Source organism: Lytechinus variegatus, chromosome 2 (genome assembly GCF_018143015.1).
Source record: "Lytechinus variegatus isolate NC3 chromosome 2, Lvar_3.0, whole genome shotgun sequence".
Lineage (NCBI taxonomy): Eukaryota > Metazoa > Echinodermata > Echinoidea > Temnopleuroida > Toxopneustidae > Lytechinus > Lytechinus variegatus.
The window spans coordinates 52,721,155-52,779,283 of NC_054741.1; the positions used below are offsets into that span (position 1 = coordinate 52,721,155).

At 36.1% G+C, this 58,129-nt stretch overlaps 1 protein-coding gene and 1 long non-coding RNA gene across 3 annotated transcripts; both read right to left on the reverse strand.

Annotated features, from left to right (window-relative positions):
• Positions 1-6,236: 6,236 nt before the first annotated feature.
• Positions 6,237-44,227, reverse strand: LOC121408348 (cytosolic arginine sensor for mTORC1 subunit 2-like). 2 transcript variants are annotated; one of them, XM_041599786.1, is made up of 10 exons: positions 44,123-44,227; positions 28,528-28,738; positions 25,171-25,244; positions 24,417-24,601; positions 23,884-24,010; positions 16,614-16,743; positions 15,462-15,569; positions 13,888-13,970; positions 12,915-13,009; positions 6,237-11,581 (listed from the first exon to the last, which is right to left on the reverse strand). In XM_041599786.1, the coding sequence occupies exons 2-10, from the start codon at positions 28,635-28,637 to the stop codon at positions 11,465-11,467; spliced, it is 1,029 nt and encodes a 342-aa protein (XP_041455720.1). In that variant the 5' UTR covers positions 28,638-28,738; positions 44,123-44,227; the 3' UTR covers positions 6,237-11,464. The 2 variants fall into 2 exon arrangements, with proteins under 2 accessions (XP_041455720.1, XP_041455722.1); XM_041599788.1 differs by lacking the exon at positions 44,123-44,227 and adding an exon at positions 32,021-32,525.
• Positions 18,836-23,460, reverse strand: LOC121408349. Its single transcript, XR_005969029.1, has 4 exons — positions 23,114-23,460; positions 21,359-21,500; positions 20,628-20,775; positions 18,836-20,009 (listed from the first exon to the last, which is right to left on the reverse strand). It is a non-coding gene; the product is annotated as an uncharacterized LOC121408349 (long non-coding RNA).
• Positions 44,228-58,129: the final 13,902 nt, after the last annotated feature.

Consider the following 58,129-nt stretch of genomic DNA (forward strand, 5'->3'; position numbering starts at 1 on the left):
CCTATCGTGAAAAAGATATCCTTTTTACGTGTTTTTTTGGTCGCGCATGGTATCCACTCGTCAATGTAAGTGGCCCCCGGGGGGGATGATGATAAACAGTCAATTTCAGCTATGGGTTGAAGAATAGTCTCTTAAATAGGTTAATGATCTTAATGAGAACTGAGAATTCCTTTCTCAAAACTGAGATTTGAGAATTCCTTTCTCAAAATAATTGCAGTTAATTGATGGTGTGCAAATAATTCCACTGAAGTTTTATTCCAGGTGGAGATAAACTATGCTGTTATATGAAGGCTGCCTTGAAACTCTGATCTCCATCATCATCATCACCATCATCCTCATCAGTATTACCCCATACACTCATGGTCATCATTAGCATCATTTCACTATCCCTATTATCAGCACGTGAACCACTTCCATCTTCTAACTTCATAACAATATTTTCATATAATTTTTTTATCAATAATTGAAAGTCATAGAAACTTTAACAACTCTGTGTAAATGACTTGAAATACAATATTCTCACAAAGGGTGCTGTATAATTTAAATTTTATAGAAATCTTCATGAAAAATATTTAAAATTTAATTGTAAGCAAGTCTTATGATATTGTGTATTATCATAGCTTATAATTATACAGGTTTATAGCATATTTCAGAATTATCATGTAATTTTTGTTCATGCACTGATCAATACTAATGATTTTCATTGTTAATTTATCACCACTGCCACCATTTTATCATCATTTTCATAACTGCCTTTTTTGTACATCATCACCATTGAAATTGTTTTATTATAAAAAAATCAATTCAGAAAGAAAAATTGTATAATAATTAAAGAACTTCCCAGTTCCAGATGTGTGCAATGATAAATCCATCTGTGAATGAAATATATTTCATACCAACTCCTTGTACTTTTATAATATAATAATAATAATATGCAATTTTTTATATAGTGCTTAATACAAATGTTTCTAAGCGCTGCATACTATTACCCCGGCTTTGGCACGGCTACCCTGATCGGGCGCATCAAGCATTCAAGGAATTCCTACCGGGTACCCTTTTACTACACCTGGGTCGAGAGTGGCAAATGTAGATAAATGCCTTGCCAAAGTGCGCTTTTGTCTTCTGAAGGGTAGAGATGTTATCTGTTTGTTCTGTAGATTTGAGTATACTTTATGAAGGTGTAAAGTATGTGTGTGAAGCGGTGTTCTTTTGGAATACAGAAGTGATTAGACCTCACTCTAAACAAATATCCTGAATGGTTTCTCAATTACCAAAGAGATTCAGTTAGTGTAATATATATCTTTGTGAGTTGTAATGCATGATACAATCCGGGGGCAATGCAAAAGGGACAGGTGATACTGCCCCCCCCCTGAAAATTCAGGGGGGGGGGGCAGTATCACCTGTCCCTGAAAATTCAGGGGGAGTATATTAAAAAATGAGAGGAAGAACAAAAAGTATAAAAAATAGGGGGAAAATCCTGTGCATATATATATTTCTCTACATCTGTGTTTAAGGCGAATTTTTGGTCTTCTTTCAATGTTCGTAATGCGCCTTAACGCCCTCTGTTATTGTCTTTACGTCTATATGTGTATTAAAACTGAATAAACCCATTCATAGAGTTCGCACTTACGTAGGATGTATGCATACATGTATATATATATATATATATATATGTATATATAAATATATATATATTTATATATGTATTTCATGATCAGAATGTTTAAATGTAATAAGAGAATCTTTCTTTATGATTAAATGTTTGTATTTATAAAACGGGTGAATAGACATTAAGTTGATTAATTTGATTTAGAAGGTTAAAGTTGACGGGATCTACCTCATGATGATAATCATCAAAATATGATTTTGTATATAGCACCATTTCCTGACTTGATTGTAGATTGATTGATTAAGATGTGAGAAACTACAAAGAAAGCTAGGCGACTTGCTTTATTGCAGATTTAATGTTTGAAGAAAGAATGTTTTCATAACCTTGCCACTGATTATAATCAGTATGTGTTCTATTGGGGATATAGTCCATGTTTGTAGCTAATCATTTACCCATACGTCTGGTAGATATATAAAACAACGGACAAGCCCTTGGCCTGTCGTAATGCATAAGGTTGTCTGAGTTTTGTAACCATGGTAATTACCATCGGATGGCAAATTATTCAAACAGGGCCTTGGAGTAGAATTTGAACCCCCTTCCCTCTGATAAAGATACAGGAGTTTCAACCACTACACCATGATAAGGATGTGATGATTTCGACCAAAAGCAAAATTTTTGATCTCGAAGCATTTGCCTCTAAAAGCAGCAAGCAACTGCTTTTGCTAGAAAGAGCTTTTACTTTTTACAAGCCCTTGCTACTGTTTATATGCATATAGATTTAAAGCTAAAAAGACTAACAAAAGTAATTGATGTGATGATAATACATTTTGCCTATCGGTTAAAGCATCAATTAGGGTCTGCCCTTCAATACAATGTAGTAATTGCTTTTATATGTGTACTCAGTACTTCACTGTAAGCCTGGTTATGGCAGTGCAAAAGTAAAACTTGTTTGATTTCAGTCAATGGTGTCAAACCGAATAAAGTTCTTTAACGGTGGGGGGGGGGTGGTGCTTTTATGTAATAATACAAAGTGCCACCCCCCTAATGAATAGAAATCACGAGTGGATCGACACCCATGATTTCATTGCTCCATGTATTTTTGTATTATTGAACATTATATTTGCCATTTTGCTATTAACCATCTATGTTCTATTTTTCTATTACCATATGCTTATACATGTATGTTGCTTTATATTTGTAATCATGTTATGTTGCTATGTACTTACCCTTTTTCTTTTATGAAATTTTTCATATTTCTATTATTAGTATTTTTTTTAAATTATAAAATGGATATGTGGATCATCATGAAATGATTGGCTGTGAGCCGGTCATGTGGCTGCCTTTTTTTTAAAAAGTAAACGAGCATGTAGAAAAACGGTCAATTTGTAAGTGTACATTTGTTTCAATGTGATCAGTAGTATTAACATGTACATGTACCTATGAAGCAGTGCACATGTACATGTATTTCTTGATTGTCTATTTGAAGGACATGATCAGCTGTGCTGTTGGATAGTAAACCTATAGACTTAACCCGACATTTTGATTTCGTTTGATTTATCAAATATCCAGGGGTGGTATTCTGTATCTCTGTCATAACTTTTGTCATAAATTTTGTCACTTCTCTCCGAGATATGACACCGCTATGATTGTCACAAATCGGTATTCTGAACATTGTCTTTTCCCTGTCATATCTCTCAAAGTTCCCACCCATCTTTTCGGAAGCGAGCCAATCAAAATCATCGTTAGTTCCCAGTTGGAGCCCTTCTAGCCAATAGGAAAGCCCCGTGGCAGGTAGGGCGTATCCCCCAAACAGTTACTGGCATCGCGCAACTACGCGTATATTGATGCGCTTAATTAAAAAGAGAGACAGGGAGCTGTGAAAAATTTTAGAGGAGAAGTATAAAAGTAAGGAAAACAGAGAAAAAAAGGAGGAATAAAAATGTAGGGCCTAACTAATTGTAGCATGAAAAAATAATTTTGAAAATTGTCATGGAAGATGAGTGAAACTAATACCACAATCTAATCTAAATAATATAATTGTTTGCTTGACATTCAGTCGGCAGGGTATCGGGATATTTGGTACTAAAAGATATGACAAAATTTATGACTGCTACCCCCCTGTCATAACTTTTGTCATATCTTTTGCTTGTATAAAAGGATTACGCGCATTTAAAGCTGCGTATTTTTACTGCGCGCTAAAGAGAAGAGACAAAATTTATGACCATTTTTGTGACAAAAGTTATGACATCCACAAGAATACCGATTTTGTCATATCTCTGAGATAAGATAAAATATGGAGAAAAGGCAATGTTCAGAATACCGCCCCAGGATCCTCAACAAATAACACCTCGCTCTAGTTGTTTGTTCTCCCTTCGTTGTTTTCATTCTCCTTTCCTCGTTCCTTAATTTCTTCTTTTTTTCTCTTTCCTTTCCTATTGTCTCCCACCTTTCCTTTGTCTTTTTCTCCCTTTCATTTTCCATCCCCTTTCTTTCATCTCTTTTTCTTTTTTTGCTCTCTTCTCCCTATATCTGTCAGACTCTTATCTTTTTTAGGGGGTGGGGAGGGCATCTATACCATGGAAAACTTACCAGGGTAGGATTTCAGTGAGTGTCTGTTAAGACGGAGGCTTCCGCCTGTGATTTGATTGCCTCATTGAGGAATTCCACCCCACCCCTGCATTTTCTACTTGCCCTCTGTCAGCCAGGGAACTGTCTATTAAAACAGGGTTTTACTCTTTCTTTCATGTAATGTTGGAAATAAATCAGATATAACATATTGGGTTTGCTCAATTGCTCTTCATATTCCAATTGCTAGTGTTTTTTTCCTTTTAGAATGAAATTTTAAACGGGGCCACTTCATGAAAATACCAGGATATCTGACAGATCCAAACACCTGTCAGACATCAATTGAAATGCCCTTCATCAATGAAAGGCACTCGGTTTATCTGTTTTTTTGCCTGTCGATGGGTGATAGATGAATAGCAATATCAAAAATCCATCACAATTCTGACGATATTTTACAAACATTCTGTAAATAACAGAAACAAAAATTCAGATAAAGAATACTTGATATAAAGGTGTACATGTAGTTTTTAATTCATCAATTCATCCATAAATGTACAAGTATATAAACTATATTCATTATTTCACTTCAATGTAACATTACATACATCAGGCGCATGTGAACATAATTAATAGAGGAGAGAAGGGAATATATAAAGCACAATTTATTCATGAAAATTGTCAGTTGGAAGATTTTTGGTAATAAGTTTGTCAAAGGTACAATATCCATTCCCTCATTACCTTTTAATATAAATGTGATTTCAGTTTATTCATAGCAAATTCATTTAAATTGTACAAAAAATAAATTTATCATGTCATATGTTTCCTTGAATTTTTGATAACTGAACATTGCAATTTATTTTATCCTGGAAACTGAATGTTTTCAAGGTCAAGTAATTTTTAATTCTTATAAATGACAGGAATGAATTGTTTTGGGCAAGGAAACAAGTTTGCATGATAACAGTCTCCGGTCATGTAGAATAAATTGCCAATGAACAGAGCATTAAAGGAATAAGATGTAACATGCATTATGGGAATGACATGCAAGTTGTCCAAAAGGATAAGTATGCGTAAACTTAAATGTTGGCAATAACTAAACGCATTTGGCAGATTTCACCTTCTTATTACACATTTTTATTAAATTATTATTATTATGGTCGTGCCCAGATTGCAAACTGCTTCTCAATGCCATACTGCATAGGGTCTCCCTGATGCAGCTGTCCAGTTGCAGAATGATATCCTAATCCTAGAATGGTTCCCAAATAGGACCGAAGGAGGCTTGAAATACAATATCAGGATCTGTTGCATGTAATCTTCTTCAATTTACCATCCAATGGCAAATACCATGGCAATATCAAGGATTCCATCGGAGTTAAATCCACCATTGGTTGGCAGAGTTATAGCTTTTCTATTCAACGGGCCCAGGTTCTGCATTCAAGCTTTTATCAACAGACTAGCACCCTATTACACCAAATTAATGCACTGTAATGAAAAGCCACGGGACAAGATTACGTGTTTATGGCTTGGTGCCAACACACCAGCTCTTATACATGTATGTTTACCATGATTTGTTACACTTCCCTGTCAGAACATTGGTGTGATTAGTTAATGTGTTTGGAACTTCAGCCCTCTTAGACTTTGATCTTGTCTGCAGGTTTTTAACACACTTTCCAGTGTGACAATCAAATGATATACCACTTATAACAGAAGAGATGGACATTCACAAAAAAATTACAAAAAATAACAAACCAAAACAAAGGAGTACGTGACGTTGTGGCTCAGTGGATTATTCTTCGGACTTTGAAACAGAGGGTCGTGGGTTCGAATCCCAGCCATGGCGTAATTTCCTTCAGCAAGAAACTGATCCACAATGTGCTGCACTCAACCCAGGTGAGGTAAATGGGTACCGGTAGGAAGTAATTCCTTAAAAAGCTGTGTGCGCTATGAACACCTAGCTTAGCCGGGTAATATAGGAGCGCCTTAAGCACCTAATAAGGTGGATATGTGCGCAATATAATTATTAATACCCTATATTATTATTCATAACTTCATCAGGGGCCTGTTGCAGAAAGAGTTGGAATCAAACACAACTTGATGTGCAACCAATCAGAAGCAAGTATTTGGGAATTGTGTTTGATTTCTTGAATTGTATTCATTCTCAACTCTTTCTGCAAGGGCCCCTTGAAAAATACATATGTATGGGTAGGCCTATTGGCCTATACAGTTTGTGCTCAAAAGTCAGTGAACCCCACAACGCAATGCACTCTTTCATGCTAACTGTCGAAAGTATACATCAACACTACAATGATCGGCGAGCCCCAAGAAACAAACTTTAATGAATGCATGTTTTATCACCTGACTTGGCAATTAAATCTCAAACATGGCAGAACCTGAACACTCTATAATGAGGTTTACTTACATTTGGGCAACACTGTCACTATATGGTAATCAGACTGAGAGTTGTACACTGTGGCAGCATGAAGATAATGTAATACAATATCAATAAAAATCATATGACAGCACTGTCTTTCAAGCTCAAATACAAAATAAATAAAAATGCCCAACTCCCATGCCAAGCCATTATTATAGAGCAGCATAATATAATCTACTGACCTTTCTGTAATACTATGTTCAATAATAATTTAGAGATAGGGGAGAGAGAGAGAGGGAGTTTGGGAAAACAGAGGAAGGAAGTGCCAAGGACAAAGGAAGATGGAAGTGATATGAGGAGAGGCAGTTTAAACAATGTTAGGAGAAAGTTTGGGGGATGAGAAAGAGAGCCAGAGAAAACAAGAAAAAGATAGGGATAGAGAAGAGATGAGAGGGATCTACTGACCTTCTTACATATCTTCAATATGAATTCAGAGATAGGGGAGAGAGAGAAAGAGTTTGGGAAAATGGAGGAAGGAAGTGCCAAGGACAAAGGAAGATGGAAGTGATATGAGAGGCAGTTTAAACAATGTTAGGAGAAAGTTTGGGGGATGAGAAAGAGAGCCAGAGAAAACAAGAAAAAGATAGGGATAGAGAAGAGATGAGAGGGATCTACTGACCTTCTTACACATCTTCAATATGAATTCAGAGATAGGGGAGAGAGAGAAAGAGTTTGGGAAAATGGAGGAAGGAAGTACCAAGGACAAAGGAAGATGGAAGCGATAGGAGAGGCAGTTTAGGCAATGTTAGGAGCAAATTTGGGGGGTGGAGAGAGAGCAAGGAAAAAAAGAAGAGAGGGAGAGAGATACTGACTGAATGTGCTCAGCTATTCACACTGATGATTTGATTTCAGTCAAATACATTTTTCCGACCCTCAACAAAATAACCTTGTGCATAGGGCTTGAGCATTTTAAAGTACAGAGAACAAAAAGTAAACAAAAATGTTACACAATCAACAAATGTCTAGAATTAAATTTGGCCGGCATGATCTACAACAAAATAAATAGCACATCTACTGTACCTCATTAAAAATATACTTATTAATAATATGCATGCAAATGTGTACAAACACAAAGTTGACTTGTGAAGAAAAAAAATAGCACCATTAGTACACATGGTAATACAGGCACTGCAAACAAATCATATTCAGGCTACAACAATCACAATATCAAAAGACACCTTACCCAAAGTCAAAGCTGCGTCTTTCTTGCGGTAATCCCACAAAAATCTGTTTGTCTCTAATCCTCACATTTCATCATATATGATGGGGATCGTGGGATACCTCAGTGAAAGACACTTAGCATCTTTCAAGCAGGAACAGGCTTATATGCCATTACCAAAAGTATCTATTACGGTAAAGTGGGAAAACATTTGGCAATATATAAGTATATATTACTAGATCCAGTAACACTTGCTCTACAATATTCAAATATAGTTTATAATCTGTTCAACATCAGAACAGCCACAGTATAATATTGCCCAAGTATGAGATTATCAGAGATTTACGCAACATAGCACCATTATAAACAGTCCCTTTAAGCCAGCCGCACACTGCTATCAATTTCATGTACAACCTCATTTTTCAAGGAATCGCATCATGAATCAAATATGAATGTTACAAAAAAAAATCAAATTATCATATTTGAAGTTCAGAATAATGCTAGGAATACTAGAATCGAATTCTGCAAGCCTTGGAGTTGGACTAAAGTCCCAGTTGTCTTCAAATCGCACCCAATGGCAAGATTTTTATGACATCAGTATACTTTGGAACTGACTTTGGTTTATTTGTACAGGGAGGTTTGCGATAACCTGCAGAGCATTTCATCAACAGTTGTCATCCATAAACAAGTTGTCTGACATGACAAATTTCCTTGGTATGGACTGGCTGAGAAGCACTCTTACTCTGATAACATAAACCTGAACCGGGGATAAATCATTCAACAATTCCTTTCATGAAACGCTCCAAAAGGGTCTGATTTTAATATTCTTGCAACTTTTCAGAACTTTAATGAATTTGACAGGTTGGAATGTTCATATCAAATGCTATTACGTTCTTCTTTTTTCTTTAAAAAAAAATCGAGCTACAAGCAGAACATGTCGCGTGACACACTGTAATATAGAAAGCACAGATAACCGAGCCACAATATAGGTATCAGTTGTGCAATGCAACACAGAACATGACTGCACACTTTACAACATAAACTGTTGACATGCTACTGCATACTTGTAGCATGGCACACGCAAAGGTGGAACTCAAGCATAATGGATGGTAGCTATGCCCCTGAAAAAGAAGTATAGAGGGCGCACTACATGTTCATGTTGGTATGTGGCACACATACATGTATATATATGTATTGATTTTGACGTGATAAGCAGGGGCACAATTCACAGAGTTTAAAAGTTTACAAACCCAACTTTATACAAAAATAAATGCACTTTAAAATATACATTATACATGGTACATGTATCTACGAGTTGGGTTGATCAATCTACAGTACAAAAGAGGTATTACAATTGATATTTTGTACTGTGCAATCTGATCTATGAATACTAACAATCATCATTTTGAGAAAGCTTTAGTATCGCACAGAAATATAAAAATGTATTCACCCCACAAAAGGCTAATATCGATCTCTGAGTATAAAATATACCTTCAAAATGCCCTTATTTTCAAAATATATTATTTTCAAAATATGAGAAGAAACAATGTTACACATGTAGAGAGATTATTTGTAAGCTTGCAATATTTTGACTGAAATGAAAGAATATTTGTAAACAATATCACATGAAAAGTGATACTGAAATGCCCTTCTATGTTTTCATATGTCAAGAGTTTGCGTTGAAAAGTTGAACTTCACTTGGAGGTCTCCTGTCTCTTATTTATCACTCACAGTCTTGATCTGACACTAAATAAGCATTTATGAGGTATTTTTTTACAAGGTTAGTCAGGGGGTGTAGAAATCCTTCTGCCAGATAGTTTTTTTGCTAAAAAGAATTTCATTAAAAGGTTCTGTTATTTCTGAAGAAAAATGATTTCAAAATCTATAAAATTATGCAGAAGAAAAAAAAATTACCCCAAAATGACAGCAAATTACACAACGGATCTTCAAATAGATGGGATAACCATAGTGAACCCCATCACAAAACAAAAAAGAATAAAGGATGGGCTTGAAAATGAGATAAGCTGGAATGATGGAAATATTATACCAACAAGAATGTAGTATGTAGGTGTACAAAGTATACTTCTCTTCTCCAGATAACATTCAAACAATGATCAATACAATAATATTCATGGCAATGATTATAATGATGGCAATTGATTGAAATTTATGTACAAGATAATGATGAATATAACTTTACTTTCTTGCATTTCTTTCATTATCTGATCACTTTCTACAACAATCATCATATTGTCACCATCTTTCTCAATGACAGGAAAATGATCAGGTATTCCTCCAATATAGTATATCTTTTATTTTTGTTATTTACTGTAACAAATAATCTAACTTGCAGCAATGTTATATAGCTGGTTTAGCTTCTAAAACCTGCAGCAATTTCAGTCGTCCAATATGGCACAAGATCCCAATTAAATGAAATGAACAATGAAAATTATCAAAAATCATGAAAATGAACATTATATAATTCAAACACTTAAGATATGCAACATCAAATAATTGACATAATTTATGTTGATATCAACTATATCATTTTGTGGCCTGATCTCTTATGATCACCTTCATCACAAATGGCTGTGAGAATGTGCATACATTTCAATCTGGAAGATCAGATTCAAAGTTTAGAGGAGTTTATTCATTGAAAAAAAAATGATGTATTTCTTTGCTGTTGTAGAAGACTATACATACAGATATGTCTTCTCTTTGCACTAAATAAAAACAAAATGAAATAGAAGAACAAGTTAAGGTGTTTATGTGAATTGGATTAATGATACAGAGAGGAGCTGACTTAAAGACAGAAGAGGCGGTGCTGCACCAGCCCGAGTTTGCTCAATCTGAAGATTCTAGCCCAATCACCCTATTTGCGATTAATCTCAAGATTCAAGAAACCCTGTCTCCACCATCGCAAGAACAGCAATTCCTGCTTGAGCGAGGCATCGATGCATTATGGTCTGACGCCGTGAATAAATAATCCCAAGTGCATCTGCACCTGCAAATTAGAGGGATAATTCGTAAAATAGCACGCTTTTTTGCAAATAATCCCAAGTTGACTTGGAATTGCAATATCGAGATTAATCCTATTAACTAGCGCGATAATTGCGTCTCCATTACAAATAATCTTGAGATTGTTCGGATCAGGATAATTTGCCGGATCAGAAATAGCGCGCTCATTTGAAAACTTGGGCTGGTGCAGACGGCCCTAAAGTCTTGATACATGATGATCTGACAGCATCTGCTCCATCACTGATACGACATAACTTTAAGCTCAAGCCTTTACAGGTTTGGTTGCAAAGTGTAAGCATTGAAGGCAGTCAGTCAGTCAGTGCTTTTGAAGGAAAGCAAGGCCAATCCTGATATAAAACAGACAACTTCCAACTTGCTCAAAGATTTTAGAATACTGTTTCAATTATACCTGAAATATAAATTTAACCCCAAATTTAATATTTTTACCCCCAAAAATGTAATACCTGAAATATGTCCTTCAAAGTTTTTTTTACCCCAAATTTGATTTCTGTGGTTGTTTTCGTGCACTACACACACACACACACAAATATAAAAATATGGCAGAGTCTCACATTGACCACGTACCTGCACACACACCAATATAAAACAGACACACATAGCTATCAAGAATATATATTATATCAATCTGTCTGGTACTACTCAGTTGCATCTAATGTTGAATCTCCTATGATGATGTTGGGATTGTTTGATCAACAATGACACTGTTTTCTTGGTCTTGATGTTGGCATTCTTCACGATGAGATAATACGGTTAGTGTCTTGTTCCACTCGGTCTCTGGAACCTGCAGAGAGAGAGATATGAGCAAGTCATCATCCGTTTTCACAAAATGATTTCAGTGGACAGAAATTAATTTAGATTCAAAAGCTTTTTTTTGCAGGGTTCAAAGTGCAAAATAAGGAAGCAATTGAAACTGTTAAAAAAAAGAAGAAATAATAGAAGTCGAAGGACCTACCGTAGTACATGTAGTTTAAATATCAAAACAATATTTTGGTTACCTTTTCAATCACTTTGGCCCTGCAGATATTTCTTGAAAACAGAGACAGATAACAGTGATAAAAATTCCTAAGAATATTCATGCCCAGACAAATACTGCAACAGGGAAAAAAATACACGGGGGCTCGGGGCGATTTTTTCCCCGAAATGCCCTAAAGAGCCCTGGAAAACTAAAATGGAGCCCCTGAAATTCATGTAGGGTCCAATGTAGACTTTAACACAAATTAGGATATTTGGGCTAGTGAGCTCAAAAATAGCACCGGAAAAAAAATTATTAATTTTTTCCCTGTACTGCAATGATATGAGCTAAATCATTAGGGTCATTCCATGCCAATTCACCCAATGAAAGTGCAATTTTGCACCCGACCCTCTCGGAATTCATTGTAAATTGGTACACATAAAATTTCCTATTAAATGGTACCTGTTTCATGAAAATTGGTCAACACGTTACGACGCAATGGCCATTGAAAGTTGAAGGTCACGCCCATTTTTGTCAAAACAAGGAGAAAAGGGCGGGCAGTAGCGCGAGAACCAACAGAACGATTTGACTAATTTTTTTTGTTTTGTGCTTGGTCCATGGGGAATTTTATGTGAACCAAATTACAACGAATTCTGAGACGGTCGAGTGCAACCACTGGGTGAATCCAGATGGAATGACCCATTAACAAGATGATGGTAAGAAAATGTGATATTCAACAATCAAACCCCTTTGTTTTTTTATAATGATACAGAATCCCCCAAATATGGGGTTTCCATCTATGCTTACACAATCCACAACAGGCCTACAACTACATGTATAACTCAAGTACTCGATCATTACAAAAAAGGTCTCAGAATATGGAAGGAGAAATAATGAAGTATCCACAGGAAAAAAACTAACAATGCAAATTTATCACACACAAAAGAAACATTTGAGGTTGAAACCAGATTTTTCAATTTTTTCAGTTTAAACTTAAAATAATATCAAATAACTTTATGTTAATGATTCTTAATCTAAATGAGAATATGATACATAATGGGAATATTACTAAATGATTTATATTCATTTTTTTATTCATCAAATACAAAGTGATGTACTTCAATAATTGTGAAAACGATCCTTAAATGGACTCTAAACTTACCAGAGTATGATCTGTGAGAAATGTACTAAGGTAGAAAATGGGAATGTTCTCACTGGCAAGAGGTTCGGCTATCTGTGCTACTATTCCACACTCCTCTATCAAAAAGATATAATATACACAAAAATTAGCAAATATTTATGAAACAAAACTGACATTAATGGATGAGAACCCATTCATAACTATGCCCCCTAATATCTCGTTGAATTAAATGCTACTCAACTTTCACACAATTTGATTTTCAGGGTGTGGGATCAATAATACATTAAAAAAAATATCTCTAGATAATACCAGGAACTGAAAATTGATAAGTTTTAGAATAATTGAATTAATCACAAGTGATTTTTTTTATTTACAATAATATGCCCACTTGTAAACTAGGTTTCTAAACCAGGTTTAAAGCAAACCATTCATATGGTAACTTGAATAATCCAATAAGATTCTTACCAACTTACAAGAAACAGTGTTCTTGCCAATTTTATGAATATCTTAAGTCATTAGCCAGTCAAAATAAATCTTGTCTTTAAAAGTGTCAACAAGTTTGTTTCCTAACCACCCAGGATAGTAAAAGTGTTTCAAGTTCTATCTGAGAAACCTCACAATTCACATGAAAGTACAGACAATCAAACCGATGTTCCAAAACAGCCATAGATGAAAAGAAGCTTGTACCTCAAGGAATCTTTTAATATGAGAATCAGTATTAGTACATACATGTTTGATTTCATACAACATTCTTGCTCTATGATAATGCCTCAACCTTTAGGACATTCTGTTAAAGTGGTGAAATATCGATAATTTGAATTAAAGTAGCAAATTGTTTGAAAAAAGAAGATTTTGGGTGATAGAACAAACTTTTCTCCTCCAATCAAAAAGTTTAAAAGGAAGGCAAGATACAAAATGGGCATTCAAAATTTGAAATATTGGTTAAGGGATGATATTTCTTAAGCGGAATTGCCCAACTTGAAATGATAATTACCAAATCCTGTATTTTGTACACCAGTGTTAACCATCCTCCATCTCTCTTTGGCTGAGTCAACACAAATACAGTTATCTGGAAACCTTTTAAAAAAAAACACCAGAAAACAAGAAACAAATTAAAATGGGGAAGATTGCTTCAGTAACATTGAGTGCTGTTATGCTTCATGTTTCAAAAGGCAAAATCGCGATCTTCAGCTGGCTTTGCATCGTAATTTTCGTTCAGCAGGAAAGTGAGGACGAATTGGGCGTGCCCTTTTCCATAAGTTTTTTTTTCTGAGTTTTGTTATGGATGACTATTACTTTAACTTCAAACGATTTCTGATCTTTTAGTAATTGCATGGACCTTCTTGACATACGTGTAGCCATAGAATTTCTACCAAGTTGAGGATAATAGTAGGAGAAAATAAAGTATATATGTATATATTATAAGACATCAATTTGTCATGCTACTGCAGGGCTTCTGGTTCAGCGATGTCTCCTCATCATAACTCATGCCAAGTTTTCTAAATCCCTCAACATTCATTGTGATAATTATAGTACTTGATTTACCGTAATATCAACACATGCAAATGTACATTGTTCATTATTAAATCCAGGGAGTTGTCATAGAACCATGCAAATGTATTTGCGCGCGGATTTTCATCACACCAGAAGCATGTACCAAATGAAGTCATTTAGACATGCTTACAATTGTGGTCCTGTTTATACTTCCCTAGAAATCCTGATTCTGATCAAACGATGTCTTAAAAACCCACCTTTATGTAAATTCACAATCGGCGTTCTGAAACGCCATTTAAATGAATGTAAGCATGGACACAACAATGTTTTGGACTAATCACGTATGAAAACGCTGATTCTGGCCTGAAAAGTGGAAGCATAAACACGCCCTAACTGAAAGTAAGCATCGATGCAACCGTTTGTTGGCTGAAAAGTGGAAGCATAAACATGCCCCAACTGAAAGTAAGCATGGACCCAACCGTGTTTTGGACTAATCACGTATGAAAACGCTGATTCTAGCCTGAAAAGTGGAAGCATAAACGCGCCCTAAGATAAAATAATTGTCAAAATTGCATATGGCATTGAAATAACAAGAACATATCAAATGATTCAGCATATTCCTGCATAAACAGTTTCTTGTTCCAGGAAATTCAGGCAAACAATGGCCAAGGGTAAGGAGTAATAACAATGTAGCCTTGGTAATTTCCTTTCCTTCCCTCTCATTTCCTCTATTTTTCTGCTTAAATCAGATTCATATGTTTTTCATTTAATCGTACAAGACAATCTAGTATGTTTTGAATCCAAACATATGGCAGTCAAGTACAGCCAAACCCAACACAGTTTGACAATCACATTTGAAAGGGATAGTCTACTGTGATGTCAACTTGATTTAGATAAAAGCAAAATATAAAAAATATTAAGGAAGTCTGGCAAAAATACATCAAAGAACAAAATAGTTCTGACATTTTAAAAGTTTTAATAAGATAGCTTCCCCCTGAATGCAGAATAAAATACATTATGATCACATGACACAGTATGGAGCGATCACATGTCTCCATGGGCATGGCTACTCACCTATCTAATAAATCTACATCAAGTACCAGCGATATCCTATCGTCTATCAGGGAATACGACACAAACTGTTCCTTCTGACTCGATGACGACTCCGTCTCTATTAGATCACTGGAAAGCAGAAGAAAATGGAATTTTATGAGAAGTTAAATCTAGATAATGCATGTGGATTGGTCATCACTTGGTCTAATAACCACTTGAAGACCAAGGGCCCTGTTTCATAAAGGACTTGCAACTGTTGTAGCTTTGCCATTATGGCAACTACCATGGCAACCATGATTATGATTGGCTACTAAGCCCTGGTAGTTGCCATAATGGCAAAGTTGCAAGTCCTTTATGAAACCGGCCCCAGAAGAAGAAAGAGAAGAGACAGTGATGTGTACTTGTTTAATTATTTAATATTTTAAGATCTACCAGCTTTTATTAACACTCTTCTTCTTCAGTGCCAGCCACACAGAAACGTTGTTAGCCTAGCAGAATGCTAACAGAAAGCTCAGTCACATCTTTCGGATTGTGAAGTCAAAACATTATTGCTGTAACATTATAGGCATCGCTGCAACATTAACAGATGTAACAGGGCCTCTGTTAATGCATTGTAAGCGCTAACAACATTTCTGTGCGGTCAGTACTGGTCTTCAAGTGTTTATTAGATCAAGTTGCTCAAGTGACATGTAGACCAGATGAAAAGTGGACTAAGTGGGTTTAGCCCGAATGCTGTATAGCCCATCTGAAGATTAGATACCCTTAGACCAAGTGGTATAAGACCAAACATCAGTAGACCTTTGATTAAAATAACCAACTCTGCTGTGTCTTGTATAGTAGTGGGGATCCAACTCACCATCCTTTCACAGCAGCTTTTCTGCATTCATTCATTTATGCAGAAATGAGAGGATTAGTGAGGAAAAGATGCTGAGCAGAATTCCTGCAAAAATACACATCACAATCATTTACTAAGGTGATAGGATTTATAGAACATGACAGAAAAAGAGGAGGAAATATATGATGATGAGGTTTTTTTTACAGGAAACTAAAAACGAGGAAAAGGAAAGCAATGGTTGGGATTCGAACCCACGACCCTCTATTTAAAAGTCAGAAGACTAATCCACTGGGCCACAATGATCCACAAGATTATAGGTGACTTGTGATCTAACTTACCAGGTTTCTGGATAGAAAAGAACTTGTAATAAGCTGCTTGTGATCTTTGGTAACATATCGGGTTGTAGACTCGTGACTAAGAAGCTATTGGTTGGAAAGTGAAGAGGATACATGATTGCTCTCTTAGCCTCTGTCAATAAAAATTGAGAAAATGACTTCATGAAACTCCTGTCTAGGTTTATTTGTGATCAGGTCCCTGTTTTACAAGGAGGTCCAATTGATTTGATTGATCTCAAATATGGAATGCAAGTAACTGCAACAACTGACGTGCAAAAATTTTACATGCAATGATTCTTAATATTGATGTTAAGAAGTCAGTCATGAGGTTTTAATAGTCCCTAATGAAATCATATGTTCCCACATGTTGGGATGGCATTTCAGAGATCTGCCTTAAAAAAAGATACAAATCAAACCAAATCTGAGCTAATGTGGAATCTATTGCAGCTCTTTGTAAAATAGGGCAGTGGGGCCCGTCTAAAGGCCCGTTTACACAGCATCCGGTACGGCGACCGTGCACGGCATTCCGGCACGGCATACGGCTAGTCGTGCCGATTTCCAGTTTCCACTGCCCCACGGCACGGCAAAAAAGCCGTGCTCGGATCCCGTCCGGTAGGCAAAAACCGTCCGATGTACCCATGAAAACCCAAGGCAAAGAAGCCTGCTTCAGGCGTGGCAAGAAGTAATTTTTAATGGTTTCGTGTATCTATGTATAAATAAATCTTGTATTAAATTCCACCAAGAAGCCTCAATCTGATGGACTGCTCATTTGACAGACACAATATTCTTTCTGTTATTCACTCATCTATACGGGATTAGATCGTTCTATTTAAATGTAATTGAATTTTGTCATGATTAATCTTTTTATTTTACACTTTGCTTTCCATACTTCACTTCCCATTCCTATGCCATTGTCACCTGTTCATCTCATTTCTTAGTTACATCACATTTTATTGCCATTCCAACTTCACTTGTTTCTATTGTTTTCTCATTTATATTCAGAACATTCTTCTTCATTCATGACCTCGATCGTGCTCATTAGTTCACCTTTCACCCTTAGTTCTTCACTTTTCTCGACTCTTCTACTATATTCTCTCTGTTTCTATTAGTTAAATTGGTTATACCAAATAATTTCTGAACGTATTTGAATACGGTATATTATTTGTTAAAGGTCAATTCTACCCAAGAAAACTGTTGATTTGAATTAAAAAAATCAAACTAGCATAATTCATGCAGAATCGGATGTAAAATAAGAAAGTTATGAAATTTTAAAGTGTTGCTTATTTTCACAAAAGAGTGATATGCACACCTCAGTGACATGCAAATGAAACAGTTGATGTCCCTTACTATTTCTTTGTTTTTATTTTTGGAAAAATACAATATTTCATTTGACAACAAGGACCAACTTGACTGAACCAATGCTAATTCTACATGTTTAGGGAGGAATTGATCGTTGTTCTCTTGACAATGAGAAGAAAATTACATTTCATATTTCACATAATAAAATACAAAAGAAATAGTGAGCGAATGATGTCATCAGTCTCCTAATTTGCATACCGATCAGGATGTGTATGTACAACTGTTTTGTGAAAATTAAGCATAACTTTGAAATGTCATAACTCTCTTATTTTACATCCGACTTTGATATTTTCAGTGTTGTGCTTGTTGAATATTTCTCTTTTATTCAAATCAACTTTTTTTGTTGGGATGGACTTGTTCTTTAAAAGCAATGCCAAGTGAGGTCTGGCCCAATAAATAAGAGCAACACTGGACTTCATTTTGTCGACATCTTTAATTTTAGTTTAGTTCAGCTCCAAATATATTTTAGGTTCTTCAGCAATCTACATTATATTTGTTGTTGAAACAAAAGTGATGCTCATTAATTTATTACAGAAAATAATCATAAGAGATATATAAACAAAAAAAATGCCTGGGGCGTCAAAAATTTTCTTAAGGATGAATGTATTCTTTTTATTTCACCATCAACTTTCTTTTGTCAGTATTTTTCATGTCCAAGGGCCCATTTCAAAAGTACTTTAACATTATGGCAACTTCCATGGAAACCACAATTATAATTGGATGTTGCGCCATATCACCATTAAAGACAAAGTTATGATAGTTGTACCTCTCTATGAAGCAGGCCCCAGGAGTGTCATTGCCATTCTGTTTAGAGATGAAATTTTGTTTCTAACATTTTAACATATTTCAAACAATCCGAGATCTCTGATTCCAAAATAAAACATTAGTCCAGAAACGTTCCGTCCAGTACCCATCATTTTTATTTTCACAGTAACTGGTTTCATGTGTTGATATTTGATAGTACATTACTAGTTATCATGTTAATATTTGCATGAACCAAATTTCTGTGATGTGCAACTTCTCTTATCTGTGAACAAATCCTGATTTTAACTTCAAGTATAATTTAAGAAATAAATATTTTTTTAATAAATGGTGAACATGCTCAGACGATATTTTCCAGATCTACAAAAGAGAAAGATCATTATCCTTCAAAATCGTAATTTCTGCAAATTGAGACTGACTTGCAACTGCAACAATGGGAGATAATAAAGTGAAAAATTCAAGTGGAAATTAGAATAACACATTTTATGGTGTAGTTGTTTATAATACGATATCAGTCATTAAAGTTGTAGATTTCCTGCAAATGATTTATTTCATATGGATTTATCATAAGTCATTCAGATGTAATCATATATACACTGCTTTTCATTTGTTGGTGATGCTGCATGTCTGACATTGCATCTTTTATTGTGAGACTATTGACAGGTTGTTAGCTCTGGCAAACTACAAACCACTGTCACTTTGTTAGCTAACAATTGGATGAGTATTGAGTAATGTCAGAGGGAATAAGATATCAGCTCTCTTTTTAGCGGTGAAGCATAGCAAGTTTGAATATTTTCCGTTACCTTTTTTTAAATCTACGAAACATATTTGGATTCTTAAATTGTGAGATGTTTATCACATCAATAGGAATCGACTTGGATTTAGATGACACGAAACCTTTAATTCCTATAGTAGTATGTTCAATGTTCAGAAGACCGAAATTAACCTCATAGCAATCATGGCAATGGAGCTGGCATTGAGGTAACTTTTACAGTGTGGGACAATGGGGGACAAACTGGAGAAAAATTGATCTACAGTTATGTTGTCACCATGACTATCGGTGCTTTGAAATTACTGCAACATTGTGTCCTCGATTTGAAGTGAAGTTGGGACTCGAAGACTGGACTGATGTTGCGGACGTGCCTGAGGATGATGACGAGGAAGTCTGACCCACGTTGTGGACATATGTCATCATTCTCCTGCTCAGTTTCTTCCTGCTTGGTACAGGCTTCTCCTGGTGTGTCCACATCAAACACAGGATCCAAGATTGAACTTGTTCTGTTGACAGAAAAATCATATGTTCAAATTTATTTCATATGTTTTACTCAGAATACTGAATACTAAAAAATCGACTCTCATGTACCAAGTCGATACAGTCTTCTTTTCTTCAATTCATTAATATTTTTATCGTCTGTAGTTTTATTTTATATTACTTTTTTAAGGGGCGGGTTACTTTTCAGAAGGCAAATGGCTTTCACTTCAAGGAAATGGAACACCTAATAACCTGTACTACTTTGCACAGGTAGTCAGGTACAAATATGATCAATCATATTAAATGAAAATGTGGATGTATATAATAATTACAGGAAACGGGTTGATGTAAACATGAGAGAATGAGCCATCCATCAATGTATAATCTAAATTGATTCGTATAGTTTGTACGAGAGCTCTCATATCCACCCTGCAGAGTGCACAAAGTGCAAATTAATACCATAGCTGTTGCCTGACCGTTTCCTGGTGCAAGGAATTCCTGTCAGAACCCCAAAACTAAACCTGGGTCAAGTGCAGCATAATATCAGAATTCATATCTACAAAATAAATTTCTTCGCATGAATTCAAATTGGTATACATATTCTCTCATCCCTGGGACAAAAAACAAAATAATGAATAACTTACTCTCGACTATGTATGTATAGAGAACTAGGAATTCCATTGCCTCTCTGTACTTGTATTTACGTGCTTTGTTTGAGAGAGCTCCGTCACCAATCTTCCACTCCATTTTCTGTCTTTTTTTAGGTAGTTGTCCCTCACCTCGCTACGTCACCTTAAGATGATTAAAAAAAAACACAAAATCTAATTCCTGTAACCTCTGAAAATTTTCATTTCTGTTTATGACTCATCTCAAGTCCTACCCCTACCCAACCCGCCTACCCCCGAAATATTTAAATGCGAAAATTAACAATGTGCTTTTGAAAGTAAAGAATTTTGCCTCCTTCATTTTTTTAGCTTGTAAAAGTGACGTGATATTTATATTACGTATTTGTGAGGAGGGGTTGGTATAAAGTTTCTGGTCCACATCACAAAGCAAGGTCTCTTTCTACATTTACATACCCTTGCTCTTATTTCTTATTTACTTTCCGTTATTTTTTAAATTCAAAACACTATAGACTATTTTACACATGTGGAAACAATTTTTAAAATGGCCATAAAGACCAGAACTTACCATTGATATTCATTGAATTATAACAACCGGGAGGTAGCTGCAGTTGTAGGATTGTGAACTTGATTTGCTTTCAAACATCCACATACTCTTTTCTAAAGATGTATATTCAATATATTTCTTCATATTGATAGTGAAAAAAATCGTAAAGTTTGAAAAAAATAATATGACGTTAAACAATACCAACCTGAGATTACAAGCTGACGCCCAATGTCATGTCATACATCGCTTTTTACTTCTGTGTCCTTAATCATCTCCAATCTCTCGTCATACAGGTTTGGATTTTCCCACACTTCTACTAGGATAAGGGCTTCCTCCATGTCGGTTATCTGTCATGCAACACATTCCATATAAATGTTATTAGCAAATAATAAAGGTTTTAAGGAAGAATTGCAAAAGCGTTTCGGGAAAGGCCAGTGTCCAATCAGCATTTTTAATGCACAAATAGAAATTCTCCTAAACAAAATGATTTCATTTGTTGTAGAGAAAAGTGATCGTCTAGAATTTTTTTCAAGAGGTTGAAATAATACATTTTATCATTTGAAAAGTACATGTAAAACATAGGGTCATGCTAATAAAAAAAAGATTTTTCCCCTATATTCCAAGCCATATAATGATTTTTTTGGCATATAATGTTTATTGAATAAAATGTCAACAAATTATGTCTTCTCTGTATGGTATACATACCCAATCACTTCAGCCCCACCCCCCCCTCCCCCCCAAAAAATACTAAATAAAAAATAAACCAATGAAAAAAAAAAAAGAAATTACACAAATATTTAAAGCAATCAAATTTGGGGACAGAAATGTGCAGATTAATAAGTTATGCCAGCACACAAGGACATATTTCATATTGAAAAAGGGTCACTTTTGTTCTGGGGATTTTTTCAGGCAAGCCACACTGTAAAAAATGAAGTGCTAATTTAGCACTTACAGAATACAGTGCTTGTATAGTCACTAATAGTGACTGCACTAGTGCTGATTTTTTAGTTTAAATTTAAACTAGAAAATTAGCACTCGTAGTGCTCGTTTTTTACAGTGCAGTGCCAACCCAAACCCCTTCCCATCGCCCCCGATTGAGCGGCCCCTGGATAAATTAAAGGAAAGGGCGATCATTTTACTTTCACCACTCCTGATCCCCTCTTTGTCTTCATTGCCACCCTCCTATCTGCAGTGCCACTCTTGCTGCTGACAAAAAACGACCCAGTGCCTCTCTCAAATAGACCCTATATACTATAGGGCCTAGTACTAGGCTAGGCCAGTACTAGTAGCGGTAGGCCTAATTCAGTAATTGAAAATTCATTCGTTCAGAGCCTGAGGTCTAACGACGTTAACTTACTTAGGTCTAACATTAATCCTAACAGGTCTAACTTTTGTGGACGTTATTGGTCTAACGTTAGAATTTTACTTTTAGATCTACCTAGGCCTAACTAACGTTAGGATCTAGTTAAGCCTAACGTTAGTTAGACTCGACTACTACTAGTACTAGTCACTAGTCCCCTGCCCTAGTCTAATGTAAGTCTTACTTTCTTTAGTAGGCCTAGGCCTAGATCTAATCTAATGAAGTTAACTTAGCCTTAGGCCAGTCACCTGGATTATCGAGTCTAAGACTAACACAAAACAGTAACATAGGCTAAAGCATAACGTTAGACCTAGACTCTAAGGTAGGCCTGACTTTTAACATTTCTAACGTTAGAGACGTACCGTAGGCTTAGTAGATCTAATTAACGTTAGACCGAGTCTATCTTCTTACAATTAGATTTAACTTAGGCCTAGTATTAGGGGCCTAGGCCTACATCTAAGTTCTAACGTTGTCGTTAGGCCCTATCCCACATTATTATTTCCGGTCTTATATTATTTGGCCTTATTTTCTTGTGCTCTACTTTCTGGGGCTCAGTTATACAGTATGCGAAATGACACTTGTTCTTAATTAGTTGCTTACCAGACCAAGAATGGCAAGATCAAGTCCTCCTTCACCTCTCTTCAGCAGGTTATACACGTAGACCTACGTGTACGTGCGATTGACTCTCACCGCAGGCCATTTGTCGCTTGATCAGAAAATATGTGGGCAATGACGTAATTTATCTGGACGGTGATTGGCCAGAAGTGAAAAAACCGTGTGCCGTGCTCTGAAAATGGCTTGCTGATCGATCTGCAAATCCGGCAAATTACGCCGTGTTGTACAACACGGCACGGCACCGTTGAAGTGGAAACAGTTTCATAGGATTTAGTGGTGATCGATTTTTTTTGCCGTGCCGGATTGCCGAAGTGCCGTGCACGGTCGCCGTACCGGATGCTATGTAAACGGGCCTTAACAAAGATTGATCCGATCAACCGCAACTATGAAAATCCTGCGCAGTCAACATATACATGTTTGCTCAAATTTTTTTTTCTAGATATGAATGTATATCCATAAATTCATTGATTTGTGACAGTTCGGTGTGTTCTCCATAGTTTACAAAGGACGTTTTGCACATTTCCTATAGAAAAAAATTATGACACTAATGGATTTCCATAGGTTACTATTGATTGGATCAATCGTAAATCTTTGTAAGACGGGCCCTGGTTTACATACAAACAAAATCAAACCCCCAAAATGTATAAGTATTTTGAACAGAGCCTCAAATTGAGTGTGGATAGATCACATAAAGATTCTCACAGATTTCCATATTACTTTTGTAATATTTCATTGCTTTTCCAATATTCTTTTACCTGGTTCATGGACACCATTCTGGGAAAGATCCAAGGTGACAGGTTCAGAATTGCCTTCGATCTCACGGAAGACACTAAACTGAGGGGCCAAACAATGGGTCACGCTAGGCAGGTCCTCCTCTCGTACCTGCATGCATATGATTAGGTATAGATTGGAGAAAATATGAAACATTTTGTTTTTATATTGAACTTGGCAAGGTGCTTCGATGTGCGTAAGGACAATAACTACAAGCTGTTAATCACCCCCATCACCGCGAACATAATGATCATGACATCATGACATTATCAACATCATCATCATCATAATTCATTACTACCATCATCATCATCACCATCATCATCTTCATCATCATCATTATCCTCCTCCTCCTCATCATCATCATTATCACCATCATCATCGTCTTCATCATCATCATCACAATTCGCTTCTACCACCATCATCATCATGCATCATCACTATCCCCAATATCTCCGCCATCTTAATCACAATCAACATCAACAACACAATCGTCATCAGCATCAGATCAACTTACCAGCACATAGTCTGTTTGGCAAGTTGATAGACAAAATATAGAAAGCCCTCTATCGGCAAGAGGAACGATAATGTTCCGAGTGATGGTAGTCATCCCTGCGTCGTCATTTCCTGCCGTTGCTTCCAGGACAAGCCAAGCACTGGACTGTATCACCATACCCATCTTCTCAGCCTGGTCTGGTAGAGCTGTACCGAAAAAGACAGACAGATAGGCTTCATCAATTCATATCAGGTTCTGCTTTTTAGGTTTATCATTTAGCACAAGAAAAGGTCTCCATTCCTGTTCAAAGTCATTCCAGACTTTTCGCATTTACTATGGGGAAACTCTCTACAACCCACCAATTCCTTTGAAAATGCAGGTCAAATCAAAATGGAGAGCTTAGTGGCTTTGTGGAGTGGGGCGGCATCGGGATCTCTGGACAACATATTTGCAATTGTTTGTGCGGTGCAAATCTTTGGATGATCTGCTACCCCAGTGCACCAACTTTTAACAAAAGCCTCTCAGTTCTCCATTGTGATTTTAATTGCATTTTCAAAGGATGCGATGTAAAGAATTTCCCCATAGCTTGTAACTCAGGAACAGCAGTATGAAACACCCACCAGGAATATTTACCATTTTCTTTTCTTTACTCTATATCTTTATAAGTGCATAAGGACTGTCTTATTATGCACTATACAAGCAATTTCCAATATCATCATTATTTATTTTCTATAATGAGCATTGGGGATGCAGTGTATAAAGCAATCCTACATACCTTTGAAGCCTTCTTCATCAAGTATAATAGTGAAGTCTCGACTTGTCAAGGTAAAGCTGAAAAACTTGCTATTGCTGAAAAAAATTAAACACCATGGAATCATTGTTATGGTCACATTCCTAGTTAAGAGTAGGGAACATTTCATTTTACAACATTACTGGTTCATCAAAGTGATAAGAAAACTGGGTTGAGATTCATCTAAGAGGGAGTGCAACCCTCCCCATCCTTTGTCTCTCTTCCATTTTTTTCATGGTCATTTTACATTTGTTGAGGATGGGGGCAACAATCCGGTTAAGATTAAACACAATTATCATTTCAATTAAAGAGGGTCTTATACATTTCATTAAACAATATGTTTCAAAATGGATTCAGCTCTCAAGACAAGCTTAATTGTAGGTACATCTTCAAAATTAGGCACTTCCAAGAACTGCAAAATATGAATTTTTTTACATAAATATTTTCAGTGAATCAGAAGTTTAAGATCTTTTGTTTAAAATCATATTTAAATTTCACTTTTTAAATACCTAGTAACTGACTGAGTTGTTTTGAATAAGTTTAAGATCTTTTGTTTACAATGGGTTTTTAAAATCCACTTTTAAATACCTAGTAACTGACAGAGTTTATTTGAATAGCTGATTGCTAAGAAACATGGCTACTTGTAAACAAACATCCAGAGGGCCTACATGTAAGTTCTCTCTGAGGGACTCGATAATGAGGATAAATGCCTCACTAGAGGGGCTTTCACAATTGCTAATTAATGCCATCATTTGTGGTCATTTGGTTTTAATATATGTTGCATACATTTGCAACGGTTGTAAACAGTTGCGTTCAGGTACAGTGTCCCTTAATGGTCAAATTTTATGATCAACATGTATGTTTCTTGTCCAAACCATTTTCTGATGGAGTGTTGATGATCATTGTAGTTTTGAACATCATTATCACTGTTTGTGTAGTGTGAAAGACCTTTCCCTCCTTTAAAGACATCCAGGGGCCCATCTTACAAAGAGTTACGGTTGATCCGTTCAATCGCAACTATGGAAAGCCAGCAGAGTCAACATATATAATGCGTGTTTGTTAAAAAAAAAATTCTAGATATTAATGTATATCCATGAATTCATTGATTTCTTGAAGACTTGGTGTGTTCTCCTTTGTGTACAAAGAGACATTTTACAAATTTCCTGTATAAAAAATGATGACACTGATGGATTTCCATAGAATTACGATTGATTGGATCAATCGTAACTCTTTGTAAGACGGGGGCCCAGGAGTTTGCAGATAGGTTAATGTATTGACACAGTCTGGTCTCATTCTGTTTATCTTGTAATAGGTGATTTATAGGTGTAAAGTCAATCTGCGACATGTGTGCACATTCTCAGTTGTGGTCAAGTTGTGTTCACATTGAAATACTGTGTGTGAAAAGTGAGTTCAACTTTGGTATGAAAAACATAAACAAAACATGACAAACAGACAAGTGAAAGTTGAAAGAAATCAAATAAGAACGTTATGACTCACATTTCTGCACCAGCCCCCCCCCCCAAAAAAAAAAATGGCTCTAAACAACAAATAGTTTTAATACTAAATAGGTTCATTATTGCAGATTGAAATAATCACTAGAGGGTATTCCCCTTACCTGGCAGTGCACGCCGACCCGATCGTTCCCAGCCCCGAACGAGGGACCGCTCAGCTAGTCAACCCCCGCCCACGGGAAACTAGCGAGCCCGCCAAATTGGTCTCATTTGCATATTGCCTACCCATGGCTTATTTGCATATACGGATTACCGGCCGCACCGCACATCCGGCCTGACCGATCATACAACGGATCAGTGCCCACCTATTGTTCTCGCGTTCGTGCATACGGTCCTGTAGATTTGTATAAAAAGACTACATTATCATATAATTTTCGTCACTTGATAAAGAGTTGCAGCAGCACTTGAAAGCTCGTGAACTTGTAAGCTCGTGAACACTTTTTGCGGGAGTGATCACGAATTTCCTAGAAAGCTAGTGAACACTATTTGCGAGAGTGATCACGAATTTCCTTGTTGACCATAGTAGATTGCGAGACAAATGAATACCCTCTAGCAATTAACAAATAGTTTTGTTTTAACATAACCTTTCAATTGCTTTGAAAATTGAATTTTGGTGTTTACATTCCTATAAAAGGCAGCATGCCTCAAAACAAGAGTGACAGCAGTAGTACTTGTGTTTGACACAGGGAGCTATGTAATCCAACAAACTCCATCAACAATTCAACTTAAACTCTTTGCATGCATCGTTCAACGAACACTGAAATTTTCACCAAAATTAGATTCCAAACAAAAAACTTATTTTTGAAGTTTTACAATATTTTATGGAGAAAATAATGCTGATTGCAAGCTGTCATTGCAAAAGGTGGGCTGGAGATGTCACATCCCCATTTTCCTTTTCCTTATGTTATCACATTGCATTATAATCATTTTATATTTTCATACGTGTGATGATCATGGTAGGTCTCCCATATGACAAAATAAGTTGCAGCAGTGATTATCTTACACATTAAATATGAAGTCATTTTTCATTCCTGGCAGACAAATTTCAGTAAATATGATTTCATATAAATCATAATAAAATACAACAGAATGAGAGGGGATATGACACAATTATTAATGCTTTATTTCTAATCTAATTTTACTTTTTTGTTCAGATCGTATTGATTACAGCATAGAGTACCCCTTCAACATCGATACGATGAAGGGACCCCATAAACTAGTAGGCCTATTTTTGCAATTTAATCCACCAAGAGGTTTTGGGAAACTTTTTGAGCAAAATTAGCAGGCTCAAGCTGAAAATGAGTGCATGATATTTTCTTATCAGGCTAATCATCACTTCAGATCAGCAATGGTGGACAATAGCTCCAACTTTATTCTTGAGAAGATATCTAGCTGACCTACCAGTGGATGACCATTGACACACAACTACAAGGTCAAGAATAAGATACTTTATAAGAGAGGGGGAATAGGATTAAAGGCATTAAAACAATACCTCTACTTCTGAACTTAAAGGAGAACTAATCACTCTGATCTAAATTGCTATGTATTTCTAGAATAAAATCCAACAAACATAACAAAATCTCATCAAAATTTGATGAGAATATGATAAATAAACAACAAAGTTACATGTAGGTCTCCGGGAATAACTTTGCTAACCAAATGTTATTAGCATTTTTGGTCATAAGAGGAAAGCTCCCAACTACATGCAGATGTTCTGCACAGTTCTGATGGAAAAAAATATGCTACACAAAAGACAAATTGTATAGCAAGCTTTTAAGAAATATAGAGCAAATCATTGCTATGTCAGGAAAATTATTCCTTGGTCCCTCACCTGTATTCATGGAGAAGGGCGAGTTTGATGAGAGAGCCGATGAAAGGAAGAAGATCTGATCGCTTGACCGTACAAACCCTCAGCCGATGTTCTAGGATATGTAACTCCATGATAGATGGTCAGTAGGTTGATCAGTGGTGCAACCAATAGGAGATATCTACAAGGTCAATTGTTGTCTTTGCCCCAAAATCAAAAAGGGGCTTATCACAACCTGGAGTCAAAGAAAAAAATGAAAGATCTCATCAGACAGTCTTCAATCAATTATATTAATCAAAAATGACTCTAAATCTGGTAATTCTGTAGATCAGAAATCGGACCATTTCTTTTTAAAGGCTTTGACAAAAAAGCTAATGACATATATTACAAAGAGAAAATTTCACAACACAGATTAAACAAGTGGACACCCCTGGTCTTGCGTGCATTACACAATTCAATATGATAGCAGTGTTGTCTTTGTAACATTGAAATCAAACATATTCACTTGTCTTTTTTAATTACCATGGCCTTGATATCAATTTAATAATCAAAGGCCAACAAGGGTCAGGGTTTGTCGACTGGCCCAAATGCTGCTTCTACAATGCAATGGACAAAAAACTTTTTATTTCAAAACACAGAAATGAAGCAAAAATAAACAGAAATCTTACTCCCATTTTAAAATACAAATGCAAAAAAATGTAGAATGCATTGTGATCGAGGGAGCTTAGTCATCCATACATGCATCAGCCAGATTACACAAAGAGCAGTAGCTAGCATATGATACTGCATATGAATTAATATGTTATTATCAACCACAGTATGACCATTCCAAATACCATCTAATCTAATTGCCCTCAATTGCTCATGGTTGAGTGGTGAAAGGCTTCAAACTAAAGATACAGCTCTACAATACACCACCGATGGCTATTATTAATAATGGGTCTTTTTCAATTCGTCACATGCACCACGAACCGTCCTGTCTGCGCACTTCAATGTGAAAGTTAAGCGCACTGTATCTATTCCACGAACCGTCCTCTCTGACCCCTGTTACATCTGAGAGATAGTTGCAAAGAAATCAGATGTAAACATCCCAAACCCACCTCGGGCCACCTTTTAGCGAACCTACCCGAGACCACATCCAGAGGTAGTCTCGGGTAGGTATCGGGCCGGCCCCGGTCCACCGATTCGTAGATGTAAACGCACACAAGCTTTCAAACCTATCTCGGTCCGTTCGCCAGCTGTCAAATTACGTCATAGCCCTATCCCCTCCCCAGCCCCGTCGTTCTTCGAATGTTTTGCGGCATGCAACATGTGAATTGTGATTAATAAAGTCTTTTGATCAGTGAGTGGAAAGAAGGAAGCATTTTAAACGTATCCTTTTCAAGTCGATCATATCTTCAACGACTGCTGGGATCATCAGTGGAGGGAATGAACGCTGTGATGTAAACAGACCACATTTCGGACTCGGTCCGTTCGCGAAGCTAATCCACCAATAATCCAGTCAAGGTTGCAAGTGGACTCGGTCAGGTCTCGGGTAGGAAACTTTCAGATGTAACAGGGGTCTATGTTACATTACCCACTGTGGCGTAAATAATTGCTTCAAGAAAATATAAAGATACGGGATGAAACTTTGGAACCTGAACTTTTTAACAAAGACACTGGTAAATAATTTGCTCTCCTTGTAGGTGCACTTATTGCTGGTTTAAAAAAAAACTTTTCTTTAAATGCGTTTTCTGCAAAAGTAACTTTCGCATCGAAGTGCGCAGAGAGGACGGTTCGTGGTGCATGTGACGAATTGATAACGACATTCATTCCATTCAAGTTAAACCTAAAATAGTGAATTTGGACAATAATAACAAGAAACTTGACTAAATATTCACTTGGTCTGGTGGATTGAATGGTGGCAGGGCACTTTACAGTATAATGAATCTGGCCCAATTTTCTGGTTAAAGTCAATATTTCGGATTGGGACCAATGCATGCAAGTGGATGATCAGTGATCCTTTTCACATACATAACCATCTCATAAATCCCATTCATAGATTCCGGAGATATCAGTACAAGCATGGATTATGAAGACAGAAAGAACTTTGACAAAGAGATAACTGTACAAGACATACAATCCTTACCAAAGCAGTTTGCACTTCAATGAAATGAGTCTACAGTACAGCAAAGTAACATCAAACTAGAGGCTAGCATAGTATGTCTTAACACCAAAACATCCTTTCAATAAAAAATAACTATTGAGTAGCTAATGAATTGAATGGGAGGTCTACCCCTCTCCCCATTCAATTCCATGGGCAAACATGCTAAGTATGATGCAATCACTCTGTCCACTCAATAGGTGGTTTCAGACCGCCTCGAAGTTCGCCAGTTCCAGGTATTCTCTGATCGGGAAATTTACCCCGATCAGAAAATACCAGGTATTTTGGTAATGTGAAAGCAAACTACGCGTAATTTCCCTGAAAGAAAATACCCGCTAAATAGTCGGTACTTGGCAAAATTACGAGAACTTTCGTGGGGATTTTTCCAAGGTTGCAGGTACTTTGGCAATGTGAAAGCAAATTACGGGAACTTTTAGCCCAGCGTGTCGTTGGGCGCGGCGGCGTGGGTGGCTGCTGGGCTCTTGATATTGAATCTCGCGCCTTGCCTGCTTATCAGACCATACTGCGCATGCTCATAACTTCGAGAACTTATCCCGAACAATGTGTTTCGGGGCGGTGTGAATGCAGGAATAATTAACGGGTATTTTTTAGCCTTAAAAAGTTCTCGTAATTTAACGGGGATTCTTGTAATCGAGGCGGTTTGAAACCACCTAATGCCAATTGACAATCAAGTAAACAGTACGAACCAAAGTATATATATGCATTAGGCAGTTTCAAACCATTATGAACAAACAAATGACTTTAGTACCTTTATACAAGAAAACTATATCAATATATACATGTACAGAAAACATTTTCACATACATTGACCAATAAAGAATCTTGAATATATTACAATTTATTTCACAACAATACCATCTAACAGGGTAACAAATTGTTAACCTGTGATTACTACAGTATTATTTTTTATTTTATTCTTATGAAATATGACATACATGTAAATGGCAATATATCAATTTATCAATATTATGATAATTACCATCATATCATCAATTCATCATTATCATTGTCATTATTACCATAATGAGTTAATTGGAATAAGGATTATTTCTTCAGGACCCGTTTCCCAAATTAGTTACATTGTAATACGGGGAAGCATTTGGATCATGAAATAATTTGTCAGATGATGTTTTAATACCTAACAAAGTATATTTCATACTTCAGTTTACTATAGTAACAGTCAGACACATTCACCTCTATGCCAATCAAAACCAAGTAGGAAAGCTGTCAGGTCTGACAACTTGTCAGGTGACAAATAATGATGAAACTCTCCCCTGATCTTAAATATATATGGAATCGTTTACTTGTTAGAGTGACTGATAAGTAAAAAAAAAAGAAGAAGCAAATTCTTACCCTGCAGTGAATCTCAACAAATTCTTTCAAATATCAATCAGAGATAAATTGAGTCATGAATTTGCATCTTCTCTAACAAATATGAATTCAATGATGCAAGATGACTACCGCAAACAGTAAGGCTGTCATGTTATGATAAGAAAATCAAATTCAAATGCAGCGAGTCTACAAAGAGCTGGGTTTGGAGAGTATCCGACTGCTTCACAGGGACTGTCCAGCCAGGTTTATAAACAAGACGTGCTCCGGGAGACAGCGTTTTGTTTCGGCTCCGTGTGTGCCAACAAACCAGGGTCGGGAGGAAAATTACCAGGGAAGGTGCGTTCACACGTTGAAAAAAAACATCACCCAAATTCAGCACTGAATAACCCTGAATATGAGACATAATATCTCCAATGTAGTGGGAAAATGTTCAGAGGCTGCAGGGAAAATATTGTTCAGCTTGGGCGTTGTTTGCCTCTTATCACGCATGGAGTTAAATAGGACAAGCTGGTTGAAACGGCACACACCATAAGCATGATATTCCACTAAGGTCAAACAGGGTGATCTCCCTATTCTACCTTGGAGTATACATGACATTGACTAGCTCCATTCACACAATGGGTGATTAGCATGGATGTGAGTTTGGCAGTGCATGATATAAAACACCATGATTGGCTCATAAGTTTCTGTGTTTAAGCCTACATGTTTGACATTTAGATATCCAGAAGGTTGAAAAAAAAAGAATGAAACTTCATAAACTTTTGGCTTTTGTATTCAGTGGGTCTCTGCATGAGAAAAAAAATGAAATCAAGAATTACTGATGACTTTGTCAAACTTAATCACAAATGAAATAAGACAAATTACAGATCATGGTAAAGCTAGAATCTGATCTTCCACCTGGTATAATTCAAAAGCTTCTTCATTCATGCATGAGTGAGTAACAATTTGAATAACAGATACCAAAAAAGGTCGCTCGGGGAGGGGGAGGGAGTGTATCTGAATTTCAAGCAGAAAATCACATGTCTTAAAAAAAGAGTTTAATTTGATAAATCAATCACAGAAAATGGTCAAGAAATAAAGTTCCGCTTGAATTTCAATAATTTCATCAAATGAATATGTTTACACTTCAGGTGACATTTAACTGTCAGACTATTACTCAACACTTGGTCTGGTCAATGAATAAACTGGCTGTCTACATATAGGTGTCAACATACTATGAGTATGACATACTATCATCATCATCATCTATCATCAACATGGTGATATTCAAGCAGAGAGTGTTAAAAAGACATTCCAGACAGTGTACATGTATGATGCATGACTTTGAGGTGATGTCAAGGAAGACATCGCCTTTGGCTTTTTAATTTAACTGTCTTGCCCCACCCCAAAACTCTGTCATTGTCCTACATGTACATGCTGCCAGTATTGATTACACAATCTCCTTTTTAGTTATATTCTTTAGTGATCACAAGAACAAAAACAGGATTGATAAATGAACGGACAAAGAACTTTAAAATATCATGGCTTCAGCAATCATCTACACTGGGCAAATTGAAGCATAAAACTTGAAAGGTCCTTAGATCTAAACTGAGTAGTAATTGTGTCTTCATAACAAATCATCTCAAGATTGTTCAGATCAAGATAATCTGAAAAGTGAAAACCCTGATTGATGGAGATGGGGCATTCATGATCAATTGCCATTATCATTCAATGTACCAGTATTTCCACTTGTGATGACGTCCATGTTGTGATGAGCTTGCTATGTCTTTGCACTATGTGGAGATAAGAACTGGGTCATGATGGCTTGATAGTGTGAGATGTTATTATAAGATCTCAGTGTGTGATGATACCTCAACCTTTACTTGTCACCTCTGAGATACAGATCATCAAACTTCACGCAGCCCAATGGATGGAAAGTTTTTTCACCCTTTCGAAAGTGTAATACTACACATTTCAATGTGCGTTCTCATTCATCACTTGCAAAGCATTACATTTACAAGAAGAGATTGAAGGTTTTCTAAATTCTTGGATTAAAATCCACTGGATACAGTTTCAAACCAATTAGAAAGCATGTTTAAAGGAGTACTCTTGCCTGAAAATGGTATAATGTTAAAAATAATGAATATTTATATTCAGTATGAATAAACAAAACTTACATGTAGCATGAATAATTCAGTGTCCCGGCTGCCCGTTTCATAACTGGACTTGCAACTGTTGTAATTTTGTCATTATAAATGCCAACTACCATGGAAACCTCAATTTTTATTGGCTGCTGAGCCCTGGTAGTTGCCACGATGGCAAAGTTACAATATTTGAAAGTCCTCTATGAAACGGGCCCCTAGTATTAAAGATAAATGTGCATCATCTCATATCACCCCCCTTACACTCACAAGTGGATACCATGCGCGACCATGGGGTCTCGAAAAGCACCCTAAACACGTAATTTCCATATTCTGAAAATACACCCCTTGACAAGTATTGGCTTGTAAAACCCCACCCTTAACAAATATTGGAAACAAAACGATACTGGCAAATATTCCCTGAAATGAGCCCCTAAACAAGTACAGGAATGCTTTATTGTTACGGGTCCTTCGGTCGTCGGCTTTACCTTATTTGGTTTAGTACGACCCCACCTTCTACACCTCGCGCAAATCGGACTCTAAACACGAAGTGTTGGGGCAAAAAGGACATCCTTTATAACACATTTTAATTTTATTTTATCATCCCCTCAAATTCGACCCTAAACGCGTAAGTTTCCTAGTGAAATAGATACCCTTTTTTCATTATTTTTGTGTTTTTGACACCCTTATCACGTTACGTACGTAACGTGCCCTATCGTGAAAAAGACATCCTTTTTACGTGTTTTTTTGGTCGCGCATGGTATCCACTCGTCAATGTAAGTGGCCCCCCCGGCTATCACCCCCCCCCTAATTGTACACAGCAAGCACAGACTCAAATTGGACACTTAGACACAACCAATAGGGTAGGGACTAGATGCCAAACTCTCTGTGTCAGCCACAGTACAAAGTGAATCTAGTCTCCCGACTTCAAATCCTGCATAAATGCAAAATCCAAAGACCAAAGGTCTGCGCCTGGAGACCACTGGCAGATCCAGGGGAAGGGGCACAGCTGGCCCATGCCCCCTTTTGAGAGCCATAATGAAAATTTCAATATACCTTTTTACCCAAATGTGCCCCCCTTTTGAAAGTAATGTCCTTTTGGGTTTCCAAATTTTTCATACATGAAATCACCTCTGAGTTTAATAGGTGAAAACCTTTTTTTTCTTTTTTTCTTTTTTGATTGTCAAAAATTTCCATCACAAAAATATGCCCCCTCCCCCCACCTGGAGGAAAATCCTGGATCCACCCCTGCTAGAGACTACTCATATAACTCCTGATTTACCCACTGTTATCATCTGCATCTTTCCTTTTCTTCATTACCTACAGAATATATTTAAAATCAGATCCATTCATTCTCCTATAAAAGCCGAGATAGTCAAGCAATAAGCATGATGGGTCATGGGCCTGCATTATAAATGGTTGCTCCTTCCAACCATCACACTGCCTTCCCGCAGGCTATCGATAATTAATGCAAAAGAAGTGAAGGAGAGGATAGTCCTCAACACTGATCAATATAGATTGCCTAGAACCATAAGGCGGTGTTGCACCAGCCCGAGTTTGCCAGAGATGCCAAGTTCAAAGACCAGCTATGCGTGAGATTTTCTGTGAATCTGAGTGAGATCACAGACATTGTGTACAATGTATATGGGGATAGGCTGTGATAGTTGCGTGAGACAGAGATTTGAGGGGATGAACAAGAGTCCAAAATGCTTGAGTCCTAAGCATAATGCGTGAGACTTGGTAGCTCTGGTTTGCTCAATCTCGAGATTTAAGCCCGATCAGCCCTCTTCGCGATTAATTTCGAGATTCAAGAATTTTATCTACATATTTGACCCTTCTAGCATTTCACATCAAAAACACAACATCTCTATTCAGTGTTTTACAATATTACTAGAACACTTCATACATGTAGTGCCCCCTTTTTTCACAGGTTATATCTTAATTGAATTAAATCATGGGTCTATTTAAAAAAAAAATCTTTAGAGAATCTTTGGCAAAAATTTGATGAAATATAATTATTTAATAATAACTGTAAAAAGTGACTGAAATCTTGAAAATTTATTGGTTAAAGAAAAAAAAACATAACTTGTGCTGAATCTCTACTAAAAACATTCAATATTAGGCCATATATGTAGAGAAAAAGGGCACAAATCAAGGTAGCCACTATCCACAAAGAGTTCAAAACCACGCCTTTTACATTAACAGAAAAGGGATGGGTGGAGTCTTTTGAATGATAATTACCTTCATTTACACTAGTTTAGTATCATCTAAATCATCTTTTACATTTTAGTTTGTTCTAAAGTTGCTAACTAAGCAACAGCAAAACCAAGGAAACAAAAACATAGGTGGATCCTCTTTATCATTCTTTCAATGTTTTGAGTTTTTACTATGAGGTTGTTTTAAGGCCCTGTGATCAGATACTGTATTGGGTGAAATGGAACAAAGTCATTTTATAATGGCAAACATTTCTAAAAAAAAATTGGAAGATACATGACAGATGAATTATTACATTAACAGTAGGCTATAATGCAAAACAATACAATTGCACACTGTATCCAATTTCAATTTCAACTGTAAATGAACGTTTTTCAAAAGCGTTTTTTTTTCTTCACATTTCTATTTCTTGTTGTGTGAATGACCCAAACTGTATACTTCCTAGTCTTGAATGGAATGACCTTGTTCTACTTGATCAGGTTTATTATTGCAGGTGTACATTTACAAACACTTTCATTGCCAATAATAGGAGGGTGACAGAATGATGAGCTGTCAAAGTGATCAGTGGCTGACAATGACAGGGCGTTACCTTCCCTAACATGACAATGACACTCTAACTCCTAAAGTTATTGTTAATATCACTTTCTACTTTTTTATTTAAAAGATGGTTGTACCAATGTTCATTGACCTCCATATCCCCATATGGGCATACATGTACATACATTCACACTATGTTATTAAAGAATAAGACAGCACAAATCTTGATTACTCTTCTTGATTTATATTTTTCTTATACTTATTTACTCTCTACTTTATCAAAATGTTATAATTTTTTTTTCATCAGTATTCCTGTTATGTTCTATACAATTTACTTCTTTTTAATGTTTCTTTCATTAAAGGGGAAGTTCATCCTGACAAAATCTTGTTATAAAATAAAAAACGGACTGCATAACTGAGATGTTTTGAACATGTAACAGGGATCTTGCAAGCTGGGCGGTTTCTAAATGAAATTTTTGTCAGTCAGAGTATCTAGAGAACTGAAAATTAGGTCTAAAATCAAAGCACCACGTCCCCGTACCACCAATATATGTGAGTGCCCCCCTTCCTGGAGTTCTGGTGCCCGTTACCCATAGCCAGCCAGGCGGCCGGGTGGCCAGCCTTGGAATATCCCAGCCCGACAGGGTTAGCAGATCGCTAGGGCAAGACCCTGGCACAATATTGCCCTCGCACGTAGAAGCATTAATGGCTAATTCAATAGCAATAAAAGGCAAACATGCCATGCCTCTTTTTGAAGAAAAATATGAGACACTAATAGGGACAGTGATTTTCCGTTTCAAAAAATGGCCTTTTCCGTTTCAGAAAATCTCAAATTCCGTTTCAGCACGTCAGAAAACGGAAATTCCGTTTCCCCATAGACGTTGTACACACGGAAAAGTGACAATTCCGTTTACACCTTGAATAGCAAAATCAAAGCGCATACACTCGCACTGGCCAAAATTTGTATCTGCTACTGTACCAACAACACAATAGAATCCGTTCTAATCGGATCTATGCTGGTGTATTTAATGATTTTTCAAACTGATTTAGCATGCATACATCCTCACCTTTCACATAATTAGCATTATTTTACGGTGAAATTAAATTTCATCGATAATTTTGGGGTTTTTTGGACATCGTTATCATCAGTCAACGACTTTCGCCAATCCGCCATCTTGGATTTTAAGACCACGATATCGTGCTGTTACATCTTCAAACGTAGAGGGCAGCAACACACAACCGTGCAGTTGAGCGATCTGAAGCGATGTGAAGCTCAAATGCAACCCGGCCGGCCGGGTACGATCGCGGGGTACTATCGAGTGTACGTGTGCTGATGTCGAGAGCAATCACGATGTGTGAATTGTCATGATTGTAGCGAAGTGAGATCGTGTTTTCTGGGGTTTTGTGGCCATTTAATATTCTCATTTTTTTTGTTATTTTGGAGTAATTTCTGTTGCTATTCTGTGTATTTTGAGGGAAAATACGTTTTCCGTGATTTTCCGTTTGAAAAGCCACTTTCCGTTTCAAAAGGTCTTTTCCGTGAATTCCGTCCGTTTTCCGCGATCGCGGAAAATCACTGTCCCTACACTAATGAATATTCACTATGTGTACAAAAGTGAATGGTTAAAGGGGGTGTCAGTAAATGGAAACATTGCCATCACATAGCCACGTGTGCTTCCACGAAAAAAATAACGACCGCATCTACAAAAAACACTGGCAATCTCGCCAGTCAGCAAGAAAGAAAGAAAATATACTTGGCAAAACATTATATAACCCATCGTTAGCACTTATTTTTCACAAATCTAAGTCAGCAAAATGTTAGTCACAGTGTGAACATATGAACCAACAAATATAGAGGGCAGCAACACACGACAGTGTAGCTATTAGAAAGATCCACTTCGTTCAGATTTTAAGACCATTTTCTCCCAGAGCACATTTTTTTTAAAGATAGCATAGTTGATTTTTTTATTTGTTCAATTTTATTATTTTTATGGAAAAGCGTAATATGGATAACCTTCCAAGAAAATATGCTAAATAATATCTTAATATTTAAGTATTTTTGTATAAAAAAAAGTAAGACAAAAGGTTATCACGATTCTTGTTGTTTGCATAGTAAAATACATAGACTGATGGTATTTGTGCTCCTGTTCTGCTCAAGTTTGCTGCCCCTACCAAATCTACACAAGCTAACACCAGAGCCAAGACTGTGATGTTCTGGTCTGGCCGCGCCAAGACTCCCCCTGTCATCTCGTTCGGTGCTCGTACTGTATTTTATGACGGGTCTTGACTCCAGAACTATCAAGGAGTGAAGAACTATGTCACATATATCTACTTCTTTCATTCCATAATTTTCCAAAAATTAGTGTTAGAATATGGATGCAGCCAACCGTACCGACCAGGTCGGGGCGCAAGCGCGGTTATGCCAGCCATGGCACTTGTATACTCAAGAGGTTGTGCTAGATTGTCTAGGCGCATTCATGTGGTGCAGCGAAATTTAGATGAAGATGTATCAACCTCATGTATCCTTGTTATCATATGATATATGAAGTCACCACCCACTTGAACAAGGTTATGATATAACCATCATTTAATATTATAGAAAAAATACAGGGAAAAATATTTCATATTTTTATTAAAGCATGATATTTGATGTAAAAACTTTTCAAGCAAAAATATTAAAAAGAGGAAATGAAAATTCATGTAAATCAACTTTACATTTTACAATCTACTAAAAAGTGCTCTTAAGAGGATTTCAGTGGTCACAAAATGAGCTTGGCTAAATCCAGGTGAAATTAGCAAACTGGTTTTACTGAAGACTTACAAACAAGACAATAATTTAGAGATGTTTTATTTTCAAAATGTGGTACAGTACTATTCCATTGTTTGTATCTTTTTTGTTTCTATTATTTGAATCTAGTATTGTCATAATATATTTAGTTTACAGCCTCTATTTTGCTTTTACTCCCCAATGTATTGTATCATTTCATGGTTTCATTGGCATGACTACCAAATTGTTTGCACACTTAAATTGTATGCACATATCAAGTGGACCTTACTAATAGCAACACTGCCGTATGTTGCTGCCCTCTACGTGGGCTGATATATGAACAATCATTTGCTGGGTTTCAGGTGATATAACTTTCAACCTACATGTTACAAAGTTTCTCCATAGCTATTGGCTTGCATGATTTTCTGTGCACAGCCTGGGACATCAATATTTTACAACTTACAAGAATGTTCTGTAATCTGATTGGTCCAAATCGGATCACATGATATTCAGCGCATTGCATTATTGCATCCAAAGTGCACTATACTGAACTCTGACGTCATACCAAATGCACTCTGACGTCAGAGTGCAAGATAGTGCGAGTTCGGGAATTATCTAGAATTTAGATCAATATAGCATTCGGGGCAACTCAGTAACATGGGTGAGGGGGGGTGTATAAAACAAACAATTCATGCATTCTTGTGCATAGAGTACCTAAATAATGAACTCTGTGCTCGACTAGCCAAATAAATATACCGCACTCGGTCCTGCGGATCTATATCTTCTTGCACATCGTTCATCATTTGGCCCTGCATGCTCACGCTTACATGTACGTGCATTAGGCCTATTTGTATAATAATCTGATGTGACGTCATACGAATAGGTCTATTTACGATGTGGAGTTTGCATGCTAATTGAGGATATTAAGAAGCCAGAAGATTTTGGTGAATTAAATATTGATGTGTCGATGAACAGGTTATATAGGCTTTGCTTAGGCCTAGACTTTATGGATATTTATTTCTTTCTTATAATTATGGTGGTGTAACCTTAATTCGCGCATTACCTAATTTAACACACAGTCGAATATCCCTTTATCTAATTAATATCTTGAAAAACTGACATCACCAACAGAAAAAGTGACCAAAATTACTCAGTATGGTTATTTTCTTGAAGGTAAGGTCTCAAATTGTGAAAATATTGGCAAAACATCAGCGAATTTTGTTACTGTTTGCGTCCGCTCCGAGAATATGCAAACTTCTCGAAAAGCATCAAGAAATTGCCAGTTTGCAAGCAGAGGTCTCTTAAATAAGTAAGTAAATGTGAAACCAACCAAATTTATGGCATTTTAACCTCCATCTGATATAATTATCTTACCTTCGTCTGCTTGATTTCTTTTCTAAAGCTTTGCAAAACGATCATGCACAAATTAAGGTCACACTTTTATATGACACTTTTTCAGCCGAGCGCACACTAGTCGATCGCCATGGAATTTTGAGATCTCGATACAACGAGGCCGAGGGAAAATCCTTGACCTATTTATAATTTCGTCAAGCGAATTTGACTTTGGAGTTTGGGATCTTGCCTTCCAATATTTATTCATTTCCTTCTTATAATTAATATCAACTTTAATTCTGGTGGTTAATGATAATGCCTGTGTATGTAACAATACGTATGCAGAGATGCCAAGTTCAAAGACCAGCTATGCGTGAGACTTTCTGTGAATCTGAGTGAGATCATAGACATTGTGTACAATTTATATGGGAACAGGTTGTGATAGTTGCGTGAGACAGAGATTTGAGGGGATGAACAAGAGACCAAAATGCGTGAGTCTCACGCATAATGCGTGGGACTTGGTAGCTCTGCGTATGGTGTTAGACAGTTGGCAGCTGTCTGTTTTGAGTTTTTCAACATTTTTTATTTTTAAATAACTCCTCGTAAACAGACCGCTCGCTATCGTGCAGCCACAATTAGGGGGTGAATAATGCAAAATCCCCCAACGGGGCACATTGATTTTTGTCTTTATTTCATAAAGATACTGAAAAAGAACAAACCAAAATAGAAATTATTATTCCGTTTTGGCCTGAAATGCACCAAAACGGGGAAAAATATACTTAAAATGGGAAAAACGATGACTTACTTCGGCTGTCGCGCAACTTCACTCCCCCATCTTATCCAATTAAACTTAAGTACAAGTACATAAACATCACTTGTTCACTGCTACCACCCTGCAAGTGGGTAATCTCAGGTAGGACTATGGTTAGACAGGAATAACCGTCGTTTCTGGGGATTTATTCAACAATTTCTGACATTTTACTACAATCCCCATTTACCGACGGCAATGTGTCAGTACGAGCCTTCATGTGTAATCTGGTCCGACAATTCGGCGGACGGGTTTTGTCCAGATTTGTCACTTCTTTTAGATTCTAAATGACATTATATTATCTTGGACGAAGGTCCACTATTTTCGTTAGACTCTAATCTTTCTATTGATATCATATACATTTTATAATATTTTGAAAATATACGTTACCGATGAGTTATTCCCCGGGTTATTCCTTATTTTTTTACTTTCTGCCGGAGAGGAAAATATGGCAGCCGTCAACGAGTTGTGCTTTTATCAAGGCTTTCCGATTAAATTTTCGATATCTTGGCCAATCAATGCGAGCGACAAGTTCCGAATGCACGCACATCAATATGTCCAAGCGCAGCGCAAAGCAGCGGCACAAATCGCGATAGGTAGCGACTGGTAAATACGTCTGTAATGATGATGACGTCATCCAAGATGGCAACTTACCTTGACCAACGAAAGGATCGAAGATGACGATGTTTCGATCATCATTTCAAAAGAATTAGCGGTAACTGAGGTCTAAGGTACGATATTTCTGAATTTTAAACATTTTTTCGGAAATATGGATGTGATTTCTTTTTCATAATATGACATTTTATGTACAAAAAAACGATCGGAAAATCGGGTTCCCGCTGTTCGATCTAACGTTACTGCTAAAATACGTTGTCTGTACGTACGGGCCTCCAAGCTTTTCAGTCTATGTATTGGTGAGTGAGCCAACGCAGTTCAGCGGAACAACCAAAATACAGAGACTGAAGCTTTTGGTCTAGACTATGGTACGCCAATGTTGTACAGAGCACACACTTTAAAAAATCATTAAAATATCACTTTTGTGACCAAAATTACGAATTTCCATACAGTTGCAATTTATTTTTCATTAGTAACTTGGGAATAATTTTTGTATTCATCAGAGTGCTCAAAAACTTGAATTTTGGGCATATTTTTTGTACGCCCTCTATTGGTGGAAAGTAATATGGCAAGAAAATTTTCATTTTTTGATCTCTATTTTTAATTAAGAAAAAATGATTTAAAGAATCAAATTTAAAGAGTCAAGTTGTATGAATAATAGGTGTAATGGAAACTGTCAGTGTAAAAAAATCAAGCATTTGCCCCAAAGAAAAAGAGAAAATAAGCCAAACATTGCCACCCTTATTTTGCCACACATGGAGATATAAGTGAGAACAAGGTTATATCCACTTGTTCACTGCTACCATCTGGCCTGTGGAGAATCTACAGGTAGGACTATGGTATGCCAATGCTGTATAGAGCACACACTTTAAAAAATCATTAAAATATCACTTTTGTGACCAAAATTACTAATTTCCATACAGTTGCAATTTATTTATCATTAGTAATGTGGGAATAATTTTTGTATTCACCAGAGCGCTCAAAAACTTGAATTTTGGGCATATTTTTGTGTACGCCCTCTATTGGTGGAAAGTAATATGGCAAGAAAATTTTCATTTTTTTATCTCTATTTTTAATTAAGAATAAATGATATAAAGAATCAAATTTAAATAAGAGCCAAGCAGTATGAATTAACAGGTCTAATGGAAGCTGTCAGTGTAAAAAATCAAGCATTTGCCCCAAAGAAAAAGAGAAAATAACCCAAACATTGCCACCCTTATTTTGTCACACATGGAGATATAACTGAGAACAAGGTTATATTATAACCTTGTTCACTGAATGAGTGGTTAGGCCTATATCATAACCTTGTTAATTGAATGAGTGGGTGAGTGGAGCCAACGAAGTTCAGCAGAACAACCAACATAACACTAACAGAGACCAAAGCTTTTGGTCTAGTATGGTGTGTGTTTTGGTGATCGCGTGTGCTTGCTTGTAAAATATTACAGTTTGACATATTTTCTTACTTCGCCCGACCGACCAGACGCAGTGCGGAGCTACAGCCAACGACGCCGCGCCCTTCGCGTCGGCATACAGGCGCCATGACCAAACATGCCCTACCGTGTCCACACACAGTCACAACAGCTAACGTTACTCTGTACGCCGAACCGAAAATAAAACTGACAAAATATACCCAAAGTTACAGATGTATTAAAATACTTAAAGATATAATCCCCAAAATGCAAATTACATTCAAACTAAGCAGACATTACAATTGGAGTAAATTAGCTTACGTTTGTTGTCAAGTTGGAAACTTTACTTTCCTCGGGCTCGGAATTTTCCAGGCATGCATAACAGCTGATCGAGCTGACCCGAATTGACCTCCCGTGGCTCCCAGGGTGTTTTTTAGTCTGCATGCACAGGCACTGAATGAAACTTTGATCATAAAAAAAATGCATACCGGTATAATAAACTAAAAGGCGTATGAGAGCGCGAAATTATATCAAGACCTGAAAATGTTTACAATTATGAATAGGATGCTTAAGTTGATATCTTTTTAATAATAATGGGAGCCAATTATCTGGCATAATATTCATGTATGTATCTCACTATTAAATGCGAGCGTGCAGCGCTAGCTGATAACTTTATGGAATACACGAAGAGAATGCTTCAAATTAGCAGAATTCCTTTTTTTTATTCAGACCATAAAACGAGACGTGGGCATTTCATGTAAATCAAACAAAATAATGAATGCTCGAAACGGTCCCGCTATTGGCTGCGCCAAAAGAAGGAGGATATAGAAAAGAGGGGGGGGGGGAGAAAAGGACTAAGAGGAAGAAGAGGAAAACTAAGAGGAGGAATAGGTTAGGGGAAAATAAAAGTCTTTCGGGTTACCATATTAGATTTTCGCTAGCACTTCGTACTAGCATTGCTTGTTCGATGAGTTAAATATTTTGCTTAAGAGGCTGAAATTGAACTTGAAATATCAAATTTTTAAGGCAATATTCAAAACATATTTCAGCACGGACATTTAGCTTTCAGGTTTTTTTTTAGTACAAATCAATTTTTAAAAGTGCTCATAAAAATGTTTATAGTTTTATGGTCGCTTGCATTATTCATTAAGGAAGATACCCCTCCTTATTACAATGAAAAGGTCTAATTTAAATCTCTTTTTTTTCCAGCTCGCGCTTCGAGCTCGCATCAAGTTATTGTTTATTTACATAATTTATATACCCTTCTCCCGGGGGGGGGGGGCTACTTCCATTCACGAGTGGATACCATGCGCGACCATGGGGTCTCGAAAAGCACCCTAAACACGTAATTTCTATATTCCGAAAATGCACCCCTTAACAAGTATTGGCGTGTGAAACCCTACCCTTAAAAAGTATTAGAAACAAAACGATACTCTTGGCAAAATTTCCTGAAATGAACCCCTAAACATGTACTGTAGGAATGTTTTATTGTTACGGGTCATTCGGTCGTCGGCTTTACCTTACTTGGTTTAGTACGACCCCAGCTACACCTCACGCAAATCGGACTCTAAACACGAAGTGTTGGGGCAAAAAGGACATCCTTTATAAAACATTTTAATTTTGTTTTATCATCCCCGCAAATTCGACCCTAAACACGTAATTTCCTAGCGAAATAGATACCCCTTTTTCATCATTTTCGTGTTTTTGAAACCCTTATCACGTTACGTACGTAACGTGCCCTATCGTGAAAAAGACATCCTTTTTACGTGTTTTTTTTTGGTCGCGCATGGTATCCACTCGTCAATATAAGTGGCCCCCCCCCCCCCGGGACCCTTCTTCATGATTACAAAAAAAGCTTGTCCAGTTTTCAGGTAGGAATATAAAAAATGTTCAACTCCCGACATTGGATTCATTACAAAATGTATTGTCTTCATTAATCACCGCAAACAGAAAATGAGGTCTCCTTTCTGACGCTTCGCTCGATCGTAGTACTTACTTTCAGTTTGGATAGGCCTACCCACACTAGCGTATACCTACGGGGGGGGGGAAGGGGGCACGATCTGCCCCCTGACGAGTCACAACCCATGCAAGGGACGTATCCATGCCCCCCTCCCCCCTGACAAGCTTGAAGGCCGTTTTTTTTTTTTTTTTTGCTTGTTAATTTTTTCCTTGTACGAAATCCTATAATTGTGGTTGAATCGGACTTTTTTTTTGCTTGTCAAATATTTGGGCGGACGAATATGCCCCCCTCCCCCTGTGAAAAGTCCTAGGTACGCCATTGCAGGCTACCCATTTTCTTCATGACCACAAACATTGCTTGTAAGAATGTTCAAATTTTAGGAAAAATACATGAAATTTCCAAAAGATTTTAGCATTTTCTTCTCGCTCGATTCAATTAGGATTTGTGAGATACAATCATCTTGTTTATATAAGAATAAATCTAAGCGACTGATCTGGGAAAATGTATGGAGGAAAATATTTTCGCCCCCTCCCTTCTCTGTCCCTATCTGCGAAAATGGATCCGCCCCTAAACCGGGAATGGTTAGACCAGTGGTTATTATATAGCGCCTGCCTCGTCAGCAGATAGTCGTAAAGGTTCGGTCCCCGCCGGGAAGAAAAAAAAATGGAAGTTCGTCGGTCGCTCAACTAATTAAAAAGGGTAATTACTACATAATATTATACGTCAGGGTCAACTGGAATGCTAGCTATAAGCTAAAATGGGTCTATTTACCCTGATTGAATAAGCGTTACACTATCCAAACCGAGCTTTAATGGGCACCAGTCATGTTTTTAAAGGCGTCAGCTACTTGATGCAGTAACGGCTGATATGCAGTGAAAACAAAATTATTCCAAAATTTAGAAAATACAAGCATTACTTGAATCTATATATGAGTTGTGCAAAAAAGGGGGTGATCTACGATCAGAAGTACGTGCCATTTATGTGTTTTGTAATTAAGTTTTCTAACATGATGTCAATTCTCGGTTTCTTTTTTTGTGGGATTCACCAGCGATAGAGACACTGAGGGTGTCACGCGCGTAAAACATTCCCCATAGACTTGTGTGTTAAAATGGCACTTTTGAAAAATTCATAAAAAATAAATGTGAAATTAGAGGGTGGAATGTTTACTACCATTGGATAGGATATATATCTGGCATTCCATATCTGACCAGGAAAGGGTAGCGTAGCCAGCTCATTTAAAAAATAAATTGCCATTTATGAAGATAACTATGAACGGATCAAATTTATCGACTCAAACAGTAAAATAGCCCTAATTAGTCCGCCAGTCAAAAAAATAGTTCCAAGTCACTTTTTTATCTTCTCAATTTGGTCGAAGGAAGTTCAGTAGTAACCATTTCTAGAATCAGTGTTAGATTTTGAATCATATTCATACAGTTTTGTCAATCAGCAACATCAGCAACATCAAATTGAAAAAAATTTGAATGGGTTGGGTCGAACGAATATCTTGAGCCCTCCTGATGTAATTAGGCTTATGGTACTCTAAGTGGGCAGATTGCATAGCGCCATCTTTAGGCCGTGTAAAACGTGAGAAGTCTGCAAGTGTTTGGATCACTAATTTTAGATTTGGAGCATCAATAATGAGACAGGAGAATAACAATTCAACCAATATACTTTATTGAATATCAATATTTAGCCATATATATATATAGAGTTGTAAAGCATACAGTATGAGCAGTGCAGATATGCCTTAGCTCTGTAATGATCTCTAATCCCCCGGCTCTTGAAAACTCGCACCCAAATTATTATAATCAATTAACCTTCAAGTCAACATAATAGTCAAAGGATTTTGGGTATATAGGACAATAAGGGGGGGGGGGGTTATAATTTGGAAGGGGAAGGCAATTCTTTGTTCTATGGTTTGTCTAAAACTATTGACAATTAGTGTTTTATTGGCTGAGATAAAATGAATAACTTACTATAGGGTTCTTAGAAGGATATGGGCATCAAAGGAGTGTTTTTTTTCAGTGGGGGCTATTATGATGTCAAGTTATGAAAAAATGCTTCTTATGTAATATAACATGATAATATGATATAACATTTATAATAAACATAATTTATTCTTACCCCACTACGGTTCTCTTCCTTTCTCCCTCTTTTTCTCCTTTTGGCCGTTTTTTTTTGCCAGCCGATGGGGGGGGGGGCACGTGCCCCCATGCCCCCGATAGTTACGCCACTGGTTGTAGTTGTTGTTATTGCTGACTGTGAATTTGTAAATTTGTGTTTTGTGCACCAACTCACTATTTTTAAATGAACGGTGTGAAATATACTGTTAAAATAATTTAAACAACATTGTTTACTCGCACAGTAGTTTAAACAACTACAATGTGCGATTCACACAGTAGACAGCATTGTTTGAATTATTTTTGACAGTGATACTTACCTTATGTACGCCGAAACCAATCAAAATGTATTTTATACGATTAGAATTTGGGAATATATAAGACTATATGGGAATGGGTTGGGACATAAGAACTACTTACAAAGACATGTAGAGCTGTTGCCAAAGCCGTAAATTTATGCGTTAATCACGAAATATAGGCCTAAAAATGTTAGAATCTTTAATTATATTCAAGATCGTGACTCATTGTGTAGGGCAGTAGTATATGCACTGCCACAGTTAAAAGTCAAGTCCACCCAAGGAAAATGAATTTGAATAAAATAGAGAAAAATCGAACTAGCATAACGCTGAAAATTTCATCGAAATCGGATATAAAATAAGAAAGTTATGATAATTTAAACTTTTGCTTATTTTTTACACAAAACAGTGATATGCATAATTCAGTGACATGCAAATAAGACAGTCGATGATGTCCTCCACTCACTATTTCTCTTGTTTTTATTGTTTAAATTATACAATATTTCATTTTTTTTAAATTTATAGATTTGACAATAAGGACTAACTTGACTAAATCATATCAACCACATGTTTAGGGAAAAATTAATAGTTATTTCACTTGACAATGAAGAGAAAATTAATTCATATTTCATGTAATAAAATACAAAAGAAATGGTGAGTCTATGACGTCATCAGTCTCCTCATTTGCACACCGACCAGAATGTGCATATAACTGTTTTGTGAAATTAAGCAAAAATTTAAAATGTCACAGCTTTCTTATTTTACATCCGATTTTGATGAAATATGCTTGTTTGATTTTTATCCTTTTTAAAACAACTTTTTGTTGGGGTGGACTTGTCCTTTAACATAAAACCCAAATGATGTTCGTTCTATTCTTGATTTTTCTTTTTGTAATTTACTCAACTTTAAATTGCCAGCAAAAATACAAAACAAAAAACGAAACAAAGGAAAAAGGCAAGAAAAGAAAAGAAAATAAAACAAACAAAAGGAAAGGAAAGAAAACAAAACAGAGCTATGCAGCAATTTCACGGCCGGTTTATGTATTTGGCCCTCTATCGGCGACGCCATTGCTGCGGTGGGCAAGTGCGCTGACCGCGATTGGCTCTGTGTACAAATTCAATGAAAGATGACAGATAAGCTCTGATATTGTGTCATTAACTTCATCATAAATCAATAAAATAAAGGGTAGACGATGTAAGACAATAGCCATATCTGACCGATGAAGGTATGGTGAATTTTTGCACTTTGGCTACTTTTTCCCTTAGTTTTGTCAGTAAAAGTGAGTTAATGATGACCAAGAATCGCTGTTGTAGCGGGCCTGAAGGAGAGGGAGAGTGAGTGAGAGGGAGAGGATGAGAGAGGGGAGGGGGGGTAGAGTGTATGTGTGAGAGGAGGGGGATAGTGAGAGGGGAGAGGGGAATAGTGAGAAAGGGGGGGGGCGGAGGGGGGGCTAGCGAGAGAGTGTATGAGAGAGGGATAGTGTAATACAGACAAGGGGATAGTGAGAGGGAGAGAGAGAGAGGGATAGTGTGAGATAGAGAGGGAGAGAGAGAGAGGGACTGATATTTCCATCTAAGCATGATCAAATAAATCCCCCCTCCCTCCCCCCCCCCCCCCCCCCCCACAAAAAAACCCACCACCACCACATTTTATGCAGGCCTATAAGTATCCAAAAGGAGGGGACAAGGCAAGAGAATAAAACAGAGAGGAAGGAGAAAGGAGGAAGGGGAAGAGAGGGCCACTGGCGACGCATTCCTTCATCACGGCCTGGAAACCTATGCAGGGAGTATGGCTTCACACACAAACAGGCTTCATGAGTCCAAGGCGAGTGAATTTCACATTCACTTTGCTTCCAATTCTGAAGCTTTCTCCAATTGTTGTGGTAATTGAACGCAGCACAGCTGCCACCTGAACTTCTCCGATTAATGCTCATTGTGAATCTTACAAGGGTGATGATATCGACTTTCCCCTAAAGTTTACATTTATTTTGTGATGTCATATGCGAACAGCTCCTAATATTATTATATGATAGATCTGTTATAGATTAAAAAAGCAATGGAACACGATGGAAAGCGTGTATTAAAATTTTGAATGCGATTTATTTAGAGTATACCATTTTGAGCGAGTACTATAGTAGAGCGGATAAGCTCCAAAAATCACAAGAATTGTGCAAAATTTGACTAAAGCATGAAACTTTCACAAGTATTAGTATATGCCGTAAGATTTATTTTAAAGATGGGAGGTAAATTTAAAAATGCCATTTTCGGCCGTTGCCATGGCAACGGAATAATTTCTCAAAAATGACATACATTCCCATGTAAATGGTAAATAAACATGATATAGATGAATAAAATGATAACTTTCAAGCTTCCAATTGAATATATACAAAATTTAGAAACATTCAAAATCAACAAGATAGTTCCAATTGGTCCGTTGCCATGGCAACGGCTTGTTTTTCCCCAGAAAAATAAAAATTTTGATTAAAAAAACGTTGTAGAATATGATTTATCTTTAATTTTCCCTAATTTTACAGTGTTAAACAAATATATTTTGGTTGCTAGATGTATAAATCATATCTCAAGCCATTGCCATGGCAACCAAATAACAACTGATTTACAAAAATAACATGGTTGACAAGACAATGGGCAGGTGGAAAAATCAACTGGAATTGACTTAATCTGTATGCTTTAGTTTTGACCCCCTCATTTGAACCAAAACTACAGAAAGTGTTCTGCAGGAGTTCTTTATAAAGATAAAACTTTATGTTGCATTGGTAATGCTTGAATTAAATAAAAAGAAACAATGTTGCAAAGAACCCGTTGCCATGGCAACAGCTTATTTCCCTCTAGAAAAGTAAAAATATTGATAAAAATGTAGAATACATGTATGATCATCAGTCCATTTTCAATCATTTTTGAGGTACTAATCGGGATATGCTTTTGACTAAATTTATAAATATAACATCTTAAGTCATTGCCATGGCAACCAGATAACATCTAATTAAAAACAACAACAACAGGGATGACAAGGTTATGGAAAGGTGAAAAGTACAATAAAAATTAAAGTGATATGTACATGCATAAAGTTTGACCTATTTAATTAATTTAGGGGATATAATACAGTGAGTGTTCTGCATGAACTAATTGGAATGATACAGATTGATGTTGCCTTGGTAATACTTGAATTAAATAAAAAGAAACAATGTTGCAAAGAACCCGTTGCCATGGCAACAGCTTATTTCCCTCTAGAAAGGTAAAATTATTGATAAAAATGTAGAATACATGTATGATCATCATTCCATTTTCAATAATTTTAAGGTACTGATCAAGATATGTTTGTGACTAAATTTATAAATATAACATCTTAAGCCATTGCCACTCTGATTTTTCTTTCATTTCTCCTAATTTTGTGATAAGAATTGATATGTTTGCTGTTAACATACAAATAATATCTGAAGCCATTGTCATGGCAACCAAATTACATCTAATTTGAAAAAAAAACATGGTTGACAACACAATGGACAGGTGGAAAATACAATTAGAATTATTCTGTATATGCTTAAGTTTTGAACCCCTCATTTGAACATAAAGTATAGAATGAGTTCTGCAGGAGTTCTTTAGAAAGATAAAAAATTATGTTGCCTTGGTTACGCTTGAATTAAATTCTTTTTAAAATGTTGCAAAGGGCTCGTTGCCATGGCAACAGCTTATTTCCCTGTAGAAAGGTAAATATATTGATAAAAATGTAGAATACAGACATGTATGATCATCTTTCCATTTTCAATTATTTTAAGGTACTGATCAAGATATGTTTGTGACTAAATTTATAAATATAACATCTTAAGCCATTGCCATGGCAACCCGATAACATCTATTTTTTTCAAAAACAACATGGATGACAAGGGTATGGAGACTATGGACAGGTGAAAAATTCACTTAATGTGCATGCATAAGGTTTGACCTCAATCTAGGGGAAACAATACAATGAGTGTTCTGCATGAACAAATTAGAATGATAAACATTGATGATGCCTTGGTAATACTTGAATTCAATGATAAATATCAACGTTGCAAATGATCTGTTGTCATAGCAACTGCTCATTTTCCCAAGAAAAGTACCAGTTTTTATTAGAAAAACTGTAGTGGTCTGATGTGTCCAAGACCTTGAGACGGCTTCCAAAAATGGAGTTTAAAACGGCTGTTGATATATAAATGGACATAGCTCACTTCATATCCGTCTGAGATAATTATATGATTTCGTGTCTAGACCATGGTTTCAATGGTCAAGTAATACATTATGACAAGTTACACGGACAGTCAGTTGTCCTGTATATTAAAAGAAATCCAAGATGGCTTTGAAAATGGAGTCTAAAATTGCTGTTGCTGCATTAAAAAACGTAGTTTCTTTAATATCCTGGAATAAGTTTATGCCATAGTGAAATGTGTCAAATTATACATAAGGACAAGTTACAAGAACAGTGTTCAAGTATGTCCAAAAATCCAAGGTGGCTTCCAAAAATGGAATATAGAATAGCCCCTGTTACTAACAAATGGACATATTTCGTGTAATATCTGCCAAGTGCATATTATTTTGATATCTAAATCATGGTTTTAAAAGTCAGTAAATACATCATGTACATTGGAACAAGTTACAAGGACACAAGGACAGTTAGTAATCCAGTATGTTCCAACATCCAAGATGGCTTCAAACAATCGGAGTCTATTGAATTGGAGCCTGTTGCTTAAAAATTGACATAGTTCATTTAAATCCACCAAGGAAAACTGATTTTGGTGTTCACACTTTGGTTTCAAGTTTTAAAAGATACGTTTAGACTTGTTACAATGATATCCAGTTGTCCATTTTGCCTAAAAATCCAAGAGGGTTTTCCGAAATGGCATCCAAAATTACTTCTATCACTCAAAAATTATCAGAGTTCATTAAACCTGTAAGAAACAATTTTGGTGTCTACACTGTGGTATGAAGGGTCCATTATTACAATAGGACAAGTAACAAGGATGGTTAATTTTCAATTTTGTCCAAAATCCAAGGTATATTCTCACAAGTGGATATCATATCCACTTCAAAGTAACAGTCGCCATTTTAGAATCTATTTATGGAAGCCATCTTGGATTTTCAGGCAAAATGGACAATTATACATCATTGTAACCAGTCCCAACGTATCATTTGATCCTTGAAATCCTAGTGTAGACACCAAAACAACATCCCAATGTGTATTTAATGTACTATGTCCACTTTTAAGTAACATTAAAACCCCCATTTTCAAACAATCTTTGAATTTTTTGACACGATATTGACGCCTGACTGTCTGTTCAACTGGACACAATGTACAGTATTAGTTGACCCTTGAAACACTTCTGTAGACACCAAAATCATATCCCCAATGTGTATTAGTAATGAACTATATGTCCATTTTGAAGTAACAACAGTCAATTTAGACCCCATTTTGGAGGCCATCTTGGATTTTTAACATATCATTCCATTGATTGTCCTTGTAACTTGTTCTAATGCATTAAAAAATGGTTTTATGATAATGGTTGAGACATCGAGATCATATTCCCCAAACAGATATTGAACAAACTATGTCTTAATTTATTATTTGACTCTTGTAACTATGGTTTAGACACCAGAATCACATTTCACAGGCGGATATAGAATGATGTACGTCAGATTTGATTAAAAACAGTCAATTTTAGACCCCATTTTTTTAAGTCACCTTGCGTTTTTTTACATACCAGACCAATGACTGTCCTTGTAACTTGTCATAATGCATTACACGACCCTTTAAACTATGGTTTAGACAGCAACATAATATTCCCCAGACAGATAATGAACAACCAATGTTTATTTATAAGTAACATTAGATATGGTTTTACAAAACTTTTTTTGTAAGCCATCTTGGAAATGTCGACATACTAGACCACTGACTGTCCATGTAGCTTGTCCTTGTGCATTGACCCTTGAAATTGAAATAACAAATCATATTCCCCAGACAGATATTGAGCAAACTATATCCTAATTTATTATTTGACTCTTGAAGCTATGGTTTCAACACCAAAATCATATCTCACAAGTGAATATAAAAGGAGCTATTCCATTTTCAAGTATCAGCAACCGTTTTAGAATAGTTTTTTGGAAGCCATATTGGATTTTCAAACACACCTGTCATTGTAACTTGTCCTAATATTGTTAGACTCTTGAAACCAATGATTTAGACACCAATATATCATCCTCTAGGCCAATATGAAATGAGCTATGTACGCTTTAGGTATCAGCAACCATTCTAGATTCAATTTTTCGAAGCCATCTTGGATTTTTGGACATTCAAAACCACCGGCTGTCCTTGTATTTGGCCAAATGTACTACTTGATCCTTAAAACCAATGAATAGAAACCAAATTAAAGCCATTTTAAAAAGTAATGGATAAATTGTGGATTTTTAGCTCACGGCAGCCAGTGAGGGCATCATCTTGGAACACCCTTGAGTGCTTAAATTATTTTTAACCTTTCAACCAGTAAGGGTATTTTTATCGTATTTGACCAGTCTACTTTTCATGTAAAATAACCAGTGAATAGATTAAACTTCATGTTGAATAGATTTAAACGGTACTTTAAAAATTATCACAGTATTACAAAATTTTCTTCGTCAAAATCAGCAGTGTAATTTTGAGGGGGCCAGATATGACGTATCGAGCAAAATTTACTTTAAAATGTTCTCACCGAGCCAGCGACAGAGCAAAAAATTTCATTTTGTTTTTCATTTTGGGTACATTATTCGTAAAATAATATTTCATCCATCTCTCTTTCACTTTCTCTTTATTTTTTAGTAATGATTTTTTTTGGGGGGGAGAAGGGTTGCTAAATTACTGGGATTTTTCGTAATGGAAACTTTCCATGGGAATAAATTTGACTTTTGTGGGAATTTTTTAAATTTTGGGCAATTTTCAGGAATAAAAAAAAAATGATGGGAATTTTCAAAAAGTCACAATTTTCTGATATTTATATGCAGGAAATAGGCATATCCTGGCAGATGATGCTTAATAGTGCTTTGCTATCATATTTCAAGCCAAGTATGCTAAAACAGTCAGACAAGGCATGATTTCAATGATCTCCATGTAAAAGATGATTTACTGTACTTACCTTGATTTGGATATCAAGACCATGTCGACTCCTTACATAGACCTAAGATTTTGAGTTATCAACCCCTATAATCCCCTTATATATTGATATGTTGAACAGCTTTAAAACACATATCACCCCAAGACGCTCTCTTCAAAATGGCCCCCTGCGAATACTTTGAACGAAATTGTCCAGCATCGAGTTTCGGGCATTTATTTGAGCCCACAAAACTCTGATACGAGTTTTGTTGGTCTTACATGTATTTCGATGCCATGTATAATGAAACAAGATTGTGCTTATCATTTAGCATTTTTATGTTCAGCACCCCCTAAAAGGGGAAAAAATAAATAAATAAACATATTTTTATCAAAATTTGTACTTTTCTGGAGCCATTTGCAACATTGATATTCATCTTTATGTTCAGCATTACCAAAACATAAGTATTTTTGTCAACCTAATGGAACAATGCATAACACTTAATGTAACTCTTGTTCAAAATTACATGTAAAAGAGCAGGTCCAATCTTGTGCATATTAAGTTAATTTTATTGTATTTTCCGTCTGTCCATTATTTTGTCAGCTATAGTTTTTTTTGGTAAATTAAATGTTATGTTATTGCAATATTAATGCCTCAATATGTTATTTATAAACAACAAAAATGTACGCGTATCTTTGGCACCCTAACTTTAGTAAAAATAAATGAAATATAAGATTCTACTAGGTATTTTTTAATCAAAGATGGTCTTTTCTGGAGGAAAAATGATCCGTTGCCATGGCAACCGAACACACATTTGCAAACATTGATATCATTTAGTTCAACCGTTACAAAGACAGCATCAGTTTTATCATGCTATTGTACTCATGCAGAACACTCACTGTAATTTTTGTTCAAAACTTAATGACTGTTCAAACATTATGTAGATTAAGTAAAATTTTATTTTACATTCCACCTGACCATTATCATTTCAACAGTGTAATTTTTTTGTATTTATAAATTACATCTTAATCTCAATGGCTGAAGATGTTATCTACATATTAACAACAAGCATATATGCTTAGCACCCTAAAATTAGGTGAAATGAAAGAAAAATCAAATTTTACCATGTTTTGGTTTATCAAAGTTGCTTATACTTTTCTGGGAGGAGGGGAACATTTGAATTACTAACATTTGAATTACTAATATTTATCATTAAATTCAAGTATTACCAAGGCAACATCAATTTATTATTCTAATGAACTCATGCAGAATACTTAGTAAATTTTTTGTCCAAAATTAAATGACTGGCCAAACCTTTCACACATTGAGTTATATTGTATTTTCCACCTGTCCATGATATTGTCATCCAAATAAATATTTTTGTAAATTAGATATTATTTGGTTGTCTGTCAATAGCTTTAGATGTTATTTAAACATTTTGCACCAAACATATCGATGTTTAACACACTAAGATTAGGGGAAATGCAAGAAAAATAAGATTCTATAGTCCTTTTTTAATAAAAATTGGTACTAAATGATCCGTTGCTATGGCAACAGGCCATTTGCAACATTGATTTTTATCCTTGAATTCAAGTATTACCAAGGCAACATCAATCTGAATCATTCCAATTAGTTCATGCAGAACACTCACTGTATCATTTCCCCTAAATTAATTGATGAGGTCAAACCTTACGCATGTATATATAAGTTAATTTTTATTGTACTTTTCACCTATCCATAAACTTGTAATCCCTGTTGTTTCTTTTTTAAATTAGATGTTATCTGGTTGCCATGGCAATGACTTAAGATGTTATATTATAAATTTAGTCACAAACATATCTCGATTAGTACTTAAAAAATTATTGAAAATGGAATGATGATCATACATGTATTCTACATTTTTATCATTTTTTTCCTTTCTAGAGGGAAATAAGCTGTTGCCATGGCAACGGGTTCTTTGCAACATTGTTTCTTTTTATTTAATTCAAGTATTACCAAGGCAACATCAATCTGTATCATTCCAATTAGTTCATGCAGAACACTCACTGTATTATTTCCCCTAAATTAATTGAGTAGGTCAAACCTTATGCATGTACATATAAGTTAATTTTCATTGTACTTTTCACCTTTCCATAACCTTGTCATCCCTGTTGTTGTTGTTTTTAATTAGATGTTATCTGGTTGCCATGGCAATGACTTAAGATGTTATATTTATAAATTTAGTCACAAGCATATCCCGATTAGTACCTAAAAAATGATTGAAAATGGAATGATGATCATACATGTATTCTACATTTTTATCAATATTTTTACCTTTCTAGAGGGAAATAAGCTGTTGCCATGGCAACGGGTTCTTTGCAACATTGTTTCTTTTTATTTAATTCAAGTATTACCAAGGCAACATCAATCTGTATCATTCCAATTAGTTCATGCAGAACACTCACTGTATTATTTCCCCTAAATTAATTGAGTAGGTCAAACCTTATGCATGTACATATAAGTTAATTTTCATTGTACTTTTCACCTTTCCATAACCTTGTCATCCCTGTTGTTGTTGTTTTTAATTAGATGTTATCTGGTTGCCATGGCAATGACTTAAGATGTTATATTTATAAATTTAGTCACAAGCATATCCCGATTAGTACCTCAAAAATGATTGAAAATGGACTGATGATCATACATGTATTCTACATTTTTATCAATATTTTTACTTTTCTAGAGGGAAATAAGCTGTTGCCATGGCAACGGGTTCTTTGCAACATTGTTTCTTTTTATTTAATTCAAGCATTACCAATGCAACATAAAGTTTTATCTTTATAAAGAACTCCTGCAGAACACTTT

Coding starts and splice junctions, on each gene's coding strand:
- LOC121408348 (XM_041599786.1), bottom strand. CDS start 28,637: ATGGAGTTACATATCCTAGAACATCGGCTGAGGGTTTGTACGGTCAAG. Junction 24,011..24,416: donor GCCAAACAGACTATGTGCTG/GTAAGTTGATCT, acceptor ATATGCATGCAG/GTACGAGAGGAGGACCTGCC. Junction 13,010..13,887: donor TGTACAAAATACAGGATTTG/GTAATTATCATT, acceptor TCTTTTTGATAG/AGGAGTGTGGAATAGTAGCA.